The sequence below is a fragment of the Vigna umbellata genome, chromosome 5 (genome assembly GCF_029865625.1).
Source record: "Vigna umbellata cultivar VRB3 chromosome 5, Vumbellata_1.0, whole genome shotgun sequence".
Classification (NCBI taxonomy): Eukaryota; Viridiplantae; Streptophyta; class Magnoliopsida; order Fabales; family Fabaceae; genus Vigna; species Vigna umbellata.
The window spans coordinates 41,686,768-41,758,856 of NC_142169.1; the positions used below are offsets into that span (position 1 = coordinate 41,686,768).

The 72,089-nt window shown below is 36.7% G+C and overlaps 2 protein-coding genes across 8 annotated transcripts; one reads left to right on the forward strand and one right to left on the reverse strand.

The window, feature by feature from the left end:
* Positions 1-2,136: 2,136 nt before the first annotated feature.
* On the forward strand, positions 2,137-5,433 carry LOC148198372 (membrin-11-like). Its single transcript, XM_088115159.1, has 4 exons — positions 2,137-2,483; positions 3,831-3,951; positions 4,034-4,183; positions 4,888-5,433. The coding sequence occupies exons 1-4, from the start codon at positions 2,239-2,241 to the stop codon at positions 5,047-5,049; spliced, it is 678 nt and encodes a 225-aa protein (XP_087971285.1). The 5' UTR covers positions 2,137-2,238; the 3' UTR covers positions 5,050-5,433.
* A 958-nt stretch (positions 5,434-6,391) lies between these two features.
* LOC124848859 (DExH-box ATP-dependent RNA helicase DExH6-like) lies at positions 6,392-40,738 on the reverse strand. Of its 7 annotated transcripts, none has more exons than XM_088116259.1 (24): positions 40,457-40,731; positions 40,135-40,277; positions 39,563-39,653; positions 39,353-39,410; positions 39,112-39,247; positions 38,053-38,143; positions 37,812-37,920; positions 37,533-37,715; positions 37,329-37,431; positions 36,598-36,640; positions 36,198-36,510; positions 35,983-36,057; positions 35,818-35,862; positions 23,289-23,379; positions 23,149-23,207; positions 19,808-19,957; positions 19,307-19,359; positions 11,056-11,089; positions 10,873-10,962; positions 9,831-10,793; positions 8,102-9,076; positions 7,481-8,012; positions 7,073-7,253; positions 6,392-6,963 (listed from the first exon to the last, which is right to left on the reverse strand). In XM_088116259.1, exons 2-24 carry the CDS (start codon positions 40,265-40,267, stop codon positions 6,561-6,563), a joined length of 4,911 nt encoding a protein of 1,636 aa, XP_087972385.1. In that variant the 5' UTR covers positions 40,268-40,277; positions 40,457-40,731; the 3' UTR covers positions 6,392-6,560. The 7 variants fall into 7 exon arrangements, with proteins under 7 accessions (XP_087972385.1, XP_087972384.1, XP_087972386.1 ...); XM_088116258.1 differs by having other exon boundaries at positions 36,598-36,685; XM_088116262.1 differs by lacking the exon at positions 6,392-6,963 and having other exon boundaries at positions 7,116-7,253; positions 7,451-8,012; positions 36,598-36,685; positions 40,457-40,738.
* Between the last annotated feature and the right edge of the window lie 31,351 nt (positions 40,739-72,089).

Consider the following 72,089-nt stretch of genomic DNA (forward strand, 5'->3'; position numbering starts at 1 on the left):
ATCATGTTGCTGTCAAAAACTGATAAGAATAATCGATTATCTCACTTGATAATCAATTATTCTAATCAAAGAGTTGTATCTTCTTCAAAGCTCTCGCAAATAGATAATCGATTATTGTCGTCGGAAAATCATCCAGTACAGTTTTTGGTGGTTTTCAGGGTTCTAGATGTGCATTTTGGATGTTCTTTAGGTCGTTTTGGGGGGTTTTGGACCTTTCCGGAATTGTTGGTGATGGTTTCAAAGTTGTTTTCCTTGTCTAAGTATGAGTTTAAGGGGTTTTGTGTTGTTTAGTGGTTCTTCTTGGATTGTTATTGCCTGTTAATGTACATGGAATGGTTTCATGTGATTTTTGATGACTTATTAAGTTGTTTGTGGTCTTTTGAAATATAATTAGTATTATATCTATGTTTGTATGCAATGTAAAAGTGAAAGTATGTGATTTTCAAAGTATGTTTGATGGACATAATTTCATGGACCTCACAGAGGGGTTACATGGTGGTGCCTCATGTTGTGATCCACAGTGAATTCTCTTGTTGAGATTCAAGTATGTTTAGAATGAATGTAGGAGCTCAGTCTTGGGGGTCATCCTGAAACTCCAATGGTCTTTCTTCTCACGTAGAGAGGATTGAACCATGTGGTGAGGAGTAGTAGGAGGTCTTAGTCTTGGGGGCTTCCAGTACGTCTCAAGGCCCGGAGCAGGCTAACCTCGTGAGTGTGATAGGGTGGGGAACCCAGATATCATAAGCCACCATGAGTGCAAGATCCGCCATAGCTCGACTATCATTCTAAAGTCCGGACAAGTCAAGTCTAGAATATCACATGTTAGGATGCGTGTTTATCTTGCTTGATTGAAGTTAACTCTTGCATGCACATATCGTTATATTGTATGTTTTTTTATATAATTAGCTCACTCTTGCTTGTTTGTGTTCGTGCAATGTTTGTGTGTGTTTCCTCTTGCGATGATCATCTACTTGGATGGGAGCAGATGTCGAGGAGGTGCCCTTGAAGCAGGCATTGGAGGAAGCTGATGCTGAATCCTAGTTTCATTAGGATCTCCTTATTTTAACTTATGTATTTTGAAAAACTTTAATATGTAGAACCCTTGATATGTTGGAAAACCCTAATACTTCAAGCTTTAACTTCCAAATATTTTAAGAATGACTGTAATCTCAATATTCTGTTATTTGTCTCTAACTGTTTTTCAATATTATAACTTGATGACGTCTTTATTATATATACATGTCGTATATTTTGGGATGTCACAATATTAATATATATATATATATATATATATATATATATATATATATATATATATATATATATATATTTTGAAATAAAAATTATATATAATATAACTAATATATTATATACTATAAGTATAATATTATAAAATTTTAGGTATTACAATTACCTAGGTATAAAATTAAAGATCAAATAAAAAATTAAACATATCCCAATAATCATAAATAATCAGCACATTTAACTTTCACGTAATTCAAAAAACCAAAACAACCTTAAAAAAGTGAACCTGTAAATTTTGTTATTATGATTGATCTTATCCTTTCTTTATCTTAAAAAAATTAAAAAATGTGTTTAGAAATATAGAAAAAAAACTTGAAGAGAAATTTGAAAAAAAAAACTAGAGATATGGTAATCTTATAAAATAAAATTCGATTAATAAAATGATTATTTATAACTTTAACATTTTTATTGTTAAAAGTCATCAATACTCCCAAATCATTATTTTATAATTAATCCATGCAGATTTTAATAAATGACACACGTCTTCTATACAAAATAACCTATTTTGCTTTTTTTTTAAATATTGTTGACTAAAACTGAAAAAACTTATAAATATTGAAAATTAAATTTTTAAAATATAAAAAATTAAAAAGCAAAATAGAACTGAAAAATTACAAAATGGAATTTTATAAATAAAATAAAGCAAAAAGGTTATATATATATATATATATATATATATATATATATATATATATATATCTGTTTAGAAAATTTAGAAAATATGTTATTTTATTAAAATCACAATGAAAAGTAAAATTTTATTTTATTTTTTCTTGAGTAACTTAACTAATAAGACAATAAATTCTATTGAAATGTCTGAAATGGGAAAAATACCCAAACCAACGGTTTATTTTGCTTTGTTTTCCGGTGAAATTGAAGAGCGCTCTCTCGGAGAAACTTCAGAAAACAACCATTACCATCTCCGTCGCCGCCATGGAAGGAGGTGGAGGAACGTTATCGGAGATTCACCAATCCGCAAAGAAACTTCTGCTTAGGTCTCGTGACGGTCTTGAACGTCTCGAACGCCTCGAGTACTCTGCCACCGCCGGCACCGGCGCCGAAACGGAGCTTTCGTTCGCTGTGAAGAAGGACATCACACAGATCCAATCCCTCTGCGTGGAGATGGAGCGCCTCTGGCGATCCGTCACAGCAAAACCTCAACGCGATCTCTGGAAAAGGTGAACGATTTCGATCCCGATCTCAGTTGAATCAATTGTTTTCATGAGGATATTTGTGTGTTTTTGAGGAAATTGCTTCGATGATTTGGGCATGTTGTTTCGCGCGGTGGTTGTTGGAGTTCGGAATTGCATATTTGATTGTGGAAGAATGCAGACAATTTCGTATCTTTTTCTGATGATATTGCTACTGTGATTTTTCTCCATATTATATGAGTTCAGAGTTGCGCCTCTTGAAAATTTGAAGAATGATGCCAATATTTTGTTTGGAATTAATCGGAAGAGTAATTAAAATTCAATGCGAAATGTTGTTATTTGGGATGGTATGGAAAAGTGCTAGGGATTAGATGGTTGGTGATTCGAAATGTAGGAGTGATGTTGTAATGGTCCTGTCTGTTTGATTTCTGTTTGTTATTGCAATTTGTTATGTATGTTAATGTAAATTCCCAAAATTGTTCTCAAAGCTAGAAGTTGCAAACGTTGTTATTGATAAAAAGATCGAAGTACTAAATGCTTAGGTCACTCGAGAGAGCCCTACGGAACATTACGAAATAAAAAGCTCCTAGGCTGTGGGTGATCCGTCAATGCATGTTTTTCTTAATTCTGTATTGGCTGTCTCAAAATCAAGTAAAAAGCTTCATTTATTTGTGGTTTACAAGGATGAGTACAGTTTTGGGAAGAGAAACAATTAATCTGCAAATTTACTCAGACATATGCTACCAATTAGGATTTGTCAATCTGCTGGTGTTAGAAATAACAAGAACTTAAGTATCTGCAATGTTTCTTAGCGTTTACCCCAATTTCTTCATTCTGTTCCAACAGTGCTCAATGAGCAATAACATCTATATAAATTTGCTTTTATCTTTGCTGCATTTCTTAACACCGCATTCGTTTTGTCAAAGTAAATGTGACAGACATACTGTATAATATTTGTTTATTTTCCCTCTCCCTCTGCTTGAAAACTAAACTATCTCCTGCTTTAATCCACTTCTATTTTTACATACCCTATATCATTGTTGAAATCTCAATCTTTTGGACTATAACTTATTTCACAATAATTATGCTTGACCTTAGTAATGCTCTTCTGTTCTGGTTAAGATCTATAGTAGCTTCAGAATTTTGGAGTCACAAAACTTTAATGGCAGGTTCTCTTTATTGTCTCACTTATCTAGGCTAGTCATTTTGTGCAACATGATTACACGCGTAACTAAATGCTAATTGTCATATCATAATACAAAAAACAAATTCTCTGTATCTTCTGCTTATATCTATGCTATAATGGGTTCTGCTGCTGGAATTGCAGTATTCTAGTTGAGGATTTTCATTAAAGGTATTATGTTTCTTATTCAGAAAAGTGGAACAAATAGCTGAGGAGGCTGAATCACTAAGAGCAAGTTTGGATAAATATAACTTACGGCATCAGAAACGGATGAGAGAAGCTAATGAGAGAGCAGAACTGTTGGGACGAGCTGTATGTTGTTACCATCATGCTCTAGTTTAGTGGCTTATTTTAATCGTCATTTGCTGATAACAACTTCATTTGAAATTGCTAGAATGGGGATTCTGCTCATGTTCTGAGAATTTTTGATGAGGAGGCACAAGCATTACATTCAGTCCGCGCTTCTGCCCGGGAACTAGAAAATGCAAATGCAATTGGGGAAGCCATCCTTTCTTCAATACATGGTCAAAGAGAACGCTTGAAGGTAATTTCATTTCATTTCTGTTGTGACAACATTTATATTCTACAGTTTAGGTTTAGCTAGAATAATATCTTTTTGATTATTGGTGACAAATTAAATATTATGTTTGTTTATAAGCTACAATTGTAGTGTTTCTATGGAAGAAATTTAGATTGTAATTGCGTAAAATATCAATTTCCTATCTCTATTTATTGTTCTTTTCGTGCTGTTTCAGTTTCAGATGTTCACCTCTTAAACATATCCACTAAGTCATTAGTTACGTTAAATATAATTATGCTTTTTATCTCTATTTCTCATTAATGCTATTTTATGGTTCAGGGTTTAAACATAACACTTTTTTGTCCCCTTTTCCCTTTAAATTTGAACCATTACTTCTACTTCCATTTACACTGAGAACATCTCTCTTGAAGAGAATCCATTTCGCGGAATACCAAGAAAGTGTGTTCTTGTAATTCTTTCTTCTTTTTTGGGCTTCACTCATTGAAAATTGGAATCAAACTTAGTTTGTTTGATGGTTTTCATTATCGTATTCTCTTGTTGAAAAAGTGTAGCTTTTATCCTTTTCATGTTGTTTTCTATATTATTAACCTTCATCAACATCCAGTTTTTTAGGGTTTTAATTTCTTAGTGATAATTAATGGAGCATTATTAATCCATTATATTGTTGTTGATATACCTTTTCATTTGGTCATATATCCGGGATGCAGAGTGCACATAGAAAAGCATTGGACATCCTCAATACAGTTGGGATATCTAACTCCGTTTTGAGGCTAATTGAGAGAAGAAACCGTGTCGACCAATGGATCAAATATGCAGGAATGCTATTGACTGTCATTTTCTTGTTCGCATTTGTTTACTGGAGACATTGACCATTCTCAGATGTTGAAAATCTGGAAATTTGTTTGGGAGAGCATATAAAAGTGAGATACGAAGTATATTTGGCAGAAATAAGCGAAACTTCAACAGCTTGTGTGTCATGAGGTAATAATAGACACGAGGCTTAAATCTTGTAACTTCTTACACCATAGTCATTTGACAATATATTTTAGCCTACTTTAGATGTACAGTTTCATCTTAGAACAGTTCCATCTTAGATTTCTATTCCCAAACTTGATACGGATTTTGAATTTACTGTCACTTCCTATGCCGAATCCCTCTAAAAAATATTCTACTTAAATGGTTACTTCAAAGTTGTTACAAATGTCCATCGGTACTTTTCAGATAAGTGAACATGGAACTTTTTTCTTTCTTTATTGTACAGTTGTGTATCATGAATTTGTAATTCAGCTTCAACAATATTCATAAAGAAAATAGTGAATTTTTTTAGCTTAATTCATTTCGAGCTTGTTCAACGCTACGTATTTATTTTTGTCAATAAAAAATGTTCTTATACACGAGTAATTAATTATAATAATTTTGAATACATCTTTTTATAGAAATCAGTCTCATTCCATTCCTTTTTTCTTCACAGCATTTTTGGTAGCCGGAACGTGTAGCCGTAGGTGGTGGAACTACTTTTTTTTTAAGTTTTCATATTTCTTTTTCAGATATTAGAAAAGGCTTATTTTCAAAAATTCATTGACAAAAGGATCTACAATAATTTAAGAATGTCATGAGGTTCAAACTCACTTGGATCAATCAGCCAAATATAAATTTTGGAGTTGCTTATATAATGTTAATTAGCTAATAATATAAATTTATAAGCATTGTTTTAGAACGGGCAAAAAACAACTTCAATACAACTATCAAATAGAAAACAAGGTCATCTCGTGTCAAATGAGAATAACTTATAATACAATGAAAAATTCATGTAATGAAACCGATCATGTAAATGATTTTGACTTTTTTTTACTAGTGATCAAAACAAAATAAATGAGAATAATGATAAAAACCATTTATTAATATGTAGCAATTTGCCAAAAATAACTTTCAATAAACAAATTAATATAATGAAAGTTTTAATAAAAGCATTTTATTGTAAACACAATTATATTTAACTTTAAAAATAACAATCACGTATCACAAAAGGCAAAAGAATATTAAATAAATAAATACATCATTTTCAAATATATATATATATATATATATATATATATATATATAATATTTTATCAAATGAAACAATAAATACATAGGCGAAGGCTAAACCCATACACACATCTCTTAAACATAATATACATAAGAATAAGGATTCAATTTTGAAACTTAGTATAATAGAAGATATACCGAGAGATGAATTTAGCATATATATAAGAAAAAAGGCATTTGTTGGCAATGAATACCGAGTTTTCACATAAGGTTAGACCTAAGAAATGTGGTATAACATGAATAGTGAATAGTGAATAGTAATTTAAATTGAAAGTAATACCCGTAATTTAGGTCATCTTGCAGTGAGACGTACATATCGTTGTTTAGAGAATCCAGAATAGTCCCGAATTAATAGTTTTTTTACCCCTTTGGGAGGGGCATCGTACACTCGGAGACCTATCTCCTTACTATGCCCATATTTTGACAACCAGTCAGCCACTTGGTTTCCTTCACGATAACTATGAGAGATTCGAACCTTCCAATTTCCCTCAATCAACTCAAGTATCGATTGAACAAGAGGAGTATAAAGATCATGTTTTTCCGCCCGTTTATTCAGAACACAGTCCACTGCATCAACACTATCAGACTCAATCCACAGCTGCGAAATCTTTTTCTCCTTAGCAAGCTTCAGGGCAGTCAGGACACCCCACAGTTCAGATTGCACACTAAAGTCATTAGACGTTGGATCTGATGATCTGACAGAAAAATAAGAGATTGCAGTGTCACACTTAAAATACACATGAAAATCAAAGTTACACTACAAACCCAAACACAATTTTTAAATTAACTTCATTTAAGAGTTACCCGAAACAGAATGTTCCAAGATTTAACGTGAAGCCAAAACACCAAGAACCTGTGTGATCACGGAAAACTCCACCACAGCTAGTAAGATGTTCTTCAAGCTTATAAGACCCATCTACATTAGCTTTAATCCATCCCACCTCAGGAAAGGACCACCCAACCCAGATCTTTTCATAGCAAGCCCCTGTTAATTGTCCAAAATGGTAAGCAATATCGCAAGAAATTGTGAAAACAATGTGGCTAGAATAGCCACAACTGCAATTATGGAGACTTCAACATTCAGAAAATTGCAATAGCAGAATTACAAATTTAACCATGAGCAATAAATATCGTAAGAAATAGTGGACAAATGTGGAGACTTCAAAAATTCAGTGTGGTTACGTCAACAGCTTGCAGATCAAAACTTTATACCATGCCAGTAATAATACTTTTTTGGTTGATATGGTTGTCTAGAAGCTCTCACATCAGTCATGGTTACGTCATCATTTAAATGTGCTGTCTGGATTGAACGAGCTGAACCTGTTTCAGTGTTCCTTCTTGTGGGATCCCTAGGCTTTTCTGCACCTGTGGATTTGCTAGCTCTAGAAGGCACATCATTGTGATTTATAAGCCCTGTACAGAATCCTTCAAGAGTCATGACGGTTTTCTTTGTTGGATTCGAACAAGCCAAACCTATTCGAGCATTTTTACTTGTCTGGTTAATTGAATTTTCAATGGCCTCAGGTTCAGATGCCTTAACTTGAGATGGACTGGTCTGGTGTGCATCTTGATTTATAAGCTGTGTTTGGAATTTTTTTGTATTAGTAGCATTTGTTGTAGTCTGTTTCATAGCACAATCTGAGATGAGTGATATGCAAGAACGCCCATGACAAGAAAGAATGCAAGCTAGGGAATCCACTGCGGCTTGTAGAACAGGAGAAAGAACATCCGTTGAATATGTCACCTGAAAAGAAACAAACACATCATGCAGATTAAAAACAGGAACAGGCATTTACAAGATATAAATCTCTAAGTAAAGAAATACTGTCATACTTTGTATATAATTGCTGCTGTTAATAGCTCTCTCAAGTAGTTCATGTGAAAAGCATCGAATGCTGTTGACTCAAAATAAAGCCATCCATCTATGATTACTGTGATTATATTATCAGTACAATCCTTTGCATGATCAACATCAATCTCTTTGGAAAGCAAAAATAATGGAAATAGTCCAACAATGGTACTGTCCCCTATGCACAAGCCCCGGTCGACGCTAGTAATCTCATCATATACAACAAAAGAGCAATCAAGAATTTTCTGTGAAGACAACTTATAATTCAAAGTATGACTATTCAAGCAAACACTATCGATACTTTTAGTGTTAACAAGAATCTTCTTTCCACTTCCGTAAGGAAAGAACAATTTCCCAACCATCGGGTACATCCCTGCTACCAAAACAGCTTGAAGTATACCAGGATCATAGGCATTAGAGCAATAATTTCTACTACTCCTATTAATAAGCCCATTCCTATATAGTTCCGCAGCTAAATTCTTCCGCATGACATCTAACTTGCTCATTGCACTTTGAGAAACAAAGTACTGAGAACAAAACCGTGATTCTAGACCCATTTTCTTTGAATTAACCCAGCATTGATATGCTGCTATTATAGAAAACTGATCACCACAACCCCCATACAACGAAGCAAGCTCAGATCTAGCAGCTGCAGCTCTCTTCTTTTCATCAGGTAAAATAGGAAGCACAAATAGATCTTTACACTTAGATGCACATGCAAGTGTTAAAGCTGGATCAAGGCAATTCATTAATATGGAAAAAATAAGCATCCTGCTCGTATATGGATGAACAGGAAGATAGCCAAACTTCTGCCCTAGCTCTGTCAGGTGTTCATCAACTGACAATGCCCCAATCTCCTGAAGAACTCTAGCAGCACTTCGAATAGACTCAAAACCAGGAGGATCTAATGTCTGACTCAAAAATTCTTCTATTTTACAGGTTGGATCAAACAACTTAACCTGTGAAAAAAAAAATAATGAGACGAATTTTTAATCGTGTTACTATGTCTTAATTCATTCACATATATATTCTCTATTGCATATAATATGAAACTGTAAATATAACTGGGGAAAAAACATCATAAAAAATGTACGAAGCACAAAAAAGATGTAGACAAAACAAGAAAGTAAAAAACTTAACCATCTTGGTTCTTATTAAAGAGAGATTATTGAACAAATCCCTCCCCAAAAAGCACTAATAGAAACCATCAACAACCCATCGAGAGGACAAAGAAAAAAGTTGTACTCAAAAGGTTTGGATGACAGGTAAGGAGAAGGAGAATAATATTTGGGCATTCAATAATAGAATGGCACTGGAAGATACTCAAAGAGAAATCTTTCCCCTTAGCTCTCAAATGCCATAATTTTTCCACCAAAAAACAGAAATCTGTCTGAGGTTGGTTAGAAATCGATCATAACAATTCTAACAGGAGTCAGAGAACTATTAATAAAAAAAATGGGCAGAGTTATGATACGCTGCTCATTCTACCAGAAGTTTAATAAATAATAACTAAATGTAACTCCTTCAGATAAAATAACTCAGCTGATTGGGATCACCTATACCATAGAATCATTGTGAATTCTCTGACGTAACATAAAAAGCTTTTATTTTCTTATTTTATATCTCAGTATCTTCGAGAGATTATAAAAAGCTTTATCCTCGTGGGATATAAGAATCACAAACTTTGACTTATCAATTAAGGAAGATGAAAACCTGCAAACACAGCTCCTCAATAGGCATTCTCTTAATTTCAGGATCCTGAAAATCTAACAAAGAATCTGCTTGAACTTTTGAATATAGATGATAACAAGCTCCAGGATGACAGCGACTGGCACATCCCTCTCTTTTCTTAGCACTAGCTTTTGAAATCCAAGATGATTGGAGAGTAAATAAATTTTTGCAAGGATCATAACTTTTTTCTTTGATAAGCCCAGTGTCGATAACATACACTAAATCATCCAGAGGGACAGCAGTTTCAGCAATATTGGTAGACAGAACAATTTTGCGACAACCATGGGGTGCGGGCATAAAAGCCTCATTCATCTCAGAGGCTAGAACCATTGAATGAAGAGATACCACCTTAAACTTTGATCTTTTATTGAAAAATGAGGATGAAAGCAATCTTTCACGTGTTCTAACTATCTCATCCCAGCCTGGAAGGAAAACAATGATGCTTCCATCTTTTGAATCAACACATATTTTTCTTAAAAGTTGTTCTATCAGAACAACATCAACATCTTTAAGGTTGGCTGTTGTAAGATATTTATCTAGTAAATTTTTCTCTTCTTTGACAGAAAAATCATTATTCATGTGCTTCTTCAGCAATTCAACAGCTACTGGCTGGTGTTCTTTCTCAGCTATCTCTAAAGCAGTTGTTCCATCTTTGGCCTTTAAATGGCAGTTAGCCCCTAATGATAAGAGCATGCACATATCACCCACTTTACCTTTTCCAGCAAACACCATTAATGGATTGAGGCCAGTTAATGAATGCTGATAATCAAAGACCTTTGGCCTAGCTTTACTATAAACAAGCTCTAATAGTGAGCACCAGGCATCATTAGACCAAGCCAAATGTATTGCTTCATCTAGAGACAGCTTTTCTACTTGACTAAGTCCATGGTTATCTGCACCTGATTTTACAATAGAAAGTACATCCTCCAAGTAGTAATTTTTTACCTAAAAACAGAGCAAGAGGATGTTAAAGTCAAATGTGATAACTTAGGAGTTATTTAACAAAAGAATACTGTACACACACCGGATACGTGAGCCCTGGAACATAGATAATTGGGCAGGCACCAAAATATTGAGAAAATCTTGTAGCATCAAAACTACCACTCATCAGTATCTGTAATACGATGCGGATGGAACACAAACGTTACAATGATTGATAAAAACGGTGAAAAAGAAACAGAATATATATACATATATGTGAACATACCAGACGTAGGTGGGGATTTGAAGGCAGGATTTCTCTGCATACAAGTTAAAAAAAATAAAAAACGTCAAAAGCCATTGTAAATTTATACACAGCATATCAAGGTTACTATAACAATATATTAGAGACTGTGGAACATAGGTAACAGGATAATTATCCAGAATCTGTACTATCACAGGGTCAACTAACTCATCCGGTAAAACCACAGTACGAGGCTGATTTCTCAAGGAGAGCCACCAGGCCAGTTCACACTCTTGCCAAAGCGCAAATTTTGACACATGATGTAAAAACTACAGGACACAAATATAAAAACAGAAGAAGATTCAAACAATAATCAATATTTGTGTATTCTTGAGTATTCACAATATAAGTGGACTACTTTTGATGAACCTGAAAACATACTGAAAATTGGTTATAGTCTGATTGATGATGGACCAAGGTGAAATTTTTCCAGTTCGAGAGAGACATAGGAAACTAGTGGGAAAACTCAATTAAAAAAGACCAAACATTTCTTTTGCAATCGAAGTTCTTAGTGAATTCATCCAATATCTTCATACTAACCATCAGAACGTTGTAATTTGCATTTGCAGATATCTCATATAAGCTCAAAGGAAAGGATTGTTGTATGAGTACTAAGATACTAAAAGTATAAGACCTTTGAAGATTGGGCTCATTGTAAGATTGAAAAGAGATCCACCAAAAGATAGTGTATTCATTGGAGGGAATATTGTCTCCTGGATGAGCAAGAAACAAAAATATTGTGCCCAATCCAATGTAGAAGTTGAATATAGATCTATGGCCTTGATCACATATATATATATATATATATATATATATATATATATATATATATATATATATATATATATATATATATTAAAAAACTACTTCAGTAATTAAAATTTTGACAGAACTCTCAAGGTTTGTTAGGAAAAAGGGCAACAATAGAAGTTAAGAGTCAATTAGGAGGGGGTTGGACAGTTAACCGGGGTTAAAAGGGGTTATATTAGAAGTTAGGAGGTGGTTATAATGCCTACTGTGGGTTATCTCTTAAGGGGGAAAACATGTCTGAGGAGGGGGTTGAGTATTTTGTCCTGTCTAAAAGGAATTTCTTCCCATGGAAGTTGTTGAACGTTTCTGTACCGACTTTTCAAATAAAAACACCATCTTACGAAGTTGGTATAACATTCGTGTGCATTTTTCTTAATATGAAAGAGGATTTTGGTTTCTTGCCAGTGAAGTTGAGTAGATGAAGTTCTATTGTGATAATCAGCCCTTCATATTACCTCCAATCATGTTTTTCATGAAAAGACCAAACATAGAAATTGATGGTCATTCTGTCAGTACAAGATTTATCAGCTACAATGACCAGCTTGCAGACATTTTAAATAAGATAACTAGAAGGATGATGACAATGTTTTTAAGTTGCAAAATAACCAGAAAAAACTGCTACGTATTTTATGGCTAAACATGATCTTAATAGCATGAAATCAAGAACTCAAATGAATCTTAGACTCTCAGGCTCAGAAGAGCAACTAAATATTAAATCAATAAGTATTATCAACTTTTGGAAGTCCCATATCCACTATTGGTAAGGTCGGTTTAGAGTTTATAAGTGCGCAAACCTTACCTTATAAGTTGATTTTGTTGATTTAGTGGGATTGAATTAGACTTAAAGTTCACTCCTTAACATAGTATCATAGTCATGGTTTAGAGTCTATCCTAGCAAAATTTGTTGTTTGTTGGACATATTGTTTCATCCGTTATCAAGCCGTTATCGTATCACCCATTAATATCTAGTCTCACACACAAGATGTATATACCTCAAGATGAGGAGGATGTATTGAAAGTCTCACACCAACTAGTAATAAAGCAAGTTTAGAGTATATAAGGGGGTGCAATGCTCACCTTACAAACTAATTTTGTGGGGTTGAATTAAGTTTAAAATTCATTTCTTAACATCAATGTTGGTAAGTTTCAAGGAACGAACACTGAAGAAAGAAAATAGAACAAGGCTAAAATCACAATGAGTATACTTGAAAAAAAACCTAAAAACTAGTCGGAAATGAGATTGGTCTACATTGGATACAAATATGCAAAACAGAACCTGGACAGAAACAGCTGGAAAACAACAGACTGACCCAAGGAGCTGGGCCTTCACCAGAGATGATCAGGCTAAGGTTTCTGGTTGAGGGCATGAAAATGGTGAGAACAGTACATGAAAAAGGAGGGGGTGCTAGAGGGAGCCGAAGATTACCACTAGAAAAATCTTTAAATATATTCAGGGACAAAATAAGTTTTATGCCCACTGAATCCATAGTGGCACAGATGGCCCTTAAATCACACAAACAACACCTTAGTGCTCAGAGATCAGAAAAGTGGCAGAGTGCCACAACAGTGCTCAACTCAACTATTACACATTATTAAATACTATTACTCTTATACAACGTTTGAAAATGTTCATAAATCTAGAGCAAACACCCCTTATGCAAATCATAATCCAAACTAATTAGACAATCAAATCGTGGAGATAATCTAAATTAATTTTGCAGTTCCAACACATCGTTAATGAAGGCAGACATGCTAATTTATTTTAGAAGTTAGTTAGCCATAAAACTATTGTGGAAATCCCCGTTATAATTATAGAAATAAGCATATAATCATGATTAAGATTATGTATATGTATGTATTAACAGGAATGCTTTTATATATTCCCACATCATATCTATATATTGTTCAACTCTTGGAAGTTGTTAATTGTTATAATTAGAGAAGATATCTATTTTCCTAATTAGAGAAAATAGATGTATAATCTTCTATTTTATTTTGTTTCCATTAGTTTCCCTATTTTCCTTTTTAAGAGAATTAGATTGTTACAAATCGAGGATATGAGAATGTATTTTTCATCATTTAGAATAATAAAATCAGTCCTATTTTCTACTTGGTATCAGAGCTCCCAATCTTGGGGCTTCGCTCCGCTGTGCAGTCATGCTGCCGCCGCTGTCTGGCCGTCGCCGTTGTCGCTGGTTGGGGTCGTTGAAAGGGCAGAGAGGTGCACCCAACACCGACGACCACAATACTAGAAGTCGATGCAGGAGAGAAGCTCCCACGAGCCGCCACCGTCGTCGACGCATGTAGCCTACGCGCCCACCTCCAGCGAGACCCACTTACCGATGTCGCCACAGACAGAGTCGCTGGAGCCTCTTGAGTCTATTCCTAGGGTCGGTAACGACCTGTTTGGCCTATATTTGAGTAGATCTAAGTTTTAAGTTTTGCTCCTTTTCTTGGTGTGACCCACACATTGTCGTCGTCTTGGAAAAGGTCAACAGATACTCCTGATTGCGTTCTATGGGATGTCTGAAGTAAAAATTATTTCTTTGGGTCCTAATGACCTACCAAATATAGGGGATACCTGTTGATTGGATGGTCGAAATTTCTTACAATGGAGCCAGTTTATTCGAACGATTCTCAAGGGTCGTTCAAGACTTGATCACATAGATGGAGGAGAATCAGAACCAGAGGACACTCATTTTTCAATTTGGGACAATGAAGATTCATTAATTATGACTTGGATGTGGCAATCCATCATTCCTGAGATAAGTAGAAATTATATGTTTCATTCTTCTACAAAAGAAATATGGGATGATTTACAGAGTACTTTTTCATTAAAAAAGGATCTTGTTGCTTACTATGACATTGAAAGCAGGATATTTAATACAAAACGAGGCTCCCTTTCTGTATCAGAATATCACAGAATTGTGAATGGTCTTTGGATGAAATTCGATCAGAACCAAACAATAAAGATCTGTAAAATAGATGCTGCCGCACTTGCTGAATTCATTGAAAAGGGAAGAATCTTTAAATTTCTCCATGGCCGGAATCATGAGTACGACCCAATCTGGGTACAGATTTTTGGAAGATAAAAATTGTCATCCCTATGATAAGTTTTTTTTTTTATGGTAAGAGGAGAAGAAACTCGGAGAACTGTCATGACAACTGGAAAGGGAGTCCATAACAGAACAAATGTTGGGGGAAAGTCGTTTGAAAAAGGTACTCATGGGGACTATTGTTCATACTGTAAAAGATTTGGACATACCAAGGAAACATGCTTCAAACTCCATGGAAGAAAGAATGTTCTCGAACGCATGGAAAACAACAAAGGGTCTACTCAAAGATAGGTAAATCATACTACCTCATAATAGGAAGCCACCAATCAATCTAGTCCTTCACCACCACTAAATCTTGATATGAAAGCTTATAAGGAGTAACTCGAGTGCTTGAAAGCAATGGTTGAATCAATGAGTAAGCCCCCTAGATCATGTACTTTGTCCATAAAAGGTAAGATTTGTCCGAATAGTGTTGGTCATGTGTCTCAAGGTATTTGGATCCTTGATTCGGGTGCAACTGATCATATAACACATTTTACTGTGTCCTTCGACTCATGGTAAAAGAAATAAAGAACAATTTATTATAGTTGTGAATGGTCAGGGTATACCTATATGCAGCTCTGGAAATATAATTTTAGACTCATCTATTGTATTGAAGGATGTTTTACATGTTTCTCAATTAGCTAATAGTCTTATCTCTGTGCAAAAACTCACAAAGGATTGAAATTGTTCAGTAACATTTTTTCCAACTTATTGTGTTTTCCACAGGACCTTGCCACGGGAAAGACGATTTTAACTACTAAGGAGCAGAGTGGGTTGTATTTTTTAGAGTTTGATAACCAAAGCTACACAAAAATCATCAATCAACACGCTACATCTGAGACGTGGGCAAATTCCCAAATATGATTACATTATCAAAAGCGGGCATCCTTCATTTAGTCTTATCAAGTTCTTATTTCCTGATTTGTTTACCAAGGAGTCTATTGAGTCTTTTAATTGTGATATTTGTCAATTGTCAAAACACCATTGTGCATCTTATCCTATTAGTAATAAAAAGAGTATTTCTCCATTTGATTTAATTCACTCTGATGTTTGAGGTCTTGTCATAGATTCTATTTTTGAAGCCAAATGGTTTGTTACCTTTATTAACGATTGTACCCGTGTCACGTAGACATACCTTGTGAAAAATAAATCCGAAGTTTTTCAAATTTTTGTTAATTTTTCCAGTCTTGTCAAAAATCAATTTGGAAAAAATATCAAAAGAATCAGGTCTGATAATGGTACTGAATATGTGAATCATGAATTTCTCAATTTTTTGTCTCATAATGGTATTGTTCATGAACTAATTTGTGTTAACACCCCTCAACAAAATGGGATTGCAAAAAGAAAGAAATATCATCATCTTGAAGTAACTAGAGCTCTTCTTTTTCAAATGTTTGTTCCAAAAAATTATTGGGGAGAAGTTGTGTTAACTGTCACATATCTCATTAACAGGTTATCCACTCATATCTTAAATGGCATTAGTCCTATAAAGTCTCTATTGTCTTTTGTTCCTTCTTCTTCCCTAATAACGAGTCTACCTAGTCGAGTCTTTGGATGTGTTGTTTTTGATAAATTAGATCCCAGAGCTCTTAAATGTGTCTTTATTGGGTATCCTTCTAATAAAAAAGGGTACAAATGCTATTATCCTCAGAGTCGTCGCGTCTTTATCACCATGGATGTCACCTTTCATGAAACACAATCCTTTTATGTCACTCCACCACTTCAGGGGGAGAAAGCACTTGAAGTGGATGAACTCTCCTTCTTGTCATTACCATGTTTGTCTTTGCAGGATGCCCAAGACCTGAGCAATGAAGGTACCATAGTCCACAGTGAGGAAGAAGAGAAAGACATATTATTTGGCAAAAAATATGAAAGAAGAAAACAACCCACTTCGACTCTCGAGCAAGAAAAAATGTCTAATCTGAAGGTGAGGATCCCTAAAGATATCAATGACGAGGAGGTATGTATTACTGAGGATTTATCCATTGCATTGAGAAAGGAAAGAAGATCATGTTCTAAATATCCTATTTCTCAGTGTGTTTGCACTAACAATCTCTCTTAAGCACAGAAGTTTTATTGTTGCCATTGATGCCACAAAAATTCCTACCTCAATCCAAGAGGCCATGAAACTTGAACATTGGAATCAAGCCATGAAAGAAGAGATGAATGCATTAGAAAGAAATTCAACTTGGGAGATTGTTGATAAGCCAAGAGACAAGAAGGCAGTAGGGTGTAGATGGATATCCACAGTGAAACATAAGGTAGATGGAACAAAGATATAAAGCTAAATTGGTGGCAAAAGAATATACCCAAACATATGGGATTGACTATGAGGAGACATTTGCCCTAGTAGCAAAGATGAATATAGTTCGAGTTATTCTCGCTTTAGCTGCTCATTTTGGATGGGACTTACACCAGCTGAATGTGAAGAATGCCTTTCTTCATGGAAATCTAGAAGAGGAAGTGTACATGGAGATTCCCCTAGGTTTTGAAGTGAAAAATGAAAGAAACAAGGTATGCCTCCTGAAGAAAGCATTGTATGGTCTAAAGCAATCCCCTAGAGCATGGTTTGGAAGATTTACAAAAGCAATGGTTTCCTTGGGTTACAGACAAAGCCAAGGAGATCATACTCTATTCATAAAGCACTCTTCTACAGGTAAAATCACTCTATTGCTTGTCTATGCGGATGATATGATTATTGCATGAGATGATGAAACAGAAAAATTGGCATTAAAAGATAAATTGACTGCCCAATTTGAAATGAAAGACTTACAAAAACTCAAAAATTTTCTTAGAATAGAGGTTGCTTACTCAACGGAATTTTGTGTGTTTCTTGGAGATAGTCTGGTAACATGGAGAAGCAAAAAGCAAGATAGAGTATCCTATTCTAGTGCAGAAGCTGAATTTCGAGCTCTTGCTCAAGGAATGTGTGAAGGACTCTCGATGAAAATCATTTTAGATGATCTTAAAGTCAAAGTGGATAACCTAATGCAACTACATTGTGACAATAAGTCTGCCATGAGCATAGCCCATAATCCAGTACAGCATGACAGAACCAAACACATTGAGATTGACAGACATTTCATCATAAATGATCTTGACAAAGGCTTTGTGATTACAACTCATGTCCTACAAAACTTCAAATAGCAAATATTTATACAAAAAGGCTTCCTCCGAGTAGATTTCAAGATCTTGTAGGCAAGAAGGGAATGATTGATATTCATTTACCAACTTGAGGGAGAGTGTTGTAATTAGAGAAGATATCCTTAGAATCTTCCTAATTAGAAAAAATAGATGTATTATCTTCTATTTTATTTTGTTTTCCTAGTTTCCCTATTTCCCTTTTTAGGAGAATTAGATTGTTACACATAGAGGATATGAGAATGTATTTTTCATCATTCAAAATAATAAAATCAGTCCTATTTTTAACTTTAATTTTTCTTTAGATGATTATCCACTAGATGGTGTCTTTCTAATGATGGTTATCTAAAAGGGGTTAAATGCCTTATATGAATTAGTTTCGTTTTTTACTTTTTTATTTTAGATTAAAGGATTAGATCCATTTTTGTATGAGGCAACTATAAGTTCATATTATTATATTTGATTTAACTTTTTTATAGATGATTTTAAATATAAATCTTGATTGTCAATTTAAATAATTCATAATGACGTTGAATATGTATGTCATCACGTCCCACATTTTTGGAGATTATGTGCTTTGTGTCCATGCTTCTGATCAGTATGAAGAAGTGTCAATAGCATTATTATCTACAGCAAATATCATTCTTGGATGAAGGAACAACCAGACGACTGTAATTTGAAGATTAATATGACATTGATTGTTATTTGTACTCAGTTTTAACAAAATGATTAGTTAAGAAAATGTTGAATAAGCAAGTCCTACAAACATTGATTTTATTTAGGAAGACAAGGGTACTTGACATTATTTTATAAGGTGATTTTATTACACGAAAGGATACAGAGTGAAAATGCTAAGAATAACTTGTGATGAACAAAACAATGAAAGGAAACAAGATCACAGCAACAAAAATTAATAGAATTTTTCAATAAATCAGAAATTAAGCATAAAGTGAAATTTTAAACAAAATTAGTAAGGAAAGGAAAGGAGATTTTCAATGAAATGCAGTAGAAGAAAGCATCAGCATCCGTGAACAGCATAAACTTTAATTGATTGCCATCTAGGATCTCCACATAATATGAACAGCTACAGCCTAATTTTACAACCAATTATATGCTGCAGGAATTATACTTTGATATTTAATGGAAAAACACTACAAAGTTATATGATAATAAGTCCCTTTCACCTGAGGATTGCCAACATGAGGTCTGAGTAGCTTTCCCTTTCGTGAATCTCATCCTGTACACCAAATGAAGGTCAAATAACATACCAATTTATTGCTAAAAAGGAAGACACGGCATATGGACAATTTATGCATGACTAATGAAGACTGGATAAATGAAGACAATTGAACTTCACATCACAAGTTTTTTAAGAGAACCTTCAACCTTTTCTTTATACATAACAATGTCATAATTTACATCTTCTTTTGATTTTGACTATCATTATAGCTGTGTAGTGGGCATCCGAAGGCATAAAATATAGGACAGCACTAGAATTTGTTTTCCACCCAGATAATAGTTAGAAGTAATGACATTTAGATTCCAATTGCTTTAAAGGCCTACCTATGTTTATAATTATTTCGGATTTAGCATAGATAGAAGCATAAACATTAATTATCTATTGAAGATTAAGCACCGTGTTGGAGCTCTAACAAATAATAATAAAGGTATAATCGATAAATTACCATAATTATGTGAGTAATATTAGAAATGCCACCCTGCACATGCTGTCTCTTCGAAAAATGGGAACTCGTAGAAGCCAAAGCCTTCAATAGAACTCCAGGAGTACAGAGCACAATTGATGAGTGCCTTCCACCTTCACTTTCAAACTGTACCTGGATGGTAGTTTAAAATGAGATGTGAAGTGTAAACATGAATATGGGAATCAATACTAAGAAAGAAGGTAATCAGTTCACTTGAAAAGAGAATGAATTTTATTATTATCATTCATATCTATTAGATTCTCCTTACCTCTATTTGTTACAATTTAATCTTCTCAGAAAGAAAAATAAGGAAATAATTTATTGAAAAATAATCTAGAAGAACCTACAAATATTTTCTCTAATTAGAAAGATTCTATGGATATTTCTCTAATTAAGAAGATTTTCCTCTAATTACAACACTCCCTCTCAAGTTGGTAAATGAATATCAATCATTCCCAACTTGCCTACTCCCAACTTGCCAACAAGATTTTGAAATCTATCCAGAGGGAGCCCTTTTGTAAAAATATCTACTATATGAAGTTTAGTAGGAACATGAGTTGTAATCACAAAGAAGTCAAGTAACTAAGTAGTCCATTGATGGGAGTTGATCACTAGCTAAAACTTGATCATGAACATGATCAAAATATGAGTGTAGATGTTAGGGATTGAGAGTATATGAAAGGAGAAGAAAGCGTTAGTTAGCCTAACTGCCCTGACATTTAGGAAAGGCTGGAATGAGTCTGTATAAATAGATAGGCTTTGTTAGTTGTTGGGGGACTATTAGACTGGGGGTAATCGGTACAGGAATTGTTAATCCTGTAGGGGGAGGTTAGGCTCTCAGAGTGGCCTTATACTTGTATTTTTTCTGTTGATAATAAAAAGAGAGGTTATACAGTGTTCTGTTAGTGCATTTGCGGTAATAGTTTGGGTTTCTTGATCAGAAACCTATCAGTAGACTTCTCAAAATTAGGACCATGTAAAACATATCATGCTTTATTGTTGCTATCTTCTAAAGAATCAAGACCAAAGAAATTATTTAACTCTCCTACTACGGCACGAGCTTTTCCTATGTGAACAACCATGTCGTGATTGGCTTGTTAGAGTACCATTTGAGTTGCATCAAAGAGACGTTGCACATCATTAGCAAAGATATCTTGTGCCATTTTTCAAAAAGAGGAGCACGTCTTGTAAGGTCTCAAAATTTTTAAGACCTCTGACAGATTGCCATAAGTCAGCCCATAATTGAAAATCAAGCTTTTGCCAGTGAGATTTCTCTTCATCGGGTATAATAGAAACACCTTGTTCAAGATGATTTTGGTATCCTTGACCAAGAAACCATAACTCCACAAAAGAAGACCAAGATAAATAGTTTTTCCAGTTGAGTTTTGTAGAAATAATGTAGGAGTGGCAGATAGAGTGTTCCAAAAAAAAAGCCATTCCAAAGAAAACTGATGAAGGAAAAAAATGGCTTGAGAGAGAGTAAAAACCCTAGATATGAGCAACGGCCAACGAACCAGAAAAACAAGGACCACAACACACTCAGAAGACTGTGACAAGACGACCGGCAGTAGTGTAGTGAGATTCTAGCACCGAGAAGGCAACGCATGAGGAACATGCACCCGAGGCTAGTCAGAGAAAGGTGGCGCGTCACGAAGCATGTGGAGGCAATTGAGGCGTTGACCACCAAGAATGAGTTGCACTTCTCGAGATGCACCTAACCTTGACTTCAAAAATAAAATGCAGCCGCGAACAGCAACGACGACAGCAACAAACAAAAACGACGACGACAGCGCACAGCGGCAACAGATTGCAGAAGGACAGCAATGCCAATGACAGACAGTGAAAACACAGTGGTCTAGCTCTGATACCAACTTGAAAAGCTTATAATAGCTAAAAAAGTTTTATTTTTCTTAAACCACTGAAACAACTTACTACTATATTTACAGAGTACAATAATGCAAAATACAAAAGGTTAGGAAACCTCTAAAACCTAACAGTTGAGTTTACCTACATAAGTATTAATAAATAATAAAGAACATTACATTTCAACACTATTCTTGAGCAATTAAATGCATTTTCCAATGATAATCCCATCCTCATAAAGGATATAAATGTTACTCTTCAAATATCAAAAGGTGTTATGCAGGTGTCAATTGATGTTGCCTCTTTTAAGAAGACTCACTTTATCCCACCCTCTATACAAGAACTACCTCAATCCAACAAGTCTTACTTGCCTTTTTTTTTTTCTTTTGCAGTTATCCCCTCGAGGAAAATCAACCTCACTCTCTGACAAATGGTCCAACTAAAGTTGTTTCATCTATTCTAGTTACATATGGACATTGAGCACAAGAAATTGATCCCTAAGTATTTTAATTGTTACATGGCATGACCTTCAAACACTTATACTACAAAGCCTAATAATGATAATCCATTTCATAATAGCATTTCTTCTACTTGAAACTATCATCATTATACGACATTTTGAGTTATTATGGTCTAGCTTCATATTTCCCCTTTGTTTCTCTATATTCCAAAAAGTTTTCACAAAGCAATTCATCATCCTAGATGGCAACAAGCCATGATTGTTGAAATGAAACCTCTAGATCATAATGATACATACATTGGAGTTTATTCTTCTTCATTCTGGCAAGAAACCAATTGGTTAAGATTAGTTTATGCCATTAAAGTTGGGTCCAAAGATGAAGTTCATTGTTTAAAAGCCATATTGGTGGCTAAGGAATACACTCAAATGCCTTATCTCATATGCCAAAACCACTACTTCTTTCTATTCCTTGTGATGGCTGACACTGGAACTTGCACCAACTAGATATAAATAGTCTTTCTTCACAGCAAGCTACACAAGGAGATTTTCATAGAGCAAATTTTTAAGCTCGTTACTCAATTCAATAATGCTCATAGGGGTGAATTTTGCCCAAAACCTTTAATTAACTGCATTAAGAAAAACCTGCTCTATTCAAAAATTCATTCCAAAATGTAGAATATTTTTTCCTAAAGGTTAGATTAGAAAACAATCTTTTTCAAAACCAGGAATCAAGTTTAACCTGTAAATCACAGTTATAGTCTATGACAACCATAAAACAATCAGGAATGTGTAGAGAAAGGTTATACTTCTTTAATTTATTAATGACAAACTCTCAATACACTTCATTGAAAAGATTCAATAAAAATTATGCGTGCATCATCTGAGCTCAAAAACACTGGCCTAATAATAACAATGTCCACAGATCAAACAAAAACTCAAATCCAAAACAGAAAAGTAAACCATATACTAATACTAACAAAGATAAAATAAATAGAAGTACCTTGTATCCCACATCGTTTCCAATAACCTCTCCTCTCTCACTGGAGATTCTCTTAGAAACTAGAGAGACAAACACAGGACACCTTATAATTATAATAGAACAGGGAAACTGTGAAAATTATGGGTGCAAAATTTACACACCTGAAATTGCTGATACAGATTGCAGCTGAGTGCAAATTATTTTGCAGACCTCACCCTTACCCCACATGTGATCCAATATATATTGCGGGACCTGAATTATTTTTCATTATAAATTAAGCGGGTCATTTCAAAAAGAAAAATATTATACAAAGCATAGAATGTTTATTGAAATATCATTTATCCTCTCTCTCTATTTTAAATACATACGCACACACACACATATATATAAATATGTACATATATTAGTAATACAATCTTGAATGATATGATTTATCCTCTCTCTCTTTCAAATATATATATATAGACACACATACACACATACATACACATATACATGTGTGTGTATATATATATATGTATTAATATGTATGTATAAATATGTATTTATATATGTGTGTGTGTATATACATATACACATATATGTATATACACACATATATGTAGATATGTATATATATATATATATATATATATATATATATATATATATATATGTATATATATATATGTATATGTATGTATATATGTATATGTATGTATATATATATATATATTAGTAATACAATCTTGAATGAATTCACTTTTAGGAGTAATTCTTCATCAAGAGATTCGTGGAAATTTTTCTCGAACGAGAACATTTTTTCATATCTATCTTCACCTGTTACCTATTTTAGAAAGAATATTCAACAATTAAAAATAACATTAATATAAATTGTATATCATAAATCTAACATAATTTATACATTTAAAATTATTCACTAATAACAAATTTTAAATATAAGATAATTTATATATTCATGAGTATTTATTTATCATATGAAGAACAAATACAACACACAAAGTGCAAATAATATGACATAAACAAAGGAATATGGCATTTAAAAATTATAGGACCCGAAACAGCTATAATATGAAATATTCAAACGTTAATGTCAAAATTATGCTGCTTATGATGTGTTTTAGGATTTTTGTAACCTTAATATAATTTTAGTCGTTATTTACAGGTGTATTTGGCTACTAAAACTAGGATTATATATTTATAAACAATCCCATAATTACACCGATTTGATTCCTTAGAATTAATTAACTTTATATTTCCAAAAAGAAACAGACCCATGTATGTATTGGTCCAATCGCCTCATTATTAAAATTCAGGCGAAATATATTATTCTTTCTAAACTTGAGATGGTACTGAGCTCCTGATCTTTGGACGTCTCTAACCCGTGTCTATCAACCCTAAAACGCAGCCTCCATTAACGCACCCCCTTGAACATATTGCAGCCTTCATTATTCTATCACTCTAATCACTATGCCAGCCTTTATTGCTGGAAAACCCACTTATATGGCTGAGATCATGAATTCTGGAACGGAATTTGGGAACAAATCCCAAACTGCTGGAGAATTGGGAACCCACCTATATGTCCAACTCAGGAACGTGCTCTCTAACATATTCTGATAAGTTTCCATTTTCTTTTGGTCTTAATGCTTCAGATACATCTTTTTTCTCACCATTGGATACTAGACTTTGGAGTCACTGACCATATGACCCCACTACCCAAATACCTCATATTCTCCATGTTCTAGCAACAAGAAAACTTCAACAGAAAATGGAAGTCTTATAATAACAGCAGGACAAGGAATCATCCAAATAAGCCCATCCATAACCTTAAAAAGTCTCCTTCATGTCCCTAAATTGTCCACTAGTCTGATTTATGTACAAAAACTCAAAAGATCTTTCATGTAATGTTTTTCATAGCAATTCTTTTATTTTACAAGAGAAGAACTCAAGGAGGACGACTGGACATACAAGAGAATGGAAAGACTAGAAAATGGAAAGACCTTTAGTACATGGAGGACCCCAATCAGCCTATCTATAGACACTCCCTCGTATCTGAATCCACCACGACCAGTAAAGAGAAAGCTTAACTATACCATTGCTGGCTGAAACATCCTAAACACAAGTGCATTAATTTGTCCATTAGTAACAAGAGGTGTCTTGTCCCTTTTTATCGTATTATCTTATTCATATTGATGGGGTCCCTCCAATATCTATAATATCATAGGTGCTAAATGTTTTATAACCATTATAGAAGATTGTACCCGGGTGACTTGGGTTTTCCTATTGAAACACAAATTTAAGGTTAGTTCTACTTTTATTCAAAGTCACAGTGTATATCATTTGTGCATGTTCATAGTAGTTGAAAGGGAAAACTGGATCCTAGGGCTGTCAAATGTGTTTCTTTAGGATACTCAACCACACAAGGGATACAAATGCTATCACCCATCATCCAAAAAATTATTTCTGAAGAGACGTCACCTTCAATGAAGATAAAGAGGGATAAACCTATGAGGTCATATCATGATAATTAAAATATGATTAGAATAGCTCATAACCCAATGCCACGTGATGGAACTAAACATAGTGTGGTGAACCAACATTTTATCAAAGAAAAACTTGACAATGGTGTAGCATCCCATATGTATCCACTCAAAATCAACTTGCAGACATACTGGCCAAAGGGTTGAACAGCATTAACTTAGAAAGAATTATATTTAAGCTGGAAATGGAAAAGACTTACCCATTTGAGTGGTAGTGTCAAAACCGCATTGCTCATTATGTATTTTAGGATTTTTTTTTATTTTATCCTTGCTATAACTTTAATTTTTCTTACAAGTGTATCTGGCGATTAAAACTAGCTTTATGTATTTAAAAACAATCCCATAATTACACGGATTTGTTTCCTTAGAATTAGCTCTTTATATTTCCTAAAATAAAGAGCAGGCCCATGTATTGATAGGCCCAATGGCCTCATTATTGAAATATAGAAAAATAATCTTCTTTCTAAATTTGAGAGTAAAATTGAACAAAATTTTCAAACAATAGGAATCTCTCGTTTTTTTATTAGCAAAATCATTATAATGATAATAAAATACAAATTTGATCAAACTATTGTTGTATTTTTATCAATACAAGTATTAAAAGTTAAAAATTAGCATTATAAGCATGCAACTTAGCAGATTTTACATTCAATCAACAAATTAGATTTCACGTTGAGGATAATAAGGTCATATAGGCTATTGATTATTAATTCAACATTGAATGAGATACTTTAGAATAGTGTTGTTAAGATCATGAGAAGACTCGCTCGACCCTACACATATGAGGAATGTTGCAAGCTGACACAAATGCCAAATTGAGGGAGGCATGGGCTGTTGTGAACTCACAATGATGCACATCAAATCAAGGAATCACATGTTGCGTCAATCCTTCTCATCTTTTGAAGCTAGGGTTCAACGACCCATTGTTGGCCACAAAACAACCTAATTGGACCCAACAACACTCGTGACCCTTTTGTTTCACCATGGTTCCCATTGTAGACTAGAAACGAAGGAGATAAACAAAGTCGATGGCGCTAGCACCACTAGACTTGCTTAATGTGTGGTTTGACTGCTATTGTAAGATACATATACATGTGAATGAATCAGTAAAGAAATCACTGAATTCTCTTAGACTTTCCTTCATACTTTCAAGTGTCAAGTATAATTATTTATTGATATATCACCTGTTAGGCTAGTATGACGTGTTAATTTATAAATATTTAAGTCCACACCAAGAAAAAAAAAACTCCATAACAAAAGACCATGAATAATGTGGTATTTGTGATGGTTAATTCAAGATTGAACAAGAAGGATATTAGAAAACCAAATGAATATATCATTGATGATCTTGCTTCTGATGATGAATGGATTGTGGAAGAGAATGAAGCAAATCCAACATTCGACAGTTTGGACAAAGACATCTTAGCTGAAATTGGAGAAGATGCTAATGGTGTAGTTGCTACACCTTTAGATGATTTGGAGATTCCACCAATTGCTAATAATAATGATCATGGAGGGGATGGCATTAATGAATATAAAGATAGTACGGAGGAGTATGAACCGCTTATAATATTAACAATTTCCTGTGATAGTTTTATTAAGTGTTCCAACAAGCCCAATAGAGATTAACACAAAAAGGTCTATTTTAGTTTTCTTTGATATTTACTCCTAAGGCGATTTAAGACTATTAGATGTATCAAAACAAGTAATGTTCTGATCTCAAGTTCGTTAAGATAACATCATTAGGATCAATCACTAGATCCAATTTATTGTTTGCTTTCGAACCACTTTTCCGATAATCTCAAGAGCATAGGTTTGCCTTTGAAACTCACTTTCGTTCTCACGGGGATGATTTAACATCATTAGGATCAATCACTAGATCCAATTTATTGTTTGCTTTCGAACCACTTTCTTCCGTTAATCTCGAGAACTTAGGTTTGTCTTTGAAACCTCATTTTTGTTCTCACGGGACGATGGGTAATCGAAGCATTAAGAATCCATGAATTTCTTAGTTATTTTATTTAAGAGTAACGTTATGAACTGTGGACCTATTTTTAGTTGTGTTATATGTTATATCTTACCACATATATTAATTTTAATGCATGCTCATGTCTATAAATATAATTTTTCATATATTTGTAACTCTTATGAGTCAACTTATGATCCTCCAATTACGATTTTTTATCCCTCTCCCATTCAAGTTTAACATTACTTTAAAATAGCAAACTCCTTAGTACAATACAAAAATTGTGACTTTCGAATTTTGCTGAAACCCTCCCCCCTCTCGTGAATATAATTGTTAGGATATTTATCCTATTTTATCATCATTATAGTGTGTCAAGGGTTACCCTATTTATCATGATTATACAGTGTCTAGGATTACCCTATTTATCATGATTATATTGTGTCTAGGGTTACCTATTTATCATGTACTTGTGTATCAATTTATTCTTATAAATAGAAGATTGTGAGAGGGATCAATCAAGCCCTCTAGAATTATTTTACAATTTCAATCTTAAGTTGGTATCAGAGCGGGAGACCCGCTCTGGTTTCTGTCTCGTAATATATATCTGTCTGGCGCCACAGTTCTTCGTCGTCCGCCACTGTCCGCCGCTGCCCGCCGCCGGCCACCGTCAACCGTCGACCACCGTCGTCCGTCGCCGGCCACCGTCGCTCGTCGCCGGCCACCGGCCAACGTCGCCCGTCGCCGGCCACCGTCGTCCGTCGCCGGCCACCGTCGCTGCCGGCCACCGTCGTCCATCACTGTCACAGTTTCCTTCGTCTAAACCCTTAGGGTTTTCTTGTTCCTCGCTAGTACTATTCGTCTTCTTCAGAAATGGCGTCTGGCAGTAGTCTTTCCTTCTCTGGAAGTCCATCAATTACCTCCGAGAAGCTAAATGGAAAAAATTATCTATCATGGTCTGCTGCCGTTGAAATGTGGTTCCTTGGCCAAGGGCATTATGACCACCTTGAGCGAGATGGAAGCCATGTGCCTACTGAAAAAGCTGATCAGTGGAAACAAGCAGATTTTCAGTTGTGTGCCCTGTTATGGCAATCAGTGGAACCCAAACTTCTTGTATCTTTGAGGGCTTTCAAAACTTGTCACTCCTTTTGGAAGAAAGCCCAAAGCATTTATGCCAACAATATTCAACGTCTCTATGACACTACGAACAAGCTTGCATCTCTTAAAATGGCAGACCATGATATGGTGTCCTTCATGGCTGAAGCCCAATCTGTTGTCGAAGAACTTAGGATGTTTTTGGAAGTAGATCCATTAGAGGATATCAAAAAGAAACTAGACAAATTTTACATGATGTTGATCCTTCGTGCCCTACATCCCGATTTTGATCATCTCAGAGATCAACTTCTAACTAGTCATGAGGTCCCCTCTATGGAAACATTGACCACTCGCCTTCTGTGTGTCCCGGTATCTCAAACTCAAGAAGCGCATGAACTAGTGGAACCATCTGTCATGGTTGCCACACGAGGAAGAGGAGGACGTGGCACTAGAGGAGGAGGACGAGGAGGTCGGGGACGTACTCAATGCACATATTGTAAAAGGATGGGTCATACTCAAGAGAATTGTTACTCCTTACATGGTTTCCCTTCCAAAACTGCCAATATTTCGAAGACTGAAACTTCCACTTCAAAAACTGAAACCTCCACTTCTATGTTTTCTGAGGATGAATATCAAGAGTATTTAAGGTTAAAGTCTAAGAGCTTGGCACAACCATCTCAATCTCCCAATACATCAACAGTCTGCATTTCTCAATCTATGGAATGTCAAAATTCATGGGTAATTGACTCAGGTGCTTCTGATCACATTTCTGGTAATACCTCTTTGTTCTCATCTATTTCCTTTCGAGAAAAACCTCATTTCATAACCCTTGCAAATGGATCTAAAACTTCTTCCAAAGGAGTCGATCATGTTTCTTTGTCTCCCTCCCTCAATCTCAACTCAGTCCTTTTTGTCCCTAATTGTCCTTTTAATTTAATTTCCTTAAGCCAGTTGACTAAAATGTTAAATTGTTCAATAACCTTTGATCATAAATCTTTTGTTATACAGGAGCGTGGTTCGGGGAGACAGATTGGAGAAGGATATGAAGCTGGCGGATTATACCATTTTGGATCTCGTCCAAGGGTGTCTTGTGTTGCTGCTCCTAATTCTAAAGTGCTACATGATCGACTTGGCCATCCTCATTTGTCCAAATTAAAAAAGATGTGTCCTGAACTTAGTGGTCTCCAAACCTTAGAATGTGAGTCATGTCAATTAGGAAAACATGTTAGATCTTCCTTTCCTAAAAGGTCTCAATCAATATGTAATTCTAGTTTTTCCATCATCCATTCTGATATATGGGGACCTAGTCGTATCTCCTCCTTTGGTTTTAGATATTTTGTTACCTTTATTGATGAATATTCAAGATGTACTTGGGTTTATCTTATGAAAAATCATTCTGAATTGTTAGCTATCTTTACATCCTTTTTGAATGAAATCAAGAATCAATTTGGTCAAGTAATCAAAATATTAAGAAGTGATAATGCAAACGAGTATTTCTCATCCTCCTTTTCTGCCATCTTGAGTTCCCATGGTATCTTACATCAGTCTACTTGTCCTCATACACCACAGGAAAATGGTATAGCAGAACGAAAAAATAGACACTTGGTTGAAACTGCTCGTACCCTTTTGCTTGGTGTCCATATACTTGTCCATCACTGGGGGATGCCATCTTAACTGCATGTTATCTTATTAATAGGATGTCCTCCTCCTCTCTTGATAATAAAGTCCCGTTCTCCATTTTATTTCCTAATGATCCTCTCTTTCATACATCTCCCCGAGTGTTTGGCTGTGTATGTTTTGTTCATGACATGTCTCCAGGTCTAGACAAACTCTCCGCTTGCGCTCTCAAATGTGTGTCTTCTTAGGCTATTCGAGACTTCAAAAAGGATATCGGTGTTACTCTCCTGAAACTAAGAAGTATTACATGTCTGCCAATGTCACATTCTTTGAACAGACTCCTTACTTCTCTCCATCTGTTCAGGATGTTTCTATCCTCCAGCAGGTCCTTCCTATTCCAATGGCTGAGTCAAATAGCTCCACTGTCTCTGTCATTCCAAGTCTTGATCACAATCCTTCTACACCTATTTCTCCACATACTAAGATCATCCCACACAGGGCCCCAATGGATAGTCCACCTCCCCAAGACAATGGTGAATCTCTTACTTCAGATTCTTCTCCCTCGTCACCTCCTCCCACGCCTCCTGGTGCAAATGATTCAGCATGGCCTATTGCCCTCAGAAAAGGTACTCGTTCCACTCGGAACCCTCATCCCATTTATAATTTTCTAAGCTATCATCGATTGTCGCCCTCCTATTTTTCTCTTTTATCCTCAGTGTCCTCTGTTGTTATACCCAAGAATGTGAAAGAAGCACTTGATCATCCTGGATGGCGACAAGCTATGATTGCAGAAATGCAGGCCCTTGACCACAGTAATACTTGGGAGCTGGTGCCCCTTCCCCCAGGAAAAAAGGCGGTTGGTTGTCGATGGGTGATAGGATTTAATATGATAGGTTATAATGGGTATTAGGTGTGCAGGAGAGAGAAAACAGTTGAAGAATTAATTGTTCAATTTAGGAATTAATTGTTGTTGGGTAGTTAGAAGTGGGCTGCCTTTATAAGAAGGCAAGGGAGGGTCTGGTAGAGAGGGAGTTTTTGATATCAATTGTATAGACAGGAACCTTGATCCTGGAGGGGGATTATGCTCCCAGTTACTGGTTGTACATGACATTGGTTGATGTGAATACATATTTTCATTCTTTTCTTACCATTTGGGTGCTATTGGTGAGTGTGTGCTGTGAGACAGTTAGGTTTCATACCCAGAAACCTAACAATTTGGTCCGACCTGCCGGATCAAGAAGCTGCCGGAACAAGAAGCTGCCGGATCCTTTGGAGAGGAGAACGTGATGGAAGGAAGAATCGATAATGTGGAAAGGTGGGCCAGCGGACAGAAACTAGTGCTAGCAGAATGGAGAAGAAATATCCAAGAAATAAAAGAAATGATGCAGAATATCAAGATTCAGATAAAGGGCTCAACAAGAAGTGATGAATCTGCCATGAAAGGAAAGAAAGATGGTTCAGAGGAAGAGCTAGAGGAAGACGAGGGCAAAGGGCAGCAGAAGTGGAGGAAGCAGATAGAATTGCCTACTTTTGAGGGGATTGATCCAGAGGGATGGATATCCAAAGCAGAGAAAGTTTTTGAGATCCAAAACGTGGCAGCGGGGGAAAAATTAAGATTGGCCTATGCTAGCATGGAGGGAGGTGCAATCTATTGGTTCAGGGCCTGGGAAAATAAAACCAAGAACCATTCTTGGAAAGGGCTGAAAGAGGCATTGATAAGGGGGTTCGGAGGAAGAGTTAGAGGTTCTGTTTTTGAGAAGAAAAGAGAAACGAAAGCTGCAGTTTTGAGTGTTGATGGTTTTGCAAGAATTAAAGGACAGAATAGGAGAGAAGAAAATATATGTGGAGAGGAAGGCAATGATGAAAACTGTGATGGAAACATTGGTGTGACTGCTGCTGGAAAAGTTGCAAAAGCTGTTGTTTTTACTACTATTGGGAAAGTAGCAAAAGTTGTTGGTGTTGCTGCCCAGGAAGTGGCAGAAGCTGCTGTTTCTGGGAAGGAAAGAGAAAGAGATATCAGTGTAGAAGACAAAAAATGTGATGGAGGCATTGCTGCCCAGGAAGTGGCAAAAGCTGCTGTTTCTGGGAAGGAAAGAGAAAGAGATATCAGTACAGAAGACAAAAAATGTGATGGAGGCATTGTTTGTGTTGCTGCCCAGGAAGTGGCAGAAGCTGTCGTTTCTAGGAGAGATAGTGGGGTAGGTTGTGATGTGTATGATAAAACAGAGAAGAAGGGTGAAGACAGAGGAAAGAAAGCAGAATATGGTGGGAACAGGGTGACTATGATGGCTGGAAATAAAGTAGAAGATGCAGCTGTCTTGAGTGGGGAAAAAATATGGTTGTCACAAACATACAAAACACTAGAAGACCAATGGCAGAGATATTTCTTTGCAGGGCTGCAATTTAACATTCAGAGGAAACAGTTAGCTCAACATGATGATGATGAAGGAATTGGATGGTCAGATCAACAAGTTATTTCCTTTTTAACTTCTAGGATGAACAAATTTGGGCAAGGAGAGGGCTTCGCCATTACTGCTGCTATAAAAATACAAAAAAGGTTTTGGGGGTGGAAGAAGAGAAAAGAATTCTTGATCATTCATCAGAAAAGAGTTAAAATCCAGGCCCATGTAAGTGGTCACCAGGTCAGAAGGCAATATAGAAGAATCATAGGGTCCATGGGAATTCTGGAAAAAAAGCAACTCTTAAAGGAGTCAACAATTCTTTCATATAGACCACCACCCAAGCCTCCAGACCTGAATTGGAGGCAGCAGCCAGTGGGTTCCCTTCCTATGATGAAGATGAGCCATGGGAACAAGCATTATTGTACCAACCTTGAGCACAAGGTTGTTTTGCAGCAGGGTGTAATGATAGGATTTAATATGATAGGTTATAATGGGTATTAGGTGTGCAGGAGAGAGAAAACAGTTGAAGAATTAATTGTTCAATTTAGGAATTAATTGTTGTTGGGTAGTTAGAAGTGGGCTGCCTTTATAAGAAGGCAAGGGAGGGTCTGGTAGAGAGGGAGTTTTTGATATCAATTGTATAGACAGGAACCTTGATCCTGGAGGGGGATTATGCTCCCAGTTACTGGTTGTACATGACATTGGTTGATGTGAATACATATTTTCATTCTTTTCTTACCATTTGGGTGCTATTGGTGAGTGTGTGCTGTGAGACAGTTAGGTTTCATACCCAGAAACCTAACAATGGGTGTATGCAGTTAAAGTTGGCCCTGATGGTGAAATTGATCGGCTCAAAGCTCGGCTTGTTGCAAAAGGTTACACTCAGGTTTATGGTCTTGATTATTGTGACACTTTCTCTCCTGTAGCCAAGATGACTACTATTCATCTCTTCTTTGCCATGGCAGCCATTCGTCACTGGCCACTTCATCAATTGGATATCAAGAATGCCTTCCTACATGGTGATCTTGAGGAAGAAGTTTATATGGAGCAACCTCCTGGGTTTGTTGCTCAGGGGGAGTCTGGTATGGTATGCAAATTGCATCAATCTCTATATGGCCTCAAGCAATCCCCACGTGCTTGGTTTGGATAGTTTAGCTCCATTGTTCAAAAATTTGGGCTAAAACGCAGTGAAGCAGACCATTCAGTTTTTTATTGTCATTTTTCTCTCGGGAAATGTGTTTACTTAATAGTATATGTTGATGATATTGTCATTACAGGAAATGATGTTATTGGAATATCTCAACTAAAAGAGTACTTGTGTAGACATTTTCAAACCAAGGATCTTGGAAGTCTCAAATACTTCTTAGGCATTGAAGTAGCGCAATCAAAAGATGGAGTTGTAATCTCCCAAAGGAAGTATGCTCTTGATATATTACAAGAAATAGGCATGATTGATTGTAGACCGGTAGACAGTCCCATGGACCCAAACCAGAAATTAAGGACAGAAGAAGGTGAATTATTCTCCGATCCAGAGAGGTATAGGAGGCTGGTTGGCAAACTGATTTATCTCACTATTACAAGGCCAGATCTATCCTTTGCAGTTGGAGTGGTTAGTCAGTTCATGCAGGCTCCATGTGTTGACCATTGGAATGCTCTCATGCGCATTCTAAGGTATGTAAAGAAGGCTCCCGGGCAAGGATTGTTATATGAAGATAAAGGAAGCATTCATGTCTCTGGGTATTGTGATGCAGATTGGGCAGGTTCACCTATTGATAGACGGTCTACAACAAGATATTGTGTTTTTCTGGGAGGAAACATTATTTCATGGAAAAGTAAGAAACAGAATGTAGTAGCTCGATCAACCGCGGAAGCCGAGTATAGGGCAATGGCATCATTAACATGTGAAATTATATGGGTGAAACAATTCCTTCAAGAGGTTAAATTTTGTGACATCCATACTATGAAGATGTATTGCGACAATCAAGCTGCTCTCCACATTGCATCAAATCCAGTGTTTCACGAGAGGACTAAACATATAGAAATTGATTGTCATTTTGTTCGTGAAAAGTTGTTGACCAAAGAAATATGTAGTGAGTTTATTGGGTCAAACGATCAACTCGCAGATGTATTGACCAAGTCATTAAGGGGTCCTCGGATTGAGTTTATTTGTTCCAAGCTTGGTACATACAATTTGTATGCTCCAGCTTGAGGGGGAGTGTTAGGATATTTATCCTATTTTATCATCATTATAGTGTGTCAAGGGTTACCCTATTTATCATGATTATATTGTGTCTAGGATTACCCTATTTATCATGATTATATTGTGTCTAGGGTTACCCTATTTATCATGTACTTGTGTATCAATTTATTCTTATAAATAGAAGATTGTGAGAGGGATCAATCAAGTCCTCTAGAATTATTTTACAGTTTCAATCTTAAGTTATTCATATACTCGTTACTCTTATGAGTCAAGTTACAATTTTTTATTCCCCTCTCATTCCTCATAGGATCCTTGAGTTTGAGAAAATTGCTCTAGAATAGCAAACTCCTTAGTACAAAACAAAAATGATGATTTATGTATTTTATGGCCCCCTTCCCCTCAAACCAAAAAACGAAATGCAATGCCATCATGAATGCCCCAAGAGGAGGAATGCTAGTTAGGAACTGTTTTAGCTAGTTCAAGGGAATCAAATTAATATTAGGAGGGGAATGACTTAACAGTTTGAAAGAAAGGGAAAACATCAAGGACAAGCATTATTCTTCCTTCTTGCATTTCAAGCTCATCCAACCAATAAAAAACATTTTTCTTTTCTCTTTTCATCTTGGGCTCAAGCCAGTGTTCAGATTTTTTTTCATTTATAAAAAGAGCATGTTATAATATATATATATATATATATATATATATATATGTGTGTGTGTGTGTGTGTGTGAGAAACTGAGGGTTCATATAATAAGGTAACTGAAGTGCACCAATCAAAAAAATAAAAAGTAAAAGCATTATATAGAATCATTCACAAACTTCTATAAATGTAGTTGTACAACATACAGAGCATAATAAGCACAAGGCAAATACCTGAGTAGTCTTTCCACAACCAGTCTCACCACATATCATAACTACCTGCTTTGAAAAATGTTAAAAAAAGATAGAAAAACCAAAAGATATGCAAGCATGAGAGTTGTGTTGACAAGAAGTTGCGTGTTCAAAAATATTATTACATCACCAAGGAATTAAATTAACCTGGTGAGATTCAACAGTTGATGTAATCATGTCCTTGAAAGAATGGATTGGAAGCTTAGATCTCTTTTCGTTGATCTACATCAATAGAAAGTACCCTACTCATTCAGTATGATGGCATGTAAAGCCTACATATGATAGCAAATAATATGATTGAAGCCGACAAACAAAATACATATATAAGGTCTATGCAATGCAAAGACAGGAAAAAAATGAACCAGTTTCAATTTAAAGGAATCCTTCGTTCCTTCAGAAAGAATCTCCAGTCTCTTAATAATTTCAACTTTGCTCATACAAGGCCTCCTGAAAACATCATCTTCCTTTTCTTCTGTTCTATCAGTAGTGTCACCAAATGCTTCAATCATCGTTCGCCAGAGTTCCCCATCGCCAGGAGGATATTGCTCAAGTAAATCTGCTAATACACGCTTTGACTGTCCAGAAAATGTGAAAAAAGGAAGATTCTCTAACATAGCAGTGGTGTAAATATTCTTTTCAGTTTCCTGCACAGATGTTTTCTGCCTCATCCCACTCCTACACATGCATTAGTAAAAATCTAATTTCTAACATGATCAAAAAGGAAATTTCATATGCAGTTTTATGAGTGCAGTTAGAAATTACCCTGAATTTTCCACTCTAAATCCCATTTCCTGGGATAATTGCACTGCAAAACATTTTTCAGAAGACAAGTTGGCTTCAAATTTGTTTACTGCAGACAAAGTTAATATTCGGTGAATGTATAACAAGTACAATCGGCCTATTCCAAACAAACTTATATAGCTGTTAGGCCTAAAACTCACATTTGCAAAAGAGGGAAAACAACAAAAGGCTTATTTTGCACAAAATGTGCGGTGGGTGATTGTGCAGTGGGGCCAAAAGGAAGAGAGAGGAAATGGGTATATAAAGGGGGTACTCAATAGAAGCGGGTAATTATTCTAGGATTTTAGGTGGTAATTTTGAGAAGAGGATGGTTTTTCTCGTCATCTAGATGTTTTTACTATCTTATTACGCCATATTTCTAAGGCAGCTTTCGCCTATTCATAGAACTGTTTCCTTGTTTGATTCCTCTAATTTCCTTATATAGATGAATGTTACTCTGATAAGTGATACATATCAGTACCAGGTTAGCTATTTTCTCTTGTTTCATACCTTGGAATCCTATCATCAGCTATATAATCATCCTCTAAACATTTCACAAGTGAACAAGCGAGAAAGATTTAAATTTAACAGTAAACAAAAATGCATGCTTAATTCACCAAGCATGTTAAGAAACAGACCACTGAAACATACTAACTGCTTTTCTCAAAAAAACAAATGCTGCCCACACAATATTTTTATGTGAAACCTTTCACCTTTTGATGTTGAAAATTTTTCCGATGTCTGGGAAATCCGAATCCTTGTTGATTCATCAATAATGGGATTTTGGTGTCGTGATGCCACTGTCTCCTTTCTATTCTGCATTTACACCGGCCTAATCATATTAATCAAAAATGAAGTGGACATAGATGAAATAGGCCTAAACACAATACTCAGTCTGAGCACAAATGTCCCAGTACCGGAGTTGACTGTTCAGGAAATGTGATGCAAGGATGACAACCCGACACCCTGGTGGTAGCAACCTCCTTTTTGGAAATCGGATCCATCCGAACCCCTTTGGGTTCAATAACAATGAAATTCTGATGTTGAGCTGACTCTGGCTCTCGCTCAACTTTCTTTTCAGATTGTTTCAGCTTATCAATCTGAATCAAAAACAGGGCAGAAGTATTTTCTCACACAATCAACCAAGTAAAAGTGATAATTGAAGTCTTAAAACTGAAAGAGCTGTTCCCCAATACCTGATCTGATTCATCTGAACAAGTGACATGAGAAAGATTCTCTACCAAGGTAGTATTGTCAACTTCCTCTCTGGTCTTACGCACACATACTCTCTGTTTAATCCCATTCCTAAACAAAATGAGAAGAAAATTTTCGAAACCAAATAAAACACATTTATTTGAAACTAATTCCATTTCACACATGAATCAAAGAAACTAATAGAAATTAATTTTATAATGCACAACTTCATTTAGCACTCACCAAGAAAGAGTATATATAAAACCTCTTTCTCTGCAAAAGTTATACACTAAATCATCTTCTTGACCAGTCAATTTATTTTCAAAAGTGTACACTGCAAAAAAAAAGTCCCAATCATTTTAAATGTCCATGAGTCCTATTAAGTAGACAAAAACACTTTTTATCCAAATCAACAACATAGAGCATTAGACAAACACACTTCACAAAGGAAGTTTGACAACAGAAAACTAAATGATCTGCCTCACTTCATTTCAATCAAAAAACTACATGATGATTAAATTCACCAGACCAAGCTCTAGATGGTTACTTGGGTCAGAGAGAGACAAACGTAATTTACAAACTAGACCATACTCCCCTACCAGGATAATGAAATGGCCAACAATGAATAGTAGTGATAGTAAGGAAGAATCAAACCATACTAATCTTTGCCATGGGTAAAGTGTCATTGTAATCAAGGCCAAAAATTTCAATACCCATCCCTTGGCCACTAACCAAGTTTTAAGTAGATCAATTTCAATACCATGTTTATACCACTTCATTCCCACTAATGAGAGAGACAACTATATTTCTTCCCATGACAATGATTGAAGTCTTAACAAAATTGGTAGTGAGTTCTTAAAGTGGGTGGTGGGAGTAAGACAGTATGAGCAAAATGAAAAAAATATATTTGTTGGGACATTTGTGTTCTATAGTTACATAACCCTAGGAATAAGTTCTAAATGATAACAAACAAGAACATATTTTTTTCAAAAGATCATTAACAGTTATCTTATTTTGTAACACAATTATCATTTCATTTCCCTCTCCCTATAAGTCTTACCATCTGAATCTCAAAAATTATAAACATATTAAATTCAAACAAATCGTCAATGTAAATTTAGCCAGAAACAATTTTCCATCTCATTAATGTAAACCTACTCAAAGAAAACAGTTTTGAAAAAAAAAATCCATTAACTACAAAACGACCTCTCCAGAAGAAAAGCACAGATTACATAATCAGATTTGCTTAATGAGACAGAAAATCCACACAAACAATTCAAGGGGATTCCACATTATTATCACCTTCATCGTTTGAAGCTGCAAATTTTTCTAATGTTTGGGAAATCCAGATTTTATTCAATTCACAAATATCTGCATTCTCACCACACGCCTCTGACTCCTCTCTGTTCTTCCTTTTCCTGGACAGGACGGCCTGAATCTAAACAAGATGGATGCAGAGCCTCAGAGACAATGAGAAAACTATATACAAATACAACAAAAATATAATAAAGAAAGCAAATCCAAAAAAGCCATGTCCCAATACATGATTTGAGGCTTCGTTATTCACTTTGAAAGCAATTATTTTCTGCTCACCTGCAGTCCTACACAAGCAAAGACCCAAAGTAATAAACAGCAAAAACGTAAAACAGAACAAAACACATTAAACTATAACCTACTCCTTTCCAGACCTGATAGTATAAATAATTCATACATAATGAGAAAGGAAATTTCATGAGCTGCATTTAGTACTCACCCACAGAATCTTACACCTAACTCCATGAGGTGGCATAACCGGTCCACTACCTTGCGCTCTTCACTAGAGAAGTTACCATGAAACACATAAGCTGCATACAAAATGCTGACTGTAAATGACAACATACAACATAATATAATATATGTATATATATAATCCATACATGCAAAATAGAAAAATCATCGTACAAACACTACTCTCAGATAAAATACATACACTGCAAGCAATATTATAACCCTTGAAAAGAATAGTACTACAAACTCACCACACAACTAACAAAAATAGAGTAATACATGCGTACGCGCGCACACCATATACACACACAAATAAGTCAAACAAACGCACAAAACTAAGAATAACAATATATACACAACGCAAGCAATCTCGTCACCCTTGAGAATAATGGTACAACACACAAAAAAATGCAAGCAATTTAAGGTCCTCCAAAAGAATATAGGACAACACCCTTAAAACTAAGATTGATACTAATTAAATTTCTTACAAACTTGAGTCAAGTGATGGAGTAAAGACGAGATTGAAATAAATTAAAATAAAATAAAAACATAGTTGACCTTGATCGTTGGAGGCTATAAATTCTTTCAGAATTTTCAAATACTTTTCCCGGAGAACTTCGGAGTTTTCGTCGATGAAGGATTCGGGAATGTCAAATTGGCATGACGGCTCGGCCTCATCGGTGTTTGCCATATCAAAAACCCTAATCCACACGAAAAAGAAGGCACGTGAAGCAGAGACAATAGCAGAAAGAATGAACACACTCAATGCACGCACACTATGCAGCAGAGGAAGTAAGAGTCATCTTATAAAACTACCAAAAAATACAACAAAGAAAATATAAGACTAATTATATGTGAGAAAAGGAAATGTAAGACCGACCTCAACTTGTCCCGGTGGTAGTTGTGGCTGCGTCTCGCTGACGCGGTGGCGGCAACCTGAACTGGTCGCGGTGGTTATGGATGGTAGCTACTGCGCGGTAGCGGCAATGCGTGAAGTGGGAGGACGCGTGGCGGCGTCGTGGTGGCCCCGTAATAATGGTCGTGGTCTGCGTCGAAGCAACAGCGAAGATTATTTTCTAGGGTTAGGTTTACGTCAGCGGTTACACTTGCCAGAAGCAGCGAGCTCACATAATAAATATGATAAATCCGATGGAAGTCTTTCATCATTTGTTTGGTTGGGTTTTAGGGAGGGAACTATGAATTTAGAGAGTAATAAATGAATTAAAATAATGTGATTTGTACTGATAGAATAATAATAAATTTGAATAAAGAAATATATTTTAACACTGATTTAATTGAATTAATAAAAAATATTGGTAATATTAGAAGCGTCCTAGATATATTTTTTTTAAATATAAATATTTTTTATTGATAAAACATTAGTTAAAAAGAAATACTTCTTAATAGGATTTATAATGTGAAGTTGTGTGCATGCGTCCTAAAATAAATGTTTGTTTATTTAAGATTGTTAATATATTTTCAAATAGTTAATTTCAATTTTGTGTATATGTACTTCAAATTAGAAGCGTGACGTGATCAATTATTTCAAAAATTAGTTTGTCTCGATCAGTTTGAGATTATTTATGGTTATTTGTTTATAACTATATAGAATTTGATTTTTACGTGTCAATGTTGATAAAATAGGATACATTATTTTAGTCAAATTGCTTCATGTTATAATTATTTTGAACTAAATGCGTTACTTTTTAAGTGTGGATCGAGTTGGTTGATATTATATATTTATTGAAATTTTAAAAAGTTCAATCATTTTCGAGGTCTTTATTTTTTTAGTTTGAAATTGGTTTCTTAATTATTATTTTTTTTTTAATTAAATCTTTAGTTTTGACAAATTGATGTAATTGGACTCCTGTCCTTAAATAGGCTAAATGCCGTTACAAAAAAAAGTTAACGTGACATGTTAATATTGTTTTTTAAAATAACGTGACAAGTTGTTAAACACATGGATTTTGGTAATTTTAAAATTAAAGAAATTGGGAAAATTCAATTAAATACATTTGTTCTAAGAATTAGAGAGAGTTTAGAGTTCATTCACATAGGGATTCAAGCACTGAAATTTGGGATTCATTAAAAACATAGGGTTCATTATAATTTCAAATTGAGAGCTTAGGGATTTGGTAATTGTCATCATCTCTAGGACCTTTTTTGGAATCCCGAGGTCAAATCACGAGGTCATTGGAGTTGAATAGGTTAATAAATGTTCTGATTCACGATGATTTTTTTTTCCAAAAAATTTCCATAAAATATTTATTTAAGATAATCAAACTTTATTCGATTAAAATGCGGAAGCAAATCATAACTTTAGACATCGTCTGTCCAAAACAAAAATCTCAAATTATTTCATTTACAAATAAAAATATCGATTTTGAAAAACTTGTAAATACTGAATAAAAATAGTCAACCCCGAAATAAAAGATCTCAACTTTTGCTAGCTACTTCTATCCGGTCTCATCTATAACGTCATCTACTCTCGTACAAGTACGATCATCATAGGTGGAAACCATAACTACAACATGCAAGGGTGAGCAACCAGAACTTTCATAACACACAATATACAATAATTATATTAATTACAAAGTAAAATATCATAGAACCATATCTCGTCATAACATTTCAATACAGTTAAACCATTCATGAACCAATGGTCTTTCCTGTGTTGTCATAACATGCTCTCACTAACAGGGCTTTCATAAATTGTACTCACTAACAGGGTTATTTGAATCGTCTTCCATCACAACTTCAGATCTATATCTCTAACTTCTCAATGGACTAACGAGTAAAAACATCAATATTACGTGCACCGGTGCACTATACTTAACACGAGCCGAAGCCTTTTGGGCGAGACATCCAACTCTCTCATGTCCTCGCACAGAAGGAAGGGTACACTTGAATCTTTGTCTCTACTCGAGACCCAACATCCTTAACGTAGCGCAATACGAAAAGCTCACACATGATCGACCATAGTACAAGGAAATAACAGTTTCATAAGTGAGAGAAAATACAAAAGTGAAGGGTGTGGAAATTTGTGAAACATTTAGTAGAAAATTGAACATTGGTATATCTAGGAGTATGGCTTTTAAGGCCAAAGCAATTGCTTCAAACCAGATTGATAGATCCTTCAAAGAACAATCGTTTAGATGTGTATTTGTTGAACATAAAAAATGGGGAGATTGTTAAGACAAAATCGTGTATAAGACTTATATGTCTAAACGCTCTCATGCCACTAGTACAAAAACAACGTACAACGTCGATTATTTTGGGCTTTTAACGGCGAATTCGTGATCGACGTCATATCGAGAGACGTAACTTTGATGTCGAATACTATAGGCCGGCGTTACTTGTTTATATACACGTCGAGTAGTACGGAAAATGACATCTAATATGTGAATAAATAGTTATATTTAAAGGAAGATTTGGCGTCCACTCTAAGGGGACAAAACTTAAAGTTGACGTCCAATAGAAAAAGGTTAGATGTAAAGTTGACATTGAATTATGAAGAACGACATTACTTGTTGTTTATAGACATGTCGAGTGATAAAAAGTGGGACGTCTAATATGTGAATAAATAGTTATATTTAAAGGAATATTTGGCGTCCTTTGTTTGGGGATTAGACGTAAAGTTGACGTCGAATTGTGTGGGCGTCAACGTTACCCTCGTTGAGCTAGAGAGAGCTCGCTCAGCATTGGATTGCGTATGGTAATCTACTGTAAATGGCTTAACGTTAATCAGTGTACGGGTTGATGATAATATATGTATATTAACATCGAGCAATGTATAGTTGGACGTCAAATCCAATGTTTTTTTTTTAAATTTGGTTTGTTTCTACTTTTTTAACCAGACCTGAAATATAGTAACCAGTTTTCCAATTCATATATTCACAGAATTCATCAATTCATAATTTAAACCATGTTATCATCAATTCATCATGTCCAATTCAAAAGTAAAACTAAAAGACTAAAGCAAATGCTACATCAAAACAAAAAGAACCCAGTTTTCCAATTCATATATATTCACATAATTCATCAACCATTGTTTATTTAAAACATGTTATTATCAATTCATAAGTAAAACTAAAAGCTAAACATATGTTATCATCAAAACAAAAAACACCTAAAGCTAGAATTATTTAAAATGTTGATTCAAATATTTTGCCCATTCCCCTCTTATCTTCCTTATTACGGCCTCTAGCAATAAAGTGGTATTGTTGAACCGCTGCAAAATCAAGGAAACTTTACTATTAAATTCATTCAAATGTGAAAAGTTTATTGGTATTTGTAAGATTTCAAATGTAAATTTTTACCTCAGTCCATTTTGTTGCGAGTCGTGCTCAGATGATTGTCTTCATCCATGACATGATGTAGTAGCCACATGCCCACGAATTTGTCTTCTTGTTACATTAAACATGTGAAAGAACTTAGTCAATGTGAAACAACTTCAAGAGTTTCTAAAAGAAATCCATTTTTACAGAAAGTATGTTCGTAAATGAAAACAAAAACAAAAGAAAAGAATAATAACACTAAACATAGGACAAAAATGAAAATCGAACTACGAAAAGATCCACGGGATAGTTAAAATGTAGAAGGATTTTGAAAGGGTGCGAAATCCAAATCTCTTAACCTTTTTCTTTGGATTTCTATCACTTCTTCAAGCTTTTCACCATGCACAAAGAATCAAATCACAAGGAAATGACTCGCTTTTGTGACCTTGAAGGAGCTAATAGAAAAACAAAAGAAAAAGTTAACAAATTGTTACGAGAAATTTTATGAATGGAAGTTGTAGCGTTTTGAAAGGGTGTGAAATCAAAATCTATCAACCTTTTTCTTTGTGGAGTGACCCTTGGCTTCATGCACATAATAAAATGTTGAAGCCGCCAGTAACTAGACGTTTTATTGGTTGGTTTAAAAGAAAAAATAAAAAGAATAATTGTTGGCAAATAAAAACGTCGAAGTCCCCAAAAGAGTTTGTCGTTTTGTGGTTGGTTTAAAAGAAAAAAGAAAAATATAATGAAAAATGGATTGAATTTACGTCCATCTAATTCTGGTCGTGACGTTAATTCATTTTAGACGGCGAGTTGGATTCCAAAACGACGTGGAGCGATTGAATTTATTTACAACAATACCATCGGTCATTGTTAACGTTGGTTGTTTTGTTATGGGACGTTATACACGATTTTGTACTAGTGTGTTTTGAAGTTTAATCAAATAACATTAAACGAGATATGAATCTGAAAATGCTTAACTAGAAGAATAGGATAGGCAGAAACATAAGTATTGGGCTCAAAATCCCCTATCATCTAGCAACATAGAAAAACCTTAGGAAATATGAAATGCAAAACAATTAAGTTAAAGCTTCCAAACACAACGCTAAACTACTTACAACTCAAAGCGTTTATGATAGTTATGCTAAATGCATAAGCTATACTATACCCATCGGTAATCAACTGAATTCTCAAGAAGTTAAAAGTTGTTGAGATAATGTCTTTGATTAAAACCTTTAGAAGTTTCAAACACATGTAGAAAACAAAACTTGCTAAACGTTCTAGCTCTAAAATTGCAATATCCCAAAAAGCGTTTACAATAGACTAGACGATACCATGTGCTAAAACCTTTACTTCATCCGACGATGAAATTCTTACTCAACATTTGATATCTTAAAGAAAAACTTAAATGATAAACGTTACCTCAATGGTAGAAAATGTAAAAAACACTTTGTTACTCTGAATATTCATTAAAAGTCATTAAATGTTCAACGCTCAAAAACAACATAAGTGATAAGAGATAAGACATATCTATTGCATGCACAATCTACTCTATTCTATGCGGATAACCTACAACATGCATCCATATGCTTTATTTGAAATATATAAAAAATGGACATTGGAGACAAAAAAGACATTCGTAGAATGTTCTCTTCATAAGAAGTTATGCCTGAAAGATAGTAGAACCTACTTCGAACAAACTACTAAAAAAGTAAGTTGCTCTGAAAAGTTAACTTTAACCAACTGTTGTTTCACGTGCAAGACAAAAAAGACAAAAGATTTAAGGTTAAAAGCTTAGTCTAACTGATATCTTTTGAAGAGCCTTTAAATAGAAGATCTTTTAAAGAAAGAATAAAAGAAGATACCTTCCAAAGAAAATATCAATCATACAAAAACATTTAGAAGAAAAGCATATAATATCTCATGCTCAAAGAGAATATCTGAGAAGAGAAAAAGAAAAGTTAAGCAATACTCTCAAGTTGTATTGTAATATTTGTTTACTATTGTAAGAAAAGATAAAAAAGAAAAGACAAAAACACCCAACGAGTCTATAAATTGTATTATATTGAAAACATATCCTCTCTATGAGAGCAATCGTCTAAACGACTTTTAAGCAATTGATTTTTCGCAATTCTGAAGAGAATTAAAACACTTGTTGTATTACTCAAGCGAGTTAAGGAAACCTAGGCAACGTATCAGAGGATACTAGGATTGTTCAGTGCCAAGAGTGGTGAAACTCAACCAGTCTAGGGTAACTGGAGTTATATGGTAACTAGCGATAACAAGAGTGATGAAGAATACTGCAATACCAGGAGTGGGTGAAACTAAACTAGGCAACGTATCGGGGAATACCAAGAGTGCCCAAGGATACCGGTAGTGGTGAGAATACTCAGTTGTAATCTTGTTGAAGATTATAGTGGAACTCTCTAAAGATAGAGGAGACTAGACGTAGCTTAGTTGGAGTGAACCAATATAAAAATAGGTTTAAACCCTCATATCATCCTCGTATTTGTTGGGGAATCTCAAGTGGGTCCTCGTATTTTCAACTGTCTCAATTGGGTCCAAATATTTGAAAAATTGAGCCAATTAACCCCTGTCCATTATGTTTTCCCAAACGGCGTTAACAGATGTTGAGCTATATATTTTTTAGATGGTTTTGCATTGTGTATTAGTTTGTATGGGTGATGTGTTGTAGAATCAACAATTCCACGTGGAAAAGTAAAATTTTTAATGTTGGTAACCCTAACATTTAAAGGGATCCCCTAACAAACAAAGTGTTATGCATCTTTGTCTTGAGGAAGAAGAGGTTGTGGAAGCACTACTCAACTCAGGAATGTCTCGTTCATCTTCGTCTTGCAAATGCAGAGGTTAGTGCGTTTAACACAATAGTGGCATTGATAGCAGGTTGGGCGTAAAACCCACTTGCTTCTATGGTCACAATGTAGTGTTTCGCATTACGAGAACACCTAAAAACAAGGGCAAAAAATTATGGGGTTGCTCTAACTTCAAGGTAAGTTTAATGGAAGCGGAAATGCTAGTTTTATTTTTTGCGTTTTGACAAGGGAGTGTGTTTTCTTCTTCAATAGGGTGGGAGTGAAGATTTCATTGGATGCAACAAGGAATTCATGAAGGAAATGTGCTGAATGTAAAAGAAAGGAGTAGAAGTGCAAGAAGTGAATAAGTGGGTGGAAGTTTCATGAAGATGGAACAAAGTCTGATGAAGATGGAAGAAACAAATGTTGAAAAGATAAAAATAGCTTGTTTAGAGAAAAGTGTTGTTATGTTGGAAAAGGAATTGTAATATCAATGTTGATGAAACTTGGTTGATTTGTTAGTACAAGTTTATGTATTGTAATTCTGTATTTGTAATGTTAATGTGTGTTTTATTTATAAAGGTGACTGATTAGTGTTTAATACTGTCCGATTTTATTTCTTTAATTATAATGGTCATTAAATACAGGAATGATCACTTGTAGTCTATAAGGTAAAGAAAGTGCAAAAGAATCATCATAAAGCAATGGTCAATAAACATCATACAGGAATGATCACCTAATCAATAAGCAATGGTCAATAAACATCATAAAACATTGTCTTATAAGCAAAAGAAACCTGATAACAGTATTGTCTTACATTATCAAAATACACCAAAAGAAAACTGATAAAACATTGTTCCTTGATCATTAAACATTACATCATATTTAAAAGATTGTCTTCAAAATGAAAGTGCAAACATTTTCTACAAATTAAACATGAGTTCATTGATCAAAAGGAAGCACAGTAGATTCCTGAGTAATAGGCCCATCTGTTGGTGGAGCTATTGTGACTTGTGTTTGTTGAGTAAATTGGTTAGTAGGAAGCACAAATGTTGGAGGTCTTTGTGGACAAGATTTTTTGTTGCGTCCAAGTTGTTTGCAGAGAGCACATCTTTTTCTGTTCCCACCCTTTCTTAATTCACTGTCATTCTTCTTCAACTCTCAAGCCTCTAGTCTTCGTTTCTTCGTAGGCCTCACTAGTACAAAAACAACCAACGTTAAAAATGATCGGTGTCATTTTTGTAAATAAATACAATTATTACACGTTGTTTAAACCGTAATTCGACGCCAATTAATATTTGACGTCCTATTGGATAAATTTTGCAAAAATGTTTGGCCTGAAGGTGAAAATATACTTACGTATGATGTCGAATGCCCTAGCGTTATACGTCAAAATGTTAGTGAATTGAATAAAAATATGAGTGGGAGATTGAAAATTCATTCACTTTATCTTAGTGTGTGAGCCCTTTTTCTCTACTCAAACATTTCTCGAACGAAGTTTGACGACTATCACATGTAATCTTTCCTTCATTTTATACAAACGCGGGTTAATTAACTACTTTAAGTATATTTTCGTTTGTTTTGATCGATTATTTTCGTGTTCTTGTCCTTCATAGGCGCATTCTACTTTCTCTCTCACAGGTGGCAACACTTTATTCCAACGAACCCACCTTTTGAAGGTTAGTTTTTGTTTTCATTTTGAAGAACTTATTTGTTAAACTTGTTTCTTGTTGTTGTTTGATTGAACTTGTTTGTTGTGGTTTTTGGTTGAACTTGTTTGTTATTATTTGGTTGAACTTGTTTGTTCTTAATACTACACTACACGTTCATAGTTCGTACTTTATAAAATACTAAAACCTGAAATTTGTTGTTTTTTGTGTTTCAGGTCTTCGTAGAGTTGTAAAAAAGTATCACAAAGGATCATAATTAATTAAAAAAATAAAAAAAATTGATTAACGTCGTATATTAACATAATTCGACGTTAAATAAGGTAACGTCGAATTTTTTAAATTCGACGTCAATTTAACGTCTCCTGATATGATGTCGGCTTAATTTCAACGTGAAACGCCAAAAAACACCAATGTTATACAATGTTTTGGTACTAGTGCCTTCTTGGCATTATCCTCTTCTTTGGGGGTAATACATCTAGATATGATGTAATTTCCAGACATGTTGACCATTGATAGGATAAATGATTGTGTTGTAGGTCTCTTTATAAGTAAACTTCCTAAACCAATGCCGAATGTAGTCTTGTGAATTTAAATTCAAGAATTTCATTGTAGTAATGGCGTGAGTGCAAGGAATGTCAATAATTATCCATTTCCTACAACTACAGTCCTCATTGTCAACATTGACAACAGATTGCTCCCCAAATTGAGAAATGTTTCTAACTTCAAATAATTTATTTCTATGACCACCTGTCATGAATATAAATTGACAACACAGTTAGCATCAAAGTAGTGATAATGTGAAAACACGTTAATTGTGTTACCAACAAGGAGCATTGGTATCTTGAAGATAATGATTATGATGATGTTACAAAGCGAACAATAAGAAGACTTCTGTTGTATGAGTTTAAAAGCATTTTTGTATAAGAGAACACACTAGGACCGAGCATTGACCGAACGGTAAAAGGCATGAATGAAGACCGAGTGGTTGGAAGGTGAAGTGGTGGAAGAAAGAATTGAACCTAGCAACCGAGCAGAGGCATGACTAAGGCCGAACGATCACAATCAGTCAAAGATCGAACGGTATGTAATAGTTGAAGGTTGGACGATGTATAGCAGTTCATGGCCGAACACTGTTCAAGACCGAACGGACACTCAGAGGACCAAACAGAGTTGAACATTGGCCAAACTCAGTTGAATACCAAACGGTCACTAACAATAAAGGTCGAACAACGTACAACAGTTAACGGGTGAACACTATTCAAGACCGAATGGTCATCATTAGTTAAAGACCGAACAGTCGTATCAAATAAACGCTGAACAACATATAGCAGATTAAGGCCGAACACAGTTGAAGGCTGAACAAAGCTAAAAGACCGAACGGTCACTAACAGGTGGAGGTCGAATAGTTAATGACTGAATGATGTCGAACACAAGCCGAACATAGTTACGGACTGAACGACTTTGTAAAGAAGTTGAAAGATATTGAGTCCAACAAACACTAGAATAAAAAGTTAAGTGTTGGAAGGTATAAAGAAATAAGCTGAGCGGTGGAAAGCTATGGGAAAGACCAAGCCAGGTATGACCAATACCGAGCACTTAGCACCGAACGTTGGAAAGCTGTAAGGAACCTAGCTGAACGACATGAGGATGTGTCGAATTAAACTGAGCGGTAGAAGGTGAAGAACTGGAGCCGAACAGTCGAAGAGTTAAATATCTTAACTATTCCAAGTCTCGCATATAATCAATTAGCACTTACAGTAATCGATTATCATTGGCAGTTGTAATGCGTCTTTTCATTTTCAGAGCAATAGGTTATAAATACCTTTGCCAAACCTTTAAAATATAACTTTGCAAGTTTGAGAATACAGTGAAATCTGAGGAAGTTCTCAAGTGCTAGTTTTTGCTCTTATCAAGTCTTGTGAATATGAGAAGCTCGCTCTTTGTGTGTCAAAGGTCGGAGCGGTTCTCTTCAAGTTGGCAGAGCTGTTGCTTCCGGTTCGTTTGTCGAAGGAACTCTTCTGGTTCGTTTGTCGAAGGAAGGTTTTTGCTGCATTCTTCCGGTTCGTTTGTCGAAGAAAGGTGTTTTTGTTTTTTTTATTTTTTATTCACTTTCATTGTAACTGTGAAACTGTTTTAGTGAAAAAGTTAATCACTATTCATAGTGATTAACAACTAGACGTAGAATCTTTTAATTCGAACCAGGATAAAAGTCATTTGTGTGATTTTTCTACTCCCTACACTCTGTATATTTTCTGTTCATCAACTGTTTGATAAAACGTTTGAGAGAAAATTAAAGGAACCATTATTAATTTGACCGAACACGTTTTCCGTAATTTTTTATTACGTTGTGTGACTCGAAGATACCGGTTGTTCTAACCAACAAATTGTATGATTAAAGTTACCTTGGTAACCAATGTCTGATTAACCATGATTCCTTTAGAAATTTGTTTAGAACCTTAGAGTAGATAGAACCTTCATATGATGTCATCTTTGTCCTGTTGGTAGCCCATCTCTTCATAATGTAAACCTTAATGTCTTCTAGCATGGTAATAATTGGCTTAGACCTAGTATGAATTACCACAATATTCAAGCCCTCACACATGTTCACAAGAGTGTCACACTGTGATGTAGGGTTGAATCTAGATCTTGACCAAAACCTAGAAGAAGTAAATGTTAGTAAATATAACTGTCAAATGTGAGTATATAAAACATTTATAAGAGTGAATACATATCTAGGTGGAATGACGATCAAGTATTTAAATGCCTCTAAATTGACCTCTTTAATTTTCCTAATTTCAGACTCCCATTGTTGTGGATATGTGGTTGTTGTTGCCCTCCTCATGAGATGTTTAATGTTTTTTCCAGGATATTTCTTTCTGAATTTGAGTATAAATGTTTAATACAAAATCTTTGTTCTACTCGAGGTAGAAGATCTTGAATAGCTGGCAAAAGACCCTGACATTTTAAAATAGTAAAGTCAGTTGAGCTATATGTGAAATATATTTTAATTAACATTTGTTTTGACTGACCTTTTGTTGGTATGAAATAAATGTGCATGATGCACACACAACTTCCCCACTTAGGTTCTGAATGAGAAGCTCCAAGAACCAAGTCCACGAGTCTTTGTTTTCTACCTCAACAACAACATATGCTATGGGCAAAATTTGTTCATTTCCATATCTTTCAACTGTTGTTAGTAACTCCCCTCCATACTTGCTTTTCAAAAAGCATCCATCCAACCCAATAATGTACATCATGTACCTCAACCTCCTCTATATCATGTACCTCAACCTCATCTACATCATTACTATTACCACCACCATGTCCAACTACATGTTCCATATCTTTTGCAACATCATTGTCAACCTCCTCCATTTGTGTTCCAACTTGGGGATCACCCTCACCCTCCACCATTTGTGTTCCAACTTCAGCATGACCTTCACCCTCACTTTCATCCATTTCTGTTCCAACTTCATCATCACCATCACCCTGACCCTCTACCATTCCTCTTAGAACTTGACCATCATCATCACCCTGACCCTCCTCCATTTTTGTTCCCACTTGACCATCACCATCACCTTGACCCTCCTCCACTTGTCTTGCAACATCACCTTGATCATCAACATGACCATTAACCCAATCAATCCTTTCTATTATGTGTGGTTCCATGGTATTATGAACCACATAGAGATAAACTTCATCATTTAACCTTGCAATGTTCACCATATGCATATGGAAACGTTTTTCATGATGAATGAATAGCTGATGTTTACTCCTTTTGTTGAATTCTGATTGCATCTTCCATTTGGTTTTCTACACCTTTATACAATCTCTTATAGCATTCTGTACCTTTTGGGAAAGAGATACACGGTTTTGTGTAGAACCAAAGAACAAGTTCATTTATTTTGCTTTAGAAGTAGAGTAGCACGTGTAGAGTTGATTCAGCTTTGATTTTAGGAAATTGCCGTCTAAGAAAAATACAAAAAAAATTGTTTACTTGGAGAAAGGAGTTCTCGGTGTAGAGAAGAAGAGAACCATGTGCAACCTTGGAGGTGTTGATTTATTTTTGCTGGATGGAAGGGGCACCACACACGTTGAATTGCTTTGCTGGAGGTAAGCACACATAGAGAAGAAGAGAAGGACTTGGTACGTTTGTGAAAAGGAGAAGTGAATTTTGGTGAGAATGGAACAATGATTGAACATGGAGAAAAGGAGTACATGGTTGGAAGGAAAGCATAAGTGGACGGTGTAAGCACTTTGGAATGGGACGTTAGTTTCCAGCAGCAAAAGGAGAGCATCTTTCATTTAGATAGGAGAAAAATGGACCTTTTTATGTGGAGAGTGCAGCTGCCATGTGGAGAAGAAGTCATCAACTTTAGATAGGAAGCAAAGGTGGGTGGAGCCGTGAAGAGTGCTTCACGTGGAGAGGAAGTGGCTCACGACCCTTTGATTGCATTTCTTTATTTCTTTGAGAATGGACAATACTAGATGGAGTAGTAGTGCACGGTGATAGCTTTCAATTTAATTGTTTTCAATTGCTTTTGGGAAATGAGTGGAACATGTGGTGATTAAAAAAATATAGATGTTGGAAGTGCACCATATTCACGTAAGGAAGGAGCATTACTATTATTTTAATTTGCTTTAGTTGCAACTCATGGAATTGTTACGGCAAAGAGGAACCAAGTAGAAGCATAGAAAGAAGTGGATTTAACGTGGAAGCACATGGGCTCCATCAAATGCTGCTGCCACGTCTTTTATGTATGAGCTCTAAGGATTATTTTAATTCATTTCACATGGAAACATATGCCACTTGATAGCTGCTGCACGTCCTTGTTTTGTGAGTTCTAAGGGTCTTCTTTAATTGTATTTCAAGTGGAAAATTATGCCAATCAAGGGGTGCTGTAACGTCTTTCATCTAAGAGCTCCAAAGGAATTCATTTAAATTATTTTCTTTTGGTAGAAGGGGTCACGCTTAATGGTAGAGAATGTTAGCAAAAATCAAAGATGTAGTTTTGATGATGAACAGATTTGCACAAGTCAAGATCCACAAAGACAAATTGAAGATCTCTGTATTTTATAAAGCTTTTATAATAATCAAAGTTGATGTAATAGTGCTCAAATATGTATTAGGGTTGATTCTTGTAATTTATATTTGATTTATTTAGTTAATCGATTATTCCTGAGAATAATCAATTAACACTAGCCGTTGGGGGTTTCAGATTTGAAAAACTAGCCGTTGGAGGTTTCAGATTTGAAAAACTAGCCGTTGGAGGTTTTAGATTTGAAAAACTAGCCGTTGTACTCATTATTAATCGATTAATATTTATGTTAATCGATTAAATGCGTTAGATGGCCCGTTTTCGAAGAATGGAAGGGTATTAGGCTGAGTCTATAAAATGGCTCACTCTTTATCTCAAAAATAACTCTTCCCTTGTGCAAAAGATCTCTGAACTCTTTGAGAACTCTGTGAGATTGTTGAAGCTAAGGAACCTCTTGTCTGCAAAGTCCTGAAGTGCTATTGCGGTGACAGAGGAATAGCTTGTTCATCCTTGGTGTGTCCGAGGAAGTGCGTGGAAGAGAATCATCCTTCGTGAAGCATTCGAAGGAGGTGGTCATCCTTTGTGAAGATTCAAAGGAAGTGTAAGTTCGTCTCTTGTGGTTTCAAGAGAGGTGGTATCATCCTTTGTGAAGATTCAAAGGAAGTGTAAGTTCATCTCTTGTGGTTTCAAGAGAGGTGGTATTTCTAAACTCTTACAAATTGTTTTTCTTTGTGACTAATATTTGTAAGTGTTTTGTGTTAGTGAAAAAGGTTTATCTTGTTTGAGATAAGCGACTGGACGTAGGATCCTAGTGATCTGAACCAGGATAAAATCATCTGTGCAAATTTCTCTCAACCTTACTCTCTTTATTTGTCTCTATTATTTGCTTGGTAAGTTTAATTAAGTAGAAATTAAAAGGCACACGTTCGTATTAAAAACCCTCTTGGTTTGTTATTCCACGCTAACAATTCCGCTGCAACGATTCTAACAGAGAAGTTTTATTTTCTTTTATTTCTTTTGCCTTAAAATATTTTATATCATATGTTGAAATGATTTTCTGTATTTTTGTTTTTTCGGATTTATTTTTATAGTTTCATGTTACTGTAATTTTTTTTATTGTACCAATTTTGTTTTTACTGTCTTAATTTCGTTTTACTGTTTTGAATTTTATTTAAACGCTTTTTAATTTATCCGCAACCAAAACCATCAAAAACCCCCCACTACGTGTGGACCCGAGACTGAACCACATTTAGTCCCTGAGAGACGACCTAGGAGTCACTTCCTAGCACTCTACTACATTCTTAATTGCACATCAAATTTGACGGGCCGCGACAACCTGCATCAAATTTTGGCGCCGTTGCCGGGGACCAACGGTTCAATTTCGAGTCTTGTGTCTGTGTTGTGTGATTTGTGTTGTGTTGTGTTTGTGATAGTGTCGTTTTGCTATCTTGTGTTTATTTCTGTGGCTTGAATTTTTTTGTGCTATTGTTTCATGATTACAGGGTGTCGTGATTTAGTGCATGACTAGAGAAAATCCTGGATTCATACCACCCTTTGATCCTTTGATCCTGAGATTGATAGGATGTTTCATAGGTTAATTAGGCATTCTAGGAATTTGTCTTTAGAGTCTGTTTTTGAGCCTATTCCATTAAATATTGTGCATCCCACTGCTGAGTACTTTGTGCATACTGCATCTACTGCATCTGTTGCATTTGCACTTGATTCTCATTCTGATTCTGTTGTTTTTCACACTGAGAACAATATGGCACAACCTCCATGATGAGTTAATATTTTCTTCACTTCACTTAATCTATTGTGCTAGAATTAATCAGGGAATTATGCTTGAATGTCCAATATTTTTCTATTTTTGCTAATTGTGTTTAATTTGATCAGAAATTGTTATTTTAATTAATTTGAATTATTTGAGCTCATTATTTGCATTATTGATTGTAGGGAAATTGTTGGATAATATTTGGAACATTTTGGAGGTCAAAAGAAATGCCACATCAATTATATTTTAAAATAAAATGAAAGAGAGGTGTGGATTTCATTTTTAGAAGTGAATGAAGAAGAGGATGGTTATTGAATGAAGGGAGCCCATGTAAATTTGGTGCGTCCAGCAAAATTGGGGGTGTGTCCAGCAACACTTGGGCTTCATGCGGAGAATAGGAAGCAGCTCCACATTCACGGTCACGGCACACAACTTAAAAATATGCTTCAATTGGAAGAGGGCCTGGTCCAGCGGAAGAAGGTGCTCACGTCCAAGTGGTGCTTCCACAATCACACGCACAGCAGCTTGGTGGCACACAGCAGCAACACACCACACGGCCTATGAGGGAGCTCATGTTCGTCCAACACGGCCCACAAAGCAGGAGCAGTTGCGCGTCCAACAACTACGGTCCAACAGAGGCAGTAACACATCACGATCCACCTGCCAACAGTATCGTTCAAAAAGCAATAGGGGAGAGCACATCACGGCCTCCATTCGTTCTATTCTTCATTCATCACGACCCACACACGTCCAGTCCAGCAGCAACACACACTCCACGGCCCAAAGCACCCTGTCCAAGAGGAGTAGCAGCGGGCGTGCACGTCCGGAAAAGACAAGCTTGGTCCAGCAGCTTAGAAGTGCTGTCACGCACGGCCTAGTAGCTGCTATGTCCTGCACGTGGGAGCAACGCATCCAGCACTTCACACGCGCAAGCCATCCAGCACCCAGCAGCTTTGAAGAAAGTTCTCGGTCCAGCAAGCACACACATCAAGCAATTGGCGTCCATGGTCCAGCACACAAATTATGCTTGGAGAGGTCTCTCGGTCCAGCACACATTCACGCGGAGAATGGGAAAAAGAGGATTTTGGGCTTGAAAGAGTGGTGCGCACGGTGAAGAGAGAATGTTGGCTTGTTATTGGAGGAGTGCACGCGTCCAAGAGGTGGCTTTCATTTGGAGATCCAGCAGCTTGGGAGGTGTCACGGCCTGCCAGCAGCACGTAGGAGAGGGGTCACCTTGCTTGAAGAAGAAAGTCCAGCTTGCACACGCGGACAGCAGCAGCAAACAACACGCGGTCCAGCATCCCACACTGGTAGCATCCAGCAATTTGCATCCACGGTCCAGCAGGGATGAGGCCTTCATTTGGCGTCCAGTAGCACTCCACATGAGCATCACGCGTGGAAGGAGGCTTTCAACCCAGCTTCACTACGACCCAGGGGAAGCAGTAGAATGAGCAACCCTGGTCCAGCACGCATCCAGCAGCATGGGTGGCAAAAGAAGAAGCTGGTCCAGCACACTCCACGCCCCTTGTGTCCAGCAAAGAAGTAGTCCAGCAGCTTGGAGAGAATGGAGGTGCAGCGGTCCAGCAAGAAGAAAGTTCTCGGGCTGAAGCAAGGCACACGCAGACATTCATTTTTGGTCTGGTCCAGCAAGGCTACGAAAATGGAGGGCTTCATAGGACAGAGCTTGGACATGTTGGAATAAAGGCAGCAGCCATCATATATAAGGAGGGAACATTTAAGAGAAAAAGGGGGAATCTACAGCAGCCGGGGGAGATTGAGAGATGGGGGGCTACGACTGAGAGAGTTGCGTCCAGCAGGGAATCAACTTTTATCATTTTACTTTGTTTAGAAAAAGAAGGATACGCTTGGTTCATTATGTTGTGTCTTTCCATGTTTATTATTCAGTTTTCTTTATTTTGAATACAACCAGCCGACACACTCTTCTTTGCTTTGAACATTGTTTTGGATTTTGGAGGAAAATAGCGTGGCACACTTACTTTTCTCGGAGGATGAGTTCTTAAATTATTATTCACTCTTGCCTTTTTCATTTTGGGTTTATATGCTTTCTTCTTTCTTTAGATAAGTGTGGATGATGATTTTATTTTAAAAATAAAATGTTGATTCACGTTGTTGAGCTGGAGGAGAAGTGGAAGGTGATTTTACTGGGTGTCACGATTGCTGGAAGGAGCGTGCTAGCAATTTTTTTGCTTTCATAGAATGAGTAGTGGATTAGGTGAGAGTTTAGGATGATGGGACGTGCAAGCAGAGAGTAGAGTAGAGTAGTCTAGGAGTAGTGTAGAGAGCCGTGTGGAGGAGCTGCAGTAGGGAAGAAGTCCACCAGAATGTTGGACACCAAGGGCTGGAACGGGACAGAGGCTGGACAGTAGAGGAAGTGCACGACACAGAGAGAATGGAGGGTTACGGTTGAGTTCATCTTCTTTGTTGTATTGTTTGAATTCCAATTTAGTTTACCTGTTCTATTTTGCTGTAACAATTTATGAGCACTTTAAGTTCAATTCAAGTTTGGTTTAATTTTCTGTTTCTAAAAAATTCCAAAGTCTAAATTACTGTTTCTGTTGTTGCAATTTAAATCTTGTATTTAGTTTTTCTGTAATTTAAATTCTACTATTGTTTGTACTGCGTTGTTGATTATTTCACTTTAAATCTTTCACTGTAATTTTGTCCTCTGTATTATGCTGCTGTAATTTTGATTCTATTTTCATATTTGAAATTTACTGTTTTATGTTTTTTACTGTTTACTGTGTTTTCGTTTTCTGTATTTTCGTTTTCTTTATTTTTTTTGTTCCAGATCTGTTTTTACTGTTTCATGTTGTTTTAATTTGTTTTTACTGTTTTGAATTTTATTTCAACACTTTTTAATTTTATCCGCAACCAAAAATCATAAACCCCCCCATTACGTGTTTAATCTGAGACTGAACCACAATATTGGTCCTTGAGAGACGACCTAGGAGTCACTTCCTAGTACTATACTGCATTCTTTTATGCAATCAACTTTTGTGTGAGGTGCGACCCTCGCAACAAAATGGCGCCGTTGCCGGGGACCAAAGGTTTGGTTTTGGGTCTTTTGTTGTTTTCTGTTATGTGCGTTTTTGTATGTGTGTCATATGTGTTTTGTCTTGTGTTGTGATGTTCTGTTTTCTGTGTGCGTGTTGCATGTATAAATGTGTTGTGTTTTATTTGTTTCGTAATTTTTAGTATTTTTCTTTTTCCATGTCTACCTATTCTGGTTATGTAAATAATGCTTATTCTGTGAGTGCCTCTGATCATGATTCTCCTTCTGCATGGTACTCTGATTGTAATTCTGCTGATTTTTATGTTGAGAACTATATGGCTCATCCTCAATTTCCTGAGAGCGCTCCTCGTGAGCCAGTTCCATCTACAAAGGATGATATTCATTGCGTTCTAAGCATTGGACTGGTATTTTTGCTCCCTAAGTTTCATGGTTTTGCAGGAGAATGCCCACATAGACATTTGGAGGAGTTCCACATGATGTGCTCTTCAATGAAGCCTCCACATGTCCCTCTTGATCACATTTTATTGAGGGCATTTCCGCATTCATTACAAGGAGTAGCTAAGGATTGGAAAGACTCTCTTCCTCTAAGATCCGTTACCGATTGGGGATATCTTAAGCATCAGTTTCTGAGCAAATTCTCCCCTGTGCAGTATGGTTACAACAACGATCCTGGATGGAATGATCCTAACCTGGGATGGCATAGTACTCCATAATATCATTATCAAGAACCACCATTCCAGAGTACTTGTATGCTTCCACCAGTCCAGCAAAACCAGAGTCAGCAATATGATGCTCCTGCCCACATAGCTCCTCAGCCTTCTACTTCTGAGCCTACATTGAAGGAGTTATTGGAGCAGATGACCATGCAAAACCTTCAGTTCAAGTAAGAGAACATGCAGTTTCAACAGGAAATAGGAGCTGCCATTCAGAGTATGACTAATCAGATAGGACAGATGGCCACTCAACTCACTGAGGAACAGTCACAAGATTCAGAGTTACCATTTCAGACTGTTCAGATTCCAGGTGATGATAATGGCATCAACATAGAAGATGGGGACCAGAGTCATTTTCTCACTGTGCCACCTACTTTCCCATCGTCCTATGTCCCTACTCTTGCACCTGAGGAGACTGATGAATATTTTGAGGAGCAGGCAGAAATAAGCAGTAATTCTGAACCAGGTAGACCACCTTCATCTTCCACCACTTTACCAATCTTTAAGGAAGTGGAGGTAAGCATACCTCAGTATGATTATGTCATTGATGATTATGTTCAGGATTATGTTGTTCATGATTATGCTGTTGAGGGGTATGTTGATAATAATATTGTTGCTGAGCATGCTTTTAATTCTCCCTCTCTGCATGATGAGAACCAATTTTTGATATCAAATTCGTATGTTTATTCTCCATGCACTGAACATGAATCTGAGTCTGTGGTTGATATTGTTTCTGAATTTGAAAGTGATCCATGTTCTGAGAGTATATCTGAGGTTCAGCCTGTTACACTGGGATTGGGTGTTATACCTCTGCATGTAATTTATGTAGAGCCACATTGCACTAACCATGTTGTAGGAGGTACACATGAATTTGACCAACATGCACCCACAGTGGAAGAAAAAGGTGCTTACATACACAATAGTTTCAACATTAATAGGCACCAGCTGAACCCGCTCATCAACAATCACTTCTTAGATCCAGCTGTGGAAGACATTTCCCTGCTCGATCAAATTTGGAGGATGAAGCAGTTCTTCCTCAAAACTTCCGTGTTGGATCATGTAGTGGAAGACATCTCCTTGATAGTCCAAAATTGGTAGCTTCCACCATAACCCAGGGGAGTTTTCTTTTTCTTTCTTCCCCGTTTTCCTACTTTTATTGCACTTGTCCATGATCTGTTTACTGGTTTTAATTGCCGATCTTATGCTTAAAACACATTGAAGACACTGTGTAGTTTAAGTGTGGTCTATTGGGGGAGATTCTGATTTTTTCTTTGTTAGTTTTTTGTTCTATTTTTTGTGTTTAAATTTTAAAATTTTTTTCTGTTTTAAAGTTGTTTTAGTATGTCTTTTGTGCAATTTTACATGTTTCTCTTGATTTCTGGATTTTATTTGTAGATGTGTCCATCACTTCATTGATACTTGTGGTTTGAAATTCTTGCTTTTCTCTCCTTGGAAAGATGATTATGATGTTTGAGAGGTTGATTGATTGTGATAGAAATTACCAGGTGCGAGATTTGAGCCACTTTATTTCTTTCTTGCATGTGATATGTCTCTTGATTGCTTGCACATATGCCTTGGCTTGACTCTTATTGATAATTCTTGATTAATATGCATGTTTGGAAATGATAAAGGCATTTTTGTTTTTTAGCCTCTCTAGCCAAATAAGCTTACCTTGTTCTAATCCTTTGATAACCCATTTTTAGCCTATACTTTCCCCATTTCTTTGTTTTGAAGCTCGTACACTAGCCCTAAGTGAAAAAAATCATGATCACCTTAACCTTAGGGAATTTTGGAGCTTTGGAAGTGTTTTGGGAACAAGTGTGGTCTTCTTGGGGATTCTTATGAATTGGCTAATTGGTTCCTATTCTTGTTTTGTGGTTGTAAATATGTTGTGTATTTTGTCTCTTACAGTTGAGTCCTAAGAAAGAAAAGAAAAGAGACAGGATGAAAAAAAAAATCATTAGAGAAAAATGAGAAAAAATAAAAATTTTGTGAATAATGGAGTCAAGAAGAGGATTGAATTAGAGGTTTGGGTGTGATTTGACTGTGTTTACACTTGTTCCCCATTGCTCCTCTATTTCTTTTGGTTTGTAGCTACTTATCCATATTTTATCCTCCCTTATCCTTGGTCTCATTATAACCATGAAAAGACCTTTTTATTTGAACATGCATATGTTTTGAGTGTTGACATTAGAGGCTTGCCAAGTCTGTTGTTGCTTGCTTTCTTGAGTGCATTGAGTTGACATTGCTTACCTTAGACACTTGAGAGAAACATTGATAGTGCATCTGTGAGGTTTTGTTACTTTTGATTCACCTCTTGAGCTGATTAATCATTTTGCCATGTCTTGAATTGCTTGGATGATTTCATGAGTATCTGCTTTTTTTGATTCTGTGTTGGATATTGTCTACATCATTTCCTTGTCCAATTTCCTTGAGGACTGTGTAATTCTGTTTGCTTCCTTGTGAGTTTTTGTTTTCTATGTGTTGAGTTTGTGTCGTACCCTTGATGTCCTTTTAACTATTCCTTGATCTGCGTCTTGATTTTGCCCAGGAGTGCAAAAGACTAAGTGTGGTCTATTTTGATGAGTCAATATTTTCTTCACTTCACTTAATCTATTGTGCTAGAATTAATCAGGAAATTGTGCTTGAATGTTCAATATTTTCCTATTTTTGCTAATTGTGTTTAATTTGATCAGAAATAGTTATTTTAATTAATTTGAATTATTTGAGCTCATTATTTGCATTATTGATTGTAGGGAAATTGTTGGATAATATTTGGGACATTTTGGAGGTCAAAAGAAATGCCACATCAATTATATTTTAAAATAAAATGAAAGAGAGGTGTGGATTTCATTTTTAGAAGTGAATGAAGAAGAGGATGGTTATTGAATGAAGGGAGCCCACGTAAATTTGGTGCGTCCAGCAAAATTGGGGGTGTGTCCAGCAACACTTGGGCTTCATGCGGAGAATAGGAAGCAGCTCCACATTCACGGTCACGGCCCACAACTTAAAAATATGCTTCAATTGGAAGAGGGCCTGATCCAGCGGAAGAAGGTGCTCACGTCCAAGTGATGCTTCCACAATCACACGCACAGCAGCTTGGTGGCACACAGCAGCAACACACCACACGGCCTATGAGGGAGCTCATGTTCGTCCAACACGGCCCACAAAGCAGGAGCAGTTGCGCGTCCAACAACTACGGTCCAACAGAGGCAGTAACACATCACGATCCACCTGCCAACAGCATCGTTCAAAAAGCAATAGGAGAGAGCACATCACGGCCTCCACTCGTTCTATTCTTCATTCATCACGACCCACACACGTCCAGTCCAGCAGCAGCACACACTCCACGGCCCAAAGCACCCGGTCCAAGAGGAGTAGCAGCGGGCGTGCACGTCCGGAAAAGACAAGCTTGGTCCAGCAGTTTAGAAGTGCTGTCACGCACGGCCTGGTAGCTGCTATGTCGAGCACGCGGGAGCAACGCATCCAGCACTTCACACGCGCAACCCATCCAGTACCCAGCAACTTTGAAGAAAGTTCTCGGTCCAGCAAGCACACACATCAAGCAATTGGCGTCCACGGTCCAGCACATGGATTATGCTTGGAGAGGTCTCTCGGTCCAGCACACGTTCACGCGGAGAATGGGAAAAAGAGGATTTTGGGCTTGAAAGAGTGGTGTGCACGGTGAAGAGAGAATGTTGGCTTGCTATTGGAGGGGTGCACGCGTCCAAGAGGTGGCTTTCATTTGGAGATCCAGCAGCTTGGGAGGTGTCACGGCCTGCCAGCAGCACGTAGGAGAGGGGTCACCTTGCTTGAAGAAGAAAGTCCAGCTTGCACACGCGGACAGCAGCAGCAATCAACACGCGGTCCAACATCCCACACTGGTAGGATCCAGCAATTGGCGTCCACGGTCCAGCAGGGATGAGGCCTTCATTTGGCGTCCAGCAGCACTCCACATGAGCATCACGCGTGGAGGGAGGCTTTCAGCCTAGCTTCACCACGACCCAGGGGAAGCAGCAGAATGAGCAAGCCTGGTCCAGCACGCATCCAACAACATGGGTGGCAAAAGAAGAACTGGTCCAGTACAGTCCACGCCCCTTGTGTCCAGCAAAGAAGCAGTCCAGCAGCTTGGAGAGAATGGAGTTGCAGCAGTCCAGCAAGAAGAAAGTTCTCGGGCTGAAGCAAGGCACACGCGGACATTCATTTTTGGTCTGGTCCAGCAAGGCTACGAAAATGGAGGGCTTCACAGGACAGAGCTTGGACATGTTGGAATAAAGGCAGCAGCCACCATATATAAGGAGGGAACATTTAAGAGAAAAAGGAGGAATCTACAGCAGCCGGGGGAGATTGAGAGATGGGGGGCTACGGCTGAGAGAGTTGCGTCCAGCAGGGAATCAACTTTTATCATTTTACTTTGTTTAGAAAAAGAAGGATACACTTGGTTCATTATGTTGTGTCTTTCCATGTTTATAATTCAGTTTTCTTTAGTTTGAATACAACCAACCGACACACTCTTCTTTGCTTTGAACATTGTTTTGGATTTTGGAGGAAAATAGCGTGGCACACTTACTTTTCTCGGAGGATGAGTTCTTAAATTATTATTCACTCTTGCCTTTTTCATTTTGGGTTTATATGCTTTCTTCTTTCCTTAGATAAGTGTGGATGATGATTTTATTTTAAAAATAAAATGTTGATTCACGTTGTTGAGTTGGAAGAGAAATGGAAGGTGATTTTACTGGGTGTCACGGCTGCTAGAAGGAGCGTGCTAGCATTTCTTTTGCTTTCATAGAATGAGAAGTGGATTAGGTGAGGGTTTAGGATGATGGGACGTGCAAGCAGAGAGTAGAGTAGAGTAGAGTAGTCTAGGAGTAGTGTAGAGAGCCGTGTGGAGGAGCTGCAGTAGGGAAGAAGTTCACCAGAATGTTGGACACCAAGGGCTGGAACGGGACAGAGGCTGGACAGTAGAGGAAGTGCACGACACAGAGAGAATGGAGGGTTACGGTTGAGTTCATCTTCTTTGCTGTATTGTTTGAATTCTAATTTAGTTTTCCTGTTCGTGTTTGCTGTAACAATTTATGAGCACTTTAAGTTCAATTCAAGTTTGGTTTAATTTTCTGTTTCTAAAAAATTCCAAGTCTAAATTACTGTTTCTGCTGCTACAATTTAAATCTTGTATTTAGTTTTTCTGTAATTTAAATTCTACTGTTGTTTGTACTGCGTTGTTGATTATTTCACTTTAAATCTTTCACTATAATTTTGTCCTCTATATTATGTTGCTGTAATTTTGATTCTGTTTTCATATTTGAAATTTACTATTTTCTATTTTTTACTATTTACTGTGTTTTTGTTTTCTGTATTTTCGTTTTCTGTATTTTCGTTTTCTGTATTTTTGTTTTCTGTTCCAGATCTGTTTTTACTATTTCATGTTGTTTTAATTTCGTTTTACTATTTTGAATTTTATTTCAACGCTTTTTAATTTTATCTGCAACCAAAAATCATAAACCCCCCACTACGTGTTTAATCTGAGACTGAACCACTATATTGGTCCTTGAGAGACGACCTAGGAGTCACTTCCTAGTACTATACTGCATTCTTTTATGCAATCAAATTTTGTGTGAGGTGCGACCCTCGCAACACTCCACCTCGTGAGAGGACTTTTAGGGAGATGGCTGCCTGATTTCGATATTGAAAGCTTGTGCATCCAATATCCTGATGAGGACGTTCCATTTGTTCTCAAGACTGGACTGATCCATTTGTTGTCCAAGTTTCATGGTCTTGCAGGTGAGAGTCCACATAAGCATTTGAAGGAATTCCACATTGTCTGTTTAAGTATGAAACCACATGATGTTCCTGAAGAGCACATCTTCTTGAAGGCATTCCCTCATTCATTGGAAAATGTTGCTAAAGATTGGTTGTATGGTTTGGCGCCTAGATCCGTCATTAGCTGGGATGATCTGAAGAGGCTGTTCTTGGATAAATTTTTCCTAGCATCCCAGACCACAGCTATCAGAAAAGACATAACTAGGATTAGGCAGCTTGGTGGAGAGAACCTGTATGAGTATTGGGAGAGATTCAAGACACTTTGTGCTAGCTGCCCCCACCATCAGATACCTGAACAACTCCTTATCCAGTATTTCTATGAGGGTTTGAACAACATGGGTCGGGGTATGATTGATGCTGCCAGTGGTGGAGCTCTTGGAGACACTACACCTACTGAGGCCAGGCAACTGATGAGAAGATGGCCTCCAACTCCCAGCAGTTTAGCACTAGGAATGATGGCATTGTGGTGAGGGGCGTACATGATGTTGTTGCCCAATCTTTATCAGCTGTTGAAACCAAGTTGGAAGGCAAGATTGACTCTCTTGCAAAGTTGGTGACACAATTGACTACCAACCAGAGATCTATAGCTCCACCTGCATCTGTTGCACGACTATGTGCTATTTGTCCTTCCAGTGACCACTATACAGATGCGTGTCCTTCTTTGCAGTACCCTGCTGCCTGTGATGCGCCTCAGGCTTATGCTACGAACATCTACAATAACAGGCAGCCACAATAGCAAAATCATGACTTGTCCAACAACAGGTACAACCCAGGGTGGAGAAATCACCCCAATCTTAGATGGAACAATGTGCCACAACATCAGCAGCAGGCGCCACCTTTCCAGAATGCTGGAGCACCTAACATATATGTGCCTCCACCTATGCAACAACACCAAAGGCAACAACAACAGTAGCAGCAAGAGACACCTGCCCAATCAGCTGCTTAACCTTCCACTTCGTTTGAACCAATTCATTGGAAGAGTTAGTGGGACATATGACTATGCAAAACCTGCAGTTTCAAAAAGATAACATGCAATTTCAGCAAGAGACTAGAGCTTCCATACAGAGTCTCACTAACCAGATTGGGTCAGATGGCTACTCAGATAAACCAGGCGCAGTCTCAGAATTCTGATAAGTTACCATCCCAGACTGTGCAAAATCCAAGGAATGTGAGTGTCATAACCCTCAGATTAGGGAAGCAGATTGTTGTACCCTCAGAGCCCGCTTCTACACCTATACCCGTGCCTGCCACTTGTCCTAGAGAGGACGACCATGACGGTCCACGCATGGCATTTGAGGTGGGTGGATCTTTTTCTCCAACCGGTGGTTCTTCTTCAGGAGGATCTTCTCCCTTTTCCACCACCACCGCTGCCGCACCTTCTCCATTGGTTGACCGACCTATCCCTCTTCCATTCCCTTCACGGGCACTTCCTAGCAAAAAGATGGAAGAGGTGGATAGGGAAATTCTGGAGACCTTCAGGAAGGTGGAGGTGAACATACCTCTACTCGATGCCATCAAGCAAATACCGAAGTATGCCAAATTCTTGAAGGAGTTGTGCACACACAAGAGGAAAATGAAGGGCAATGGGAGGATTAGAATGGGAAGGAATGTATCTGCGCTTATTGGTAAGTCGGTCCCGCACATTCCTGAAAAGTGCAAGGATCCAGGTATATTTTGCATTCCTTGTGTGATTAGAAACAATAAATTTGAGAATGCCATGCTTGATTTGGGTGCTTCTATTAATGTCATGCCTTTGTCCATATATAAATCTTTGTCTCTGGGTCCTTTGCAAACCACGGGTGTGGTCATTCAGTTGGCAAATAGGAGTGTTACCCACCCAACAGGTTTCATAGAGGATGTCTTGGTTAGGGTTGGTGAATTGATTTTTCCTGCTGACTTTTATGTTTTGGAAATGGAGGAGGGATTCCCTCATGGATCTGCTCCCATTATCTTAGGCAGGCCATTCTTGAAAACTGCCCGAACTAAGATTGATGTGTATGCTGGAACTTTGTCTATGGAATTTGCTGATATTGTTGTTCATTTTAATATCGTTGATGCAATGAAATTTCCAGCTGAGGACCATTCTCTATTTAGGATCGATGCATTGGATGACATTATTGATAAATTTGTTGTTCGCGACTTTCATTCTGTTCATGAGAAGAAGCATTCTTTTCCATCTTCTTTGCATTCATGCATTGAATTAGGATTTGAGAATGATGTTGATAATGTTGTGGATTTTGATGAGGATTGTGATGTCCAGGATATTGATGCTATGCATGATATTGATGATGTTGTTGACATATCTAATATGGACATTGATTTTCATTGTGATGAGATGAGTGTTCTGCCTTTACCTGTACACTCTTTAGAGTCAGAATGCATTAACCACATTGTAGGAAGTACACTTGAATCTGACTTGCAGGCATCCACTCTTGAGCTGAAACATCTCCCAGATAACCTCAAGTACGTGTATTTGGAGGATGATGAGAAGAAATCGGTGATCATTTCTACCTCCCTTGATTCTGTTCAAGAGGAGAAGTTGCTTGGTGTGCTGAGGAAGCACAAGAAGGCCATTGGTTGGAGTTTGGCTGACATACCTGGTATTAGCCCATCCACATGCATGCATAAAATTCTTTGGGAAGATGGGGCAAAGCCAGTGAGACAGCCACAAAGAAGGCAAAACCCCGTGATCATGGACGTCATCAAGAAGGAGGTGACCAAGCTTTTGCAAGCTGGGATCATCTACCCTATTTCAGACAGTCAGTGGGTGAGTCCCATCCATGTTGTGCCCAAGAAAACTGGCCTCATTGTGGTGAATAATGAGAGGGATGAGCTTATCCCAACTAGAGTGCAGAACAGTTGGAGAGTCTGTATTGACTATAGGAGGCTCAACCAAGCAACCAGGAAAGATCATTTTCCCCTGCCATTCATTGATCAGATGTTGGAGCGCCTGACAGGTAAATCTCATTATTGTTTTCTTGATGGTTTTTCTGGTTACCTTCAAATAAATATTGCACCTGAGGATCAAGAGAAAACCACATTCACCTGCCCCTTTGGCACTTTTGCCTATAGGAGAATGCCCTTTGGTCTATGCAACGCCCCTCGTACCTTCCAACGATGCATGCTTAGCATTTTTAGCGACTTTCTTGAGAGTTGCATAGAGGTGTTTATGGATGATTTTACTGTGTATGGATCCTCTTTTGATGCATGTTTAGACAGTCTGGAAAAAGTTTTGAAAAGATGCATAGAAACAAACCTTGTTCTCAATTTTGAGAAATGTCACTTCATTGCTGAACAAGGTTTGGTTCTAGGGCATATCATTTCTGAAAAGGGAATAGAGGTAAACCCTGCTAAGATATCTGTGATTTCGCAGTTGCCTTACCCCTCTTGCGTGCGAGAGGTGAGATCTTTCCTTGGACATGCAGGTTTCTACAGGCGCTTCATCAAAGATTTCAGCAAGAAGGCACTCTTCTTGTCTAGACTGCTGCAGAAGGATATTGACTTTGCTTTTGATGACAGATGCAAGCAGGCGTTTGATTGCTTGAAGGAAGCTTTGACCACCACCCCTATCATTTAGGCACCGGATTGGACAGCCCCATTTGAGCTCATGTGTGATGCGTCTAATTATGCATTGGAGGTTGTCTTGACAGAGAAAATTGACAAGCTGCCGAGAATGATCTACTATGCTTCACGCACTTTGGATGCTGCCCAAGCAAATTATACCACCACTGAAAAAGAGTTGTTGGCAATTGTTTTTGCCCTTGATAAGTTTAGGTCATATTTGCTTGGATCACTTGTTATTGTGTATACTGACCATGCAGCTCTAAAGTTTCTGTTGAAAAAGGTTGAGTCAAAGCCTAGATTGATCAGGTGGATGCTATTGCTCCAGGAGTTTGACTTGCAAATTAAACACCAGAGTGGAGCACAAAATTTGGTTGCAGACCACCTCAGCCGGATTGAGAGAGCTGGGAATGAAGTTGATGTGTTGCCCATCCAGGTGATGGACAAATTTATGAACACCAAAATATGATGTCACAAACTTGTTTTTCAATCGGCAAGTATGACCGAATCGTTCAAGTAATAAACTTGGTAAGACCAAGTATCGTTCTTCCCAAAGGACTCACGGCCTAGTTTAGTTGTGTGGTTTATTGATTAGCTAAGACTTAAAGACGAAATATTTGGATTTTTATATGCAAAAGACGAAAATTAAATATGTATGCATGAAGTTTTGATCAATGGCAAAAGCAAAAGGTAAACACTTTCAATGAAATATATGTATGAATATGTTGTTGGGGGTCAATTTCATCTTATCCACTCTCATATATTTTAGGAATTCAACATTCAAATCATCATTGTTAATGCCACTCTCTAAAGTACCTTTCAAGAAGGCTTCTCCCTAATTACGAGTTCATACAATTCCTAGCATTCCTAATAATTAGTTCATAAGTGCAGGAGCTTAACGACAACCAATATAATATTGGGAGAAATTCCCCGGATCTAGACTTCCCCGTACGTGCCCGTATCGACAAAACCAATAATCATGCATCGAATGAGTTAAACAACGCAAGCATTAAGCAAAGAGGAAAAACCCTAACTAATGATGAAAGAAAGCATAGGTCTTAAATAAAAGATGTAAAAACAAATTCCATATATGAGAGCTTCAAAAGATTACATTGATTCCCCAACAAACATACAGAGTTTAGTTCACCATATTCATGGTGAACCTAGATGAATAACAATGAAAGAATGAAAGATAAAACCCTAGAAAGATGAAGAGGAAGCCTGAGCATCCAAGATCCTCCTTCAAAGGGGTGGAAGAGAGAGTGTTTGCTTCGTTCCAGCCAAAGATACCTAACCCTAGGAAACCCTAAAGCTTATATATTATTCGTAAATTACAGAAAATTAGGTCCAAGCCCATAAAAGTGCTGCTCAGCGGTAAAGTACCGCTCAGCGGTAAGTGCGTGAGACGTTTCTTCCCCTCAGCGGCCATTTTGCCCCTCAGCGGACCTCTCGTGACTTCCTGAGTGCCGCTCAGCGGTAAACTGCCGCTGAGCGGTGACTTCGGCTTCTCCTTTTGCACTTTTTGATGTCTTTTCTGATTCCATCTCTCTCCTTCTTCACTTCTTTCACTAAATTCACCTTAAAACCTGCACAAAAACACTGAAATCAAGCATAAACATGTCCAGCTCTCTTATTTCTGAAAATATGAAGAAAAGCATGATTTCAAGCTAGTTTCTAAGTGTAAAGGTTGCTTTTAGTGTCAATTTTAAGCATGAAAATAACAATTTTTCAACTATTATCACAAGCCCAAACTTAGAACTTTGCTTGTCCTCAAGCAAACAAGATGTAACTCAATCTTCAACCAATTCATATAATGGTTCACTCATTCAAAAATCCTCTTTTCAGATAAGTAAAAACTTCAATCAAACTTATGACCAAGAGTTCAATCAAGATGTGCACATGCTTTAGTGTTTCACAAAGTCAGTTAATACCCAACAAATGCTCTTTTTCATGAATTACCAATCAATTAAGCACGGATGTTCATGTGCTAATGGAATATTTCCTCACTAGGTAAAGTGTTTCACTCAACACACAAGTGTATAAAAGGTAATCACTCATTCACTCTGTCACATGAATTAACTTTGCCTTTCATTTTACCACAATCAAAAACATTTACAAGCATACATCATCACAAGGACTTTTCAATGGCTTATAATGTGGCTGGGCTAACAAGAAAATTGGTTTTTCTGGATCACAAAATCCTTGAGTTAAGAGAATCATAACAACACAATTTCTTATTTTTCCCAACTTGCCTTTGCATTTGCATTGAACTTTGTTTCTTTTTCTTTTCTTTTCTTTGCCGATACCTTTTTGGCTCTTAGCTCAATGCTCTTCCTTTTTCATGTTTTCCCAACAACCCCAAACTTGAACATTTAACAATACCACACAAGATCTTCTACTTAACTCAAGGTAAAGATTTTCAATCAAAGGTTTTCAGTGTATGTTCAAGGCTAAGGGTTCAAAGGATAGAACACAAAGTGTTCTCTTTTAGTGGGCTAACTTTATGAATTTGGCCAATAAAAAGGGTTCCAACAAACGGCCTTGATCATATGATGCAAAACAAGCAATTGATTCAATCATAGAAAACCTGGGCAAAATCATTCATGCTTTCAAAGTAATAGCATTCAAACATAACAACTCTGAAGCTCAAAACCTCACATATAAGCTCATTCACATTTGACATACACATCCTGCTTAATCTCACAACCACAATCATGATATCCTGCATTTATTCACAAAGCTTGTGAGTCACCTGTATAATCATTTTAATGTGCACATCTTGTCAACATCAATCAATCAATAAGCATCATTCAGCATTACTTATCACACAATCACAGTTAATAGCAAACCATCATAACAAACCAGGTGTTCAATAGAGTACATCAAACCCTAATCTAAAAACAAAAACTAATAAGTTCAGAAAACTTAAACCACAAAAGCATAATCATATGATAACATTTATCAGTAAATGTTATCTCAGCTCCTCATCAGTCTGAGTTGTCCTTTGTATCTTCCTCTTCTTCCTCATCTTCATCATCTTCAAATGCATCATCATCATCAGCTTCATCTTCTTCCATCTCTCTCACTGAAGCTTCAGCTGCTCCAGCTCCCCCTCCATGCACTGGTTCCTCTGGCCAAGCTACCACATTATGGAATTCATCCATAGTCCACCTGTGGGCTGGAGGTGTATCATACATCCCCACAATCATCTCAGCAGTGGCCACCTGCCCTCTGTGAATGGACTGCAACTGAGCACCTATAAGAGACATATACATGTCCCTCATCTGGAATGGTTCTGCTTCATGAGTCTCAGCAGATGTCTGGCTCTGTGCTGGTCATCTCTCTCTACGAGCACGGCGTGGTGGAACTGGCTGAGCTGTTTCCTCACCTCCACAATATTGTCTGTAATAAGCCTCATCAGTAGCTTTTCTTGGCCTCTCAAATGGTGGAGCAGAAGTGTCCACCCCAGCTATCTTGCAAAGGTGAGTGATCAAAGAAGGATGTCCTAGTGGTGCTTTGTTGTTTGAGGTATTGGCGCACACACTAATCTCATCAGCTATCACATGCCCAATATTAACATTCAAGTTTCTGATAGCACAGTAGATGAATAGTGCCCTGCTGAGAGTAATATCTGATACATGTGAACATGGCTGAATGTTGGCATGAGAAAACGCCATCCAATACTTTGTAAGAGGAGTCAAATCCGTCCTCCTAATGTTAACCACTGAGCCAGATCGATTCCTTTGGAAGTGTCCTCCATGTATACACAGTACTCTCTCCCCATCCTCATAATCAGCACCTTCCTCCATGCAAAG

Bases quoted from the DNA above. Each gene is read 5' to 3' on its own strand.
- LOC148198372 (XM_088115159.1), top strand. From the start codon at position 2,239: ATGGAAGGAGGTGGAGGAACGTTATCGGAGATTCACCAATCCGCAAAG. The intron at 3,952-4,033 runs GTATGTTGTTAC...TGAAATTGCTAG, and splicing joins CAGAACTGTTGGGACGAGCT to AATGGGGATTCTGCTCATGT. The intron at 4,184-4,887 runs GTAATTTCATTT...TCCGGGATGCAG, and splicing joins GTCAAAGAGAACGCTTGAAG to AGTGCACATAGAAAAGCATT.
- LOC124848859 (XM_088116258.1), bottom strand. From the start codon at position 40,267: ATGGCAAACACCGATGAGGCCGAGCCGTCATGCCAATTTGACATTCCC. The intron at 39,411-39,562 runs GTGAGTACTAAA...TTGCTTGTGTAG, and splicing joins TTAGGTGTAAGATTCTGTGG to GACTGCAGGTGAGCAGAAAA. The intron at 38,144-39,111 runs GTGATAATAATG...TTTTTTTTGCAG, and splicing joins TGCAGCTTCAAACGATGAAG to TGTACACTTTTGAAAATAAA.